The sequence below is a fragment of the Lolium perenne genome, chromosome 3 (genome assembly GCF_019359855.2).
Source record: "Lolium perenne isolate Kyuss_39 chromosome 3, Kyuss_2.0, whole genome shotgun sequence".
NCBI lineage: Eukaryota > Viridiplantae > Streptophyta > Magnoliopsida > Poales > Poaceae > Lolium > Lolium perenne.
In genome coordinates, this window is record NC_067246.2 from 6,490,909 (window position 1) to 6,562,012 (window position 71,104).

Below are 71,104 nucleotides of genomic sequence, written 5' to 3' on the forward strand. Positions count from 1 at the left end.
TACCTAGACTGGCCAACTGAAATTAGAGAAATTTAATTAATTTTCTTCTAGAAGAATACATTTCAACTAAATAATAAACAAAATGATAATCAGCACGGGATATCAAAATTTTCTACTCCATCGCCTACTTTGGTCATGCGGAGGGCGTGATGGGGTGGGGACGGCGATGAAGCGAGCACGTTCACACTAGAGATGTCGCCTCAAGGTTGCCTAATGATGTGGATATATTGGGAGTACCTTGTGGCGGTGTCATTTGATAGCCACACACGCATGACTACAAGGAGACCACAGCCGAGAACTACTAGCCTCGATGGATGCGTGTATGCTCCTTCAAGGCGCGGGAAGGGGCCTCCCATGTCCCATCAAATGAACCATCTTCCGCCCTCACACTACCACCGATTGAAGACCAACCTCCAAGCCCACCCTCCTCGGACGAGCCATGCATTTCGACGCCGCACACCTAAAATCTACAAAGTGAAACATGTCCAAATAGATGCTTATCTAGACAAAGTTTAGACGCCATTTTCAGGATGGAGGGTGTAGCATAGATTATATGCATAATACAAGTGCAAGCAAATACATCTCTATTTTTAAGTAGGTCTAAGATTATAGGTATGTGTATTTATTTGCTAGATTCATGATAGAGTACCGACTCCAGTGAGTAGCAAGTGCATAGTATTCTTAAATTGCCACTAAGTGGAGTATACTATACTTCAAAAAAAAAAGTGGAGTATACTATGACTATGTCTTTTTTAAACTGCCAAGAGTTTGCCTTCTTGAGTTGTTCTTATGCAAGCTAACCCTTCAATTTGTCACGTGAAAGAGATTTTTCACTAGAAAAAAAAGAAGTAGGAGAGATGTTTAAATCTTTTTGTCTAGATAAATCGGAAAGGAGTCAATTAAATAGGAAAGGAGGAGAGACGTTTAATTCCCCAAATATCTGCACCCCTAATTAATCTCCGTATTACTTTCCTACAAACATGCTAGTTGATTGGGTAGGAGAATAACCGTCAACCTGGATCCCCTATAATTTCGCTCCAAAGTTAATTCCCGATTGTTTTTTGCTCACTTGGTAAATTCTCCTACATTTTAGGCACGAATTAAATTCGACCGATTCGTACCAAATTTTCTAGTGACAATTAATTTTTTTCCTGGTTCACGGGATGTGACCTTAATTAATTTGCAAGGCAAGTTGAATCAGCAAAATTAACAAAATTTCCCCATTCCCTTTGCATCTCCCGCGACCGCGACAGAGGCGGCGCCGGTCGCCAACTAACCACGGCGGCGCGGCCGGCCCCTTCACCGGCGCAAGCGTGCCTGCGTGCACGCCGCGCGCGGATCCGTCGATCTCGCAAGCCTGCGTCACGCGCGTGGCCGAGGGCGGCTGCCGCTGCACGCCGGCGACGACGCAGGCCATGGAGGGCTTTGGCTGCCGTCGTCCTCCACGCGCAGCTCGCGCCACGGGGATCCCTCTTTCCCGGCGTCCTCCACTAGGCTGTTCCGACGCGGCAGTACTCCGGCGTCCTCCACTAGGTCTCTTCCCACGACCTCGCCGGGAACAAAAGTCCGCCCCCGTGTGGCCGGTGAGGCGCCTCTCCTCTCCTCTTCTCTCTCCCTCCCTCCCTCTCTCTCCATGTGTCTCTTTCTGTATTCCCTATAACGAACCAGTAAATAATTTTGCCGATCTCGATTTGACTGGAGCTGGCCTCTGATTTGGGAATTGCAATCCGTGTGTGGTAGAAACTCAATATCTGTGCGTAGGTAATTTTTAACCTTTTGGTTGTCCATGCATGTGATACGTAAATTACCTAGATTGATGCCTGTTGGTTCAATTCAAAGAAAATAAATTTAGATGGTATGAAATCAGCACACGTATGTGCTGTCAGTGCGTTACCCAGGAGGACTAGTTTCTCCATAGATTAGACCAGCACAAGCTCTTGCGGTTAATTAACTGGAGGAGCCATCCTTGCTGCAAAAAGATGCTACTAGTATCTTCTTTTTTGGAGTACCTGGTTAAAACCATGATGCAACCTGGGGCTGTGCTATGCAAGCACTATACTTGTTTCTGTCCAATTGACCTCTTAATATCACATTTTCTTCCCATCATATTTTTTGTCACTCCGAACTTGAATTTGAGGTTGACAGTGAAGTTGTGGTGCATTTTCTTTCAGACCTGAGCCCACAAGAATCGACACTGCTATGTGGCTTGGTGGATGTACGGCAGCTCGCGCCACGGGGAGATCTCCTTCCCGGCGTCCTCCACGAGGCTGTTCCGCCGCGGCAGTACTCCGGCATGATGCGTCCCGGCGGTCTGTTCCCACGACCTCGCCGGGAACAAGTCCGCCCCAGTGTGGCCGGTGAGGCGCCTCTCCTCTTCTCCCTCCCTCTCTCTCTCTCTCCCTGTGTCTCTCTCTGTCTCTCTGTATTCCCTAGAACGAACCAGTAAATAATTTTGCCGATCTCGATTTGACTAGAGCTGGGCTCTGATTTGGGAATTGCAGTCCGTGTGTGCTAGAAACTCAATATCAGTGCGTAGATAATTTTTAGATCAGAATTAGGGAGCCTTTGGTTGTCCATGTATATGATACGTAAATTACCTAGTTGATGCCTGTTGGTCCATTTCAAAGAAAATACATTTAGAGAGTTCGATAAGCACACTTATTTTCTGTCAGTGTGTTACCCAGGAGGACTAGTTTCTCCATAGAGTAGACCAGCACAAGCTCTAGCGGTCAGTTAACTCAAGGAGCCAACCTTGCTGCAAAAATACCAGTATCTTCTTTTTTGGAGTACCTTGTTAAAACCATGGTGCAACCTGGGTGTTGTGCTATGCAAGCACTATACTTGTTTCTGTCCAATTCACCTCTTACTATCACATTTTCTTCCCATCATATTTGTTGTCACTCCGAACTTCAATTTGAGGTTGACAGTGAAGTTGCGGTGAATTTTCTTTCAGACCTGAGCCCACAAGAATCGACACTGCTATGTGGCTTGGTGGATGTACGGCGGCTCCCGACCTTTGTGCTGGAGGATGGGAAGATGAGGCACACGTTCTACATACTGGCCCAGTAGGCCCTCAAGTTCGAGTGCTCGTGTGGCTGTGAGATACGGGTAAGCATGGCGGTGTGGTTTTCCTGAACGTGAAATGATGATACATCTGCAAGCATTTTTGTTCGTTGTCGGTACACTAGTTCGTTGTCAGTACTAGTTTACTCATAGATTAGATCAGCTCAAGTTTTGAGGTTAATTAATTGGAAGAAGCAAAGCAACTAAGCATCAATAGTTCAAATGGTTTGATTTCCGAATTTAATGGTCCCTGTGTGCTTTGACTCAAATTGCAGCAGTACACTGTTTCTAAGTGTGAGTACTTTGTCAAACTGGAACATTAATCTTGCTTGTTTAATTAACTCAAAGGAGTAATCAATAATATCTTTTCAGTATGTCCAGTAGGACTAGTTAATCTACATATTAGATCAGAACAAGCTTTGAGGTTCATTAACTTGAGGAGCCAACCTTGCTGCAAAAATGCTAGTGTGTAATGTACATAAAGTGAACAGTCAATATTGTTTTCTGAACATTCACCCTCTTGTCTATGCATTGCAACAAACTATTTCTTCAAGGTGATTCTTATTAAGTGCTTGATCAGAACAGATTAATGGCGATGTTTATTTTTACTAATGATATATTCTGTTTGATATGTCTTGTTCCGATAAACTTCCCCTTTTGGTCAACAAGGTTAAAATTATTGCGTGGAATTTACTCTAATCGTGTCTTTCTTTTTTTGTCAGGGAAACTTGAAGAAGATGTTGGCCAAGGCTGAATCCGAACTCAGCAACCGTGTATACTTTTGGTGTTATGGATTCTGTATACAACGGTGTCCTCCTCAAGTGCTCACTGTTGCGGTGACGACAGTGGCCTTCTTCGGGTACAACCATACTGGCTTCGTCAAACACACCATGCTGATCATCTGTCAGTGAGACCTCTCATCCTCGTCTTTTCATTTTCAGCGAGTGGAGTTCTTTTCATGTTCAAAACTTTGCGTGTATATCAAAGGTGATGAATATTTTCACTAGTTGTACTGATGTGAACTATTAACGGAGCTAATCGATGAATGCTAGCAAGAATATGAACAACTAGTGATATGAACAATAGATGTGATGCTAATGGGCAAGCTTGGATTGATACTTTAATGGAAACCCACAAAAAATGTTTGATTCCGGGGTCTCTGTCTCTGTTAACACTCTTGTTAAAGGAGTTTAAGTGTTACTCGTGGAATTTATGTTGCTACTGCCTACTAATATCATTGCATTTTCTTTAAATGTAGAGCACCAGGATAACGACTTGGAGGATTTCAGAACATGTGCAGTAGTATTGGCCGCAGAAAACAATAAAGTTTCAGGTGTTCTTAAGCAGGTTTTCATTAGCCTATGTAGTTGCTCCCTGTGATTAACCAGTCCTTGTATCTAAAGATCAACCCTGACTCTGCAGAAGGCTACAAAACCCGTGGAATGGCTAATGCTTTGCTCCGCGTGTGGGAGGAAGCTGCTCGTGATCTGGATGCTGCATCAAGCATTGAGTGTGATGGTGAGATCTAGGTATGTCAGTTCTTTATGTGATTGTGATTTTGGTGATCTTGCAGGTGGAGCCTCATGCACACAAGATGGTGGAGCACCGCTGGAGGTATGGCAACTGAGTGAAGAAAGAAAGCTGAGCATCATCGGCTTCATCGTCGTGCCGACGCACACTGGTGATTTTCGTATTAAAGTTGCTCCTCCCAGAGTCCCGGGTAGAAGCTTTACAAGCGTAATTATGTTCATGGTTAGACCTGAATCCATTCTTTGTGCCTTTGAAGCATGATGTGTGAAACTAGTGTTGATGTGGTCGGTCCGTCTCTGTTTACTTACCTGAATGTTTTCACTTTTTGAAATCAATGCAGGTGGGTGGCTGAGCCTTGTGCATTGTCCGGTGGTGGTAGGTAGCTTCTGGGACGCTGAGCCAGGGTGGATTGTTGGTAATTTTAGGCCGTATGAAATCTTTATGTTTTATTGTTAAGTATAGGAGAGAATACTGTGACGTTTAGAGTCACATGCTCATTGCTGGCCTAGAGACTCCAGTTTTGTGTCTACATCATTGCTGGTCGATCTTCGGAAGCTTTGTTTTGGTTTTGAAAAAAAAGGGCCTGTGTCTTTTACAATATGTTGTATGTGCATGAAGCTCTTTTGAAATATGATGTTAAGTAGATTGCTTGTTGGTAATGTCAGGCTGTTTGTAATTCCAAGCTTTTATTGTTGGTAGGAGAAAAGCAATCCCGTGATGTTTACAGTAATAATTCCACATGTGTAGTTGAATTGGTGAGAAAGCTTGCTAGGAGACCGTATATATGTTAGTGCTGCAATGCTGAAACTCTGCATTGGTCGTCTGGTGCAGGGGATGGTGAGTCGCCGGTGAGGACGACATGGCCTGGCTATGTGATGTGGCTCATCTTTTGCTGATTCAGTCGGGCGTCCTTGTCGGGTTGTGCTGCTGGTTCTTCGTCTATGTTTCGAATTGTTGTAATATACTACTCCCTCTGTCTATAAATGGGGATGTCTTAACTTTGCTAAAATTTGGATGCATCTAAACCCATTGAGGACGACGAGGCCAGGCCATCATGGGCGGGCACATGTGTATTCATGGGTATTCAGCTGAATACCCAAAATTTTGGCAAACTTTTTTCAAATTGTATGAAAAGGCCATCAACTCCTGTTTACTCTTGTACATAATCTGATTCTTTCTTGTATACAAGAAGTTGGCGTTCTATTTGGTTAGAGCGAGCTAAAGAACACCCTTAGGTCATGGGATCAAACCTTCCTTACTGCAATATTTTTTTCTGTTGTATGTTTTTTTTTTTACTTTGAATACCCATTGAAAAATTTCTGTGCCCGCCCATGCAGGCCATGTGGTTTGGTCTGGCTGTCTCGACAGCCCTAGCAGCTTCTTCTATGTGAAAAAAATGCTTGATTTGTTGTAGTATTCGTGTTGTGTTGGTATCGTAAGGCTCCAGTCCAGAAGCTATGTGAAAAGATGTGCTTGAGAGGTGGATTATTAATATTTTCTGATGATGCATGCCGTGAAAGTCAAGAAAATAGGGTTTACTAGCCGTGGCAAAATTTTGAATTTCTAAGGTAATCTTTTGAACTCGAGAATTTGTGTAAATTGCAAAGTCAAGCAAGTGTACTTGGCAGTTGGTTAAATAATTAGGGTAGGTCATATCGAAAATTCTAGAAAATTTGTGGGGAAGCGCTGACAATACTTTGGATGCTGATTTTCTCCCAGCCTCCGACAACACACACGGTGATATGTGCCCAGTTTCTTCCAAAATTCTGATTTTCCTTTGTTGCAGCAAAAAGAACACACCCGCTTTTGCTTCATTAAAGAAAAAAAAAGGTTTACCTAAAATAAAAAGAAAAGACCCGTCGGACGCAGATAACGTAGGAGACCTTGTAGCGAAAAAAAAAATGGATCCTGACGAAATGGGAGATCTTATCCATGCCGACGACCATGGACGCGCTTGAGGCCCCAAACTAGCGGGTTGAGATCCTTGTGTTATTACTGTATGGCGGCTACGGTAACTATTAAAATCTTCTATTTACTGTATAGCTCTCTTCTCCATCTCATATTTGTTGGGAGGACCAGCTCGAAGAAGGATGCAGTGATCCCGGGCTTCTTTGGGAGGAGGGCCGACGAGCGCCGGTAGCCGGAGGAAGGATGGCGGTAAGAGCTTCTCCAGACGCGTCTCCCAAAGCGTCTCCCAAACCACGTCCGATTGGGCGTTTGGGGATGTGTTTCGTTCGTGCCGTGTTTGAGGGACGTCGCTCCCCAGCCGCATCCCCCAAACGCATCCCCAAACATTAAAAATACTTTTTTTTGACATTTTTTATTTCAATTTCCACAAATTAACACATAATTGGGAACGTGGTTTATATGAAGATATAGTTAGGAACATGGTTTTCCACAAACTAATACATAGTTGGAACCGTGGTTGACACAAATATATAATATTGCAAAAAAACTAAACCTAACTAGGCCGTGCATCGAAGGTTTTTCTGTGTTCGCTGCCAAGAAAGAACACTCGAGGGCACATCCAGTCACCGAAACTGGAAAATCCAGCTGGTGACGGTGCCCCTGTGGGTTCTTGCGAGGGAGAACAGGCAGAAACCCTCGTGCACGTATTCACTGCGAAGAAACAACACTCTTCATCAGTCGTCCTCCTCGTCGGTGTTGTCGCCGTGGTAGTCCCGGCGGCAGCGCGTCTCGTCGAACTCGAACAGCACGCCCGGCTCCACGTCCATCAACAACGATGAAGACGACGGCGTGGCAGGAGATGCTATAAGTGAGCCTGCGAGCTGGAGGACGCGACTGGAGATGCTCTAAGTGAGCCTGCGGGCTGGAGGAGCCGCATAAGGAGCGACACCGGCCAGGCCAAGCTGCGGTAGTTGTGCAGGTCGCGTTTGTTTCCACAACGATGGTGTCGGCGTAGGAATCCTTGGGCGCGGAAATATTTTTCTATTGGATCGAGACAATTCCTCCACCCTCGCATGCTACTAGCTAGTACGTTGTCCTTGAGGATCTTGTGCTGACCCAGGTGGTGAAACGAGCATGTCTGTTGTAGGAGATCGAAGAAGTTAATTCCATTTGGGAACATGTAAAAAGAAATTCCATTCCGGGAAAGAAAAATCCTCGTCGTTTAAATCAGCCAAAATCGGTAGGAGGAAGAAGGAAAAGCAATTAAGTGGGTGAGGTAGAAGCTGCCACGTGAGCTTTCCCGATCAGTTTCGTGTGGCTTGTGTACGTGCGCGTCCATCGGCCGGGTCGCTGTCTGGAGCCAGCCTGGCAGCCTAGTCGTGCATTCGCGCGAGGACACACGACTCTCTCCTCGCCTATGCGCTGTTCCGCTTCCGCCCAGGACGGGGAGCTCATCCTTTAATCCTCTACTCCGTTCAATCGAATCCACCACCGCGCGCAGCCCACCCTCTACTCGGTTCCTTCGGTCCTGCCAAATACTCAAAAACCCAGTCTTCTTCCCTCGCGCCTCCTCTGCCTCCCTCCGCCCGCGACCCCGATCGCTCTCCGGCCAAAAACCGCCAGATGATTAACTTGGTAGTGTTACGATTGCTTTTCCTCTTATCATGTGGGCACATTGTTACAATCCTGCGTCCCCCCGCTCGCAATATTATGCAAAAACAAAATGTGATTCCGGATCCAAGGCCAAATCTGGAGCGAACACACGTTTATACAGTTTCCTGTATGTGTGTACGTATTCCTACCGGAAAGATAGTTCGACTCGGACCTAGGTCGTGTCGGGTCCCATATAGGCTCAGCCTTTTTTTTTCTCTAGACTAGACTAGAGGCGCACCTCGAATCGAACTCGCCTAAACCTCGGTTGACCGCCGCCGCGCCATGGCCCTCCACGCCACCCGCCGCGCCGCCGCTCTCCTCCGCCCCGCAGCCGCGCCGCTCCTCCGGCCCACTCCCGCCTCAGCAGCGCGCTTCTCCTCCAAGGCGGAGTACAAGGCCTTCGTCGCCTGCCTCCGCGACATATCGGCTTCCGCCCAGGCCGACAAGAACTACTCCGGCGACTCCGTCCGCGACAAGGTCGACTCCGTGCGCGCCGCCACCCACGACGGAGAGATCCTCCGCGTCATCGACAACGTCATACGCTCCCAGCACCGCGGCCTGGTACGTGCCCTCCGAGATTGAGACAGGGTCGATTTCTAGGCGAAATCGTGCTAGTACCGGATTGGTCCTTGCCGGCGCTCCTGCTGCACTTGTGACACCAGATTTTGTAGAGATTTAGCTCCATGTTGTCATCACCATCTTGTGAACACTAATATAAAGAGAAGCAATCTTGACCGAACCTATAAACTAGTTGCAACCAGGAAACACTGGGCTCAAATTTCGTCTTGGTCAAATGATACAAGTGAGATCTGAGAGGCATACATAGCTGCATTTTTTTCAGTAAAGCACGTCCGTTGTCTGTGGCATCTATGCCTAAAAAGCACAATAACTCTTGACTGCATTCACTTCTTGTTTTTTCTTAAACAAAAGCAAACCTGATAAGATATTGGCATTATACACGGGTAAAGCTTTAGACACCAGTCCAAAAATAAAATAAAAGCCATGAGGAGTTGAATCCTGCAGAGATTTAAATTTCCTTCAGATTTCCTAGAAAAGTTTGGATAGGTTCTAGCATTTTCTCCTTATTTGGGATCTGTATCACACTAGATGGGGAATTTAAGGTTCCTTCATTAACATATATTAACTTTGCGTCATCTAGTACGATATGGAGATTTTATTTTTAAGATATTACTGGCGACCAGAGTTGAACTGGAAAAATAAATGAATACTATTGAAATATAAGTAGCTAAGGGAACCACATAGAACAGGGGAGCAACCATGTCTGGAAATAGTAGCTTGCACTTCACCAATAAGCTGCATTCAATACATGAACTTCTCTATGCATAAAGGGGAGAGCAACTAGTACATGGGGGATCTCAAAGGAGATCAGATAAAAGAAAAGAGGCCGAAACCGGCAAAAACCCTGCAAGGGGTAAAAAATGCTCTGGGTCCTCCGTGAAGGCATAGGCCTGCTGCTCAATCTCGTCGCGCACAAGGCGCACCACAACTTGAACCGGGAATGCCACATTTGGGAAGACTCTTCTATTGCGTTTTTGCTGGCCCTTGCGTGTCCTCCACTATTCCCCACGCTCGGCGCAGTGCTGGTGACGTGGGGTGGGAAGCAGCCATAGAATTGTCGAGGACCCTCAGGTGGCCACTCTTCCATTCGTCCAGTGTAGCGCTGGTGCTGTGGGATGGGAGGCAGCCATAGAGGCTGATAAAGGATGAGACCTGCAGCAGCACTAGACTACTAGAGTAGGAGAGGGAGGAAGGGAAGGGATCGAGGAGAAGAGGGACTGCAACGCAAGGAGAGAAGAAGGCGCAGTGCTAGGGTTTCACAAGTTTTGGCCTTGTTTTTAAACTGTCATCTGCACGCATCACACAAGTCCTTTTTTTCACCTTTACCTCCGAATGTGTATGGGAGCAAGGCAACATAGTGCCTCTGGTTGGAGACTTAATGCCTCAAGCTCCGACATTTTGTAATTGTTGTTGTACTCTCTAACTCTACTTTTATTCATCTTGAAACAGGTTGAGGAGAATTCGAGTGACTTCCCTTTTGAAATCAGCGAAAAGGCGGGGCTTACTGAGCTTACTCTCACAAGAAGTTTAAAGGGTGAGAAGATTGAGGTCTTGGTTTCCATGCCCAAACTTGACCAGGATGGGAAGGGCGACGAGGGTCTGCTGTCATCTTCGAAGGAGAATCAGGAATGTGAAGGCAATACACCCCCAGAAAAATACAGCCTACCTGTCAGGGTCACCGTCTCCAAGGGTGATGGCTCAGGCCTGGTATTCACCTGCACTGCTAATCCTGATGATATCGTCATTGAGAGCTTGTCCATGAGGCGGAAGTCACTAGGGGCTGACGAAGGCGATGCAGTCACATACGATGAGGGCCCTGATTTCCAGTAAGTAGAGCAGCCGAGAAAACCTAGCATCCTTGGACAATTTGATATCTGTAAAGCCAAAAACTTGGATTAACTGCTTGCTAACTGTTCTTTGGTTATTGGTACGTGCAGTGAGCTGGATAAGAACCTGCAGGAGACGTTCCATAAGTATCTGGAGCTGCGTGGTATCACGCCTACGGCCACAAAGCTGTTGCACGAGTACATGATCAGCAAGGACAGGCGCGTCTTGCCGAAGACAGCAAGCAAGGACAAGCGGAATAATCTGGTGTTTCTGACGAAGCTGTGCAGTTTTCTCAAGAAAGATTGATGCTATCCTCTGCATAAGATGAACTCCGAGTATCATCTTGTAGACTAGCGTGGTGGTACACATGCTTACGTGCCTGCTAATTTAATATCCTATTTTGTAGCTATGTATTTAGTGGCAGTAAGATGGTAGCAGTACCGATTAATAGTTGAAACTATTTTAGGGTACCTTGCTCACTATTTGACCTGCTCCTGTTGTGCCTCTGTGCTCACTATGTAAAGATCGGAACGTGTAGGTTACTTCGAAGCTAACCCTTGTGCTTATAGTTATCACTGATGTCTGCTCTTGCTCTTGCTTGTTGAGTTCGCCACGAGAATGACTAAGCGTCTAAGCATCTCCAACACACGCAGTTCGGCCCGGTAAAAAATTTATACAACTAATTTTGGCTTTTCTGGGCGTGGGCACGGCTCGAGATTTTCCGAACGCGCAAAAAAGTAGCGCGCGGAAACAATGTTTTACAGACGTGCTAAAATACAGAGCCAGAAACTAGATTGTGCACACATATGACTAAAAATAGGATCAAATATAGTGCTGAAAGTAGATTTTAAATAGAAAACAAGTACGTAATTCAACAGACACACTGCAACAAATTAAAGTACGATAAAAACTAATCTAGAAATTGGGGAAATCGAAGTTCGACAACAACAACAATAACAACAACAACCAAGCCTTTCAGTCCCAAACAAGTTGGGGTAGGCTAGAGTTGAAACCCATAAGATCTCGAAGCCAAGTCATGGTTCCGGAACGTGGATAGCTAACTTCCACGCACCCCTGTCCATGGCTAAATCTTTGTCGATATTCCAAACCTTCAGGTCTCTCTTAACGGGCTCCTCCCATGTCAAGTTTAGTCTACCACGACCCCTCTTAACATTCTCAGCACGCTTTATCCGTCCGCTATGCACTGACGCTTCCGGAGGCCTCCGTTGGATATGTCCAAACCATCTAAGACGATGTTGGACCAGCTTCTCTTCAATCGGTGCTACCCCAACTCTCTCGCGTATATCGTCATTCCGTACCCGATCCTTTCTTGTGTGGCCACATATTCATCTCAACATGTGTATCTCTGCTACACTTAACTGTTGGATATGTCGTCTCTTCGTTGGCCAACACTCCGCGCCATACAACATCGCAGGTCAGATAGCTGTCCTATAAAACCTGCCTTTTAGCTTTTGTGGCACTCTCTTGTCACAGAGTACACCAGAAGCTTGGCGCCACTTCATCCAACCAGCCTTGATTCGGTGGCCCACATCCTCATCGATATCGCCATCCTTCTGCAACATGGACCCCAAATATCGAAAAGTGTCTCTCTCCGGTACCACCTGCCCATCAAGGCTAACCTCTCCCTCCTCGTGCCTAGTAGAACTGAAACTGCACCTCATGTATTCAGTTTTAGTTCTACTAAGCCTAAAACCTTTCGATTCTAGAGTTCGCCTCCACAACTCTAACTTTCTATTAACCCCCGTTCGGCTATCATCGACTAGCACCACATCATCCGCAAAGAGCATACACCATGGGATATCTCCTTGTATATCCCTTGTGACCTCATCCATCACCAAATCAAAAAGGTAAGGGCTCAAAGCTGACCCTTGGTGTAGCCCTATTCTAATTGGAAAGTCATCAGTGTCGCCATCACTTGTTCGAACACTTGTCACAACATTAGCATACATATCCTTGATGAGGGTAATGTACTTTATTGGGACTTTGTGTTTCTCCAAGGCCCACCACATGACATTCCGAGGTATCTTATCATAGGCCTTCTCCAAATCAATGAACACCATATGAAGGTCCTTCTTTTGCTCCCTGTATCTCTCCATCAGCTGTCGTACCAAGAAGATGGCTTCCATGGTAGACCTCCCAGGCATGAAACCAAATTGGTTTTTGGTCACGCTTGTCAACCTTCTTAAGCGGTACTCAATGACTCTCTCCCATAGCTTCATAGTATGGCTCATCAGCTTGATTCCACGGTAATTAGTACAACTTTGGACATCCCCCTTGTTCTTGAAGATTGGTACTAAAATACTCCGCCTCCATTCTTCGGGCATCTTGTTTGACCGAAAAATGAGGTTGAAAAGCTTAGTTAGCCATACTATCGCTATGTCTCCAAGGCCTCTCCACGCTTCGATGGGGATACCATCAGGACCCATCGCCTTGCCTCCTTTCATCCTCCTTAACGCCTCCTTAACCTCAGACTCCTGGATACGTCGCACAAAGCACATGCTGGTATCATCAAAGGAGTCGTCTAGCTCAATGGTATAGCTCTCAACATCTCCATTGTAAAGGTTGTCAAAGTACTCCCGCCATCTACGCTTGATCGCCTCATCCTTCACAAGAAGCTGATCCTCTCCGTCCTTGATGCATTTGACTTCGTTGACATCCCTCATCTTCCTCTCCCTAAACTTGGCCATCTTATAGATGTCCCTTTCGCCTTCCTTCGTGTTTAAACGTTGGTAGAGGTCCTCATACGCCCGACCCCTTGCTTCACTCACCGCCCGCTTTGCAGCCTTCTTCGCCACCTTGTACTTCTCCATGTTAGATGCACTCCTATCCAGATATAGACATCTGAAACAGTCCTTCTTCTCCCTAATAACCTTCTGGACCTCATCGTTCCACCACCAGGTATCCTTAGCTTCCCTTCTACTTCCCTTAGTCACCCCAAACTCCTCTACAGCGACCTTCCGTAAGCAGGTCGCCATACTCGTCCACATCATGTTTGCATCGCCTCCTTCCTCCCAAGGGCCCTCCTTAATAACCCTCTCCCTGAAAGCCTGGGATGCCTCACCCTTGAGCTTCCACCACTTCGTTCTAGCGACTTTGGCGCGCTTACCCCGCTGGACACGGATCCTAAAGCGAAAGTCAGCAACCACCAGCTTATGTTGAGGGACAACACTCTCTCTAGGTATCGCCTTACAATCAATGCAGGCGCGTCTGTCTTCTCTTCTAGAGAGGACAAAATCAATCTGGCTAGAGTGTAGACCACTACTGAACGTCACTAGATGGGATTCTCCCTTTCTAAAGAGGGTGTTAGCTACGACCATGTCATAGGCTAGAGCGAAGCTCGGGACGTCTTCTCCTTCTTGGTTCCTGATGCCATAGCCAAAGCCCCCATGCACCCTTTCAAAACATGTGTTAGATGTACCCACATGGCCATTGAGGTCTCCTCCTATGAAGAGCTTCTCACCAATAGGTACCCTCCTAACCAAGTCCTCCAGGCCTTCCCAGAACTCTCTCTTGGTGCTCTCATTGTGGCCTACTTGTGGGGCATACGCGCTGATAACATTGAGGACTAGGTCCCCAACAACCAGCTTGACAAGGATCATCCGGTCCCCTTGCGTCTTGACGTCCACAACTCCATCCCTGAGGCTCTTATTGACCAAGATGCCCACTCCATTTTTGTTTGAAGTTGTCCCCGTGTACCACAACTTGAAACCGGTATCCTCCACCTCCTTTGCCTTCTGTCCCTTCCATTTGGTCTCTTGAACACATAGGACATCAACACGCCTCCTCACCGCCGTATCAACTAACTCCCGTAACTTACCCGTCAGGGACCCTACGTTCCAGCTACCTAAGTGTATCCTCCTAGGCTCGGCTAACTTTCTTACCCTCCGCACTCGTCGAGTCAAATGCGGAGACCCTTGCTCATTTTTCACTACACCGGGGCGTCGGTGCAGCGCGCCACTAAGGATGCGGCGACCCGACCCTTGCTCACTTATCACCGTATCCAGATCAAGATACGGCGCGCCACCAAGGGGGTGACGGCCACTAAGGAAATCGAAGTTCGACCCCGACGAAAAAAAGTTTGATGGCTCGGTCAAGACCAAATCGGCCCAATGGTCATCAACGTCGTCGATAGTCTGTGGGCCGGCGTACTGTTCCTCGATCCACCTCTTGCGTTCGAATGGCGTCCTTCTCCGCCTTCTTCGCCGCATAGAAGGCCTGCTCGTCGAGGATGTCCTGCGGAAAGGCGGCGCGCCACGCCTCCATGGCCCGTTTCCGCCTCCGCAATGGTGAGGCGGCGCTGAAGCTGGCAGTGACGAGGTTGTCGAAGCCGCGTTGTAGTCGCGAACGTGACGAGGGTGAGGCGAGCGTCGCCGGCGGAGATCTCCGCATAGAAGGTGCCGTTGGGACGGGCGCGGACGCCGACGTAGTCATCAGGGAGTCATGGAGACGACACGTTCTTGACGGTGGCGGTGCACGTGGAAGAGAAAAGAGGCGCATAGCAGAGGAGAGGGCGGCGCGTGGCAGACGGAGTTTTCATCGGCGTATGGGGACAAGTTACGCGCACCGTTTTATACCGCGTGAGGAAGCGCACACGCCAAATCTACAGCACGCGCTTTATCCCACACGCGGCAAACTTTGTAGCGCGTGCCCTATTTTGCCGCGTATGCTGGAGCGCGTCGCTGCGCCCGCTGAATTGGTGGTTTTTACCGCGCGGGCCCCGTTTAGCGCGGCTGTTGGTGTTGGAGATGCTCTAGCATGGGCCGGTTTACTTGTTCCGATATGGTGTGTGTGGACTGAGTTTATTAGGCCATGTCAGTATGAGTGTGACATTTTGTAGCTCGGCTACATGTAGGCCTGTTTTTTAAAATTTTTGAAAATGGCATTTTATAGTTTCGAAATTAGGAACAAAAAAATCTATAGGTAGACAATGAAAAAAAAAAAGCAATACGAAATACTCAGTGTTTTGGGCTGTGCAAAATTCACAAATCCATGGATCTAAAATTGTGGAACAGTACAAAATTTGAAACCTCCGACATTTGTCATTTTTTGTAGCCTCTAATATAACGTATTTCATCCTGAAATTTTGCAGAGTGGTAGAGTACATCATTGTCTACATTAAATTGTTTTTCCAGATTTTTTTGAAACTCTAAATGTTGAATTCGAATTTTGTGAAGAAACAGGAGATCGGGCTACACTTTGAGTTTTCCATGGCAGTATCGGCCCGCCATGGCCCTGAACCTCTTACCCCCGCCGCCGCGCGCCTCTCGCCCGCCATGGCCCTCCTCGCCGCCGCCCGCCGCGCCGCCACATCCTCCCTGCTCCTCCTCCGCGCGTCCCTGCTCCGCCCCCTGGCCGCCACCACCGCGGCGTTGCGGCCGGTGCCCTTCTCGTCGGCCGCCGCGGCGAGGCCCAGCTCCGACGACGAGCTGCTCCGCGTCATCAAGTCCGAGATCAAGTTCGCCGAGGACTGCGACGACCAGGACCGGGTGCGTTCCGCCGCATCCGAATCCTCGCACTTGTTGCTGTTCCGATCTATCCCCGGTTTTCATCCGTGTACTAGGTTTAGTCAGATGCTTCCAGAGGGAGCTCATTCGCCAAGGTATCGGTTGGGTCATAGCCATATTACAATGCTGCTGCAGTTGGTTGTGTAATTCGAAGCTAGGAGCAGTCTCTGGTAGTAGCTTCTGAAGATTGTTCTGGCCAATCTAGGTTGTGTTAGTTTCTTTTTTCAGTTCCTAGCTGCCAATGTTAACTGCAGTTAGTTCCTCTTATGGGTAATTACCCTTTGTGATTCACTGTTCAAAAGGGAAGCTTTTTTACTTTAGGTGATTTAGGAATTTCGTTGGTCCTGTCATGCCCATATCCTCCTGCTGCAATTGATAGTGTCGTTCCAAGTCTAGAGTTGTCTTTCATAGTATGCTCTGCAGCCTTACCTAGCTATTTTAGGTTATTCTCTTTACTTCAGTACATCGCCGTCCATGCTGACTGCAATTCCTATAATGGTCACGTTAGATTACCTTTTCACGGGTTACCTCACTACTTTAGGTTATGTTCTATTTGTTTTAGTTCACTGCTGAACCTATTGGTTGCAATTCTTATCGCTGTCTTGCTAGATTTCACTTTCAGTGTGAATGATTTTGAGTCCGTACGAACTACTGTAGTGGTGGGTTGATTAGTTTTTGTAATTCACTTGTCTTGCATAAGGATTTGCATCTGCCTTTTCGGTGTTGTGAAATCTTACTTTAGTCTTACTGCTGTAGTATGGCTCTGTTCATGGTCGAGATGATGTTATTATTTTGATCCTGCTTAGATTGTATAACAGTATATGTGCTTGGCTGGACTGAATTTTCATAGTAAAAATGTTGTTTTTCTTGTGACTTCTCACAGCTTGCATGCTTCTGTCCTCTGCTGTTTAAAGAGATGTACTGTTAAATTCGCTCCATGGTTTTATGTCTTCGTATGAGATGATGAGGTGTACTGGTTGCTTTCCTCAACCGTACCACATTTCCACTCCATTCAGAAGGTTCTATGCCAGTACAGTTTGAGTGATATGTTTGCGTGGAATATTATTTAGCATTTTTTTTTTACTTTTTCGCTGTAAACCTCACATGCTAGCCATACCAAACCATCTATGTCCTGCTGTTTAAAATGATGAATTGTTAAATGCTCTGAATGGTTTTATGTCTTTCTCAGTTACTTCCTGGTCATTTGAGTTGGGTTGCAACATAAACTCAATGATTTACTTATATTCCTTAAATCCTGCTTGAGAAACCAAGATGTTGTCTTTAGATGTAGTAGGACAGAAGGTATAGGGTCTAAAGGTTGAGGAATTCAAGCAACTTGTTCTGTCTTGGCTTGGTATCTATTCCATGAATTGGTATGATTTAGTAACAATATATGGTGCACAAGCAGAGGGGAACATGAGGGTTGGAAGGAATTCAAGCAACTTGCTCTGTCTTTGCGTGGTATCTATTCCATGAATTGGCATGATTTAGTCTAAGTGGTGCGGACTGAGAGGGCAAACATGAGGGTTGGAAAATAATTGGTTTCTGGCATGCTTGTCTTGCAGCGAACACTATTATTTTCCTTCTGATTTTATTATGAGCTTCTTTCCTGTTCAGTTTAGGAGTTTTGAGTTATTATCCAGAACCTCATTTTTTCCATGTTAAACAGGTTGAGGAGATCCCAGAGAACTTCCCTTTCAAAATCACCGACAAGAAGGGGCTCAACGAGATCACTCTCACAAGAACGTACCAGGGCGAGAAGATCGAGGTGTTGGTCTCCATGCCCAGCCTAGTCACCGGAGACGAGGCGGAGCATGACCAGGACGAGGATGACAAAGACAAAGACGATGATCAGGAAGATGGCGAGAAGGCCCCGAAGTCCACCATCCCCCTTATAGTCACCGTCTCCAAGAGCGACGGCCCGAGCCTTGAGTTCACCTGCACGGCTTACCCTGACGAGATCTTGATCGACACCCTGTCTGTGAAGCAGCCTGCAGCGAACGATGATGAGGAGCTGATCGCATATGAGGGCCCCGATTTCAAGTAAGAACACAAAACCATGGCTTAACCATTTTAATTTCCCAGCTAACCAACTAGCTCATGCTATAACCAAACTTGTTGATCTTGTACACTTCTCTGTGTTTTCTTTCCTGATTAACCGAACACCCTACTGATTGATTAAGAATTGCTTTGCTGATGCTGTGTACCCCACTTGGTCTGTCTTGTGCAGCGACCTCGACGAGGGCATTCCACAAGTACCTGGAGCTGCGTGGAATCTCACCCTTGACTACTAACTTCCTGCATGAGTACATGATCAACAAGGACAGCCGGGAGTACCTCTTCTGGCTGAACAAGCTCAAGGACTTCGTCAAGCAGTAGAGGTAGTTAGAACTACTGTCCCCCTAGCACAAGATGAGCCAATGAATGTGCTTTGCACATTCTGTTTTGAGACCTCTGAACTATGTTCTAGAGAGTATACATGCACCGATGTGTGCACATCTCAATTTATCATAGCGTGATGTTAGAATTTAGAGAGGTTCATAGACATTACTTCGTTGAGTAGTATGTTATTTCTTAATAAATAATTATTCTCTATGAGATATTTGTTTTGCTTTGCTTTTTCCTAGTCCGTGCTTTAGTTTACTCTTTTTCAGCATGTACTTGAAATATATTTGTGTTATTACCATGGCATGGCAACGTGCGTATGTGTATGGCATTGGATGTACTTTTCTTGTCCAACATGTTTTTGAGATATACTTGATCTATTATGGTGTTCGTTTGACTTGTTTTTGCTGATCACCGTGATCAATTTTATACAGGAGATTGTAAAAATAAATGCACTAGATTAAGCTCCCAACTGCGAAGTATGATGTTGTTATCCGCACTGGCAAATAGTTTACTCATTTTCGCTTCTAGAAAAGTTCATTTAGCAGTCTCACAAACCCGTTGCACTCGTACTTAATTATAAAATCGATTGCTACAGAAGACATTATTGACTTTCACTCTTTCTATGAAGGCACAACCTTTGCGGGCGCACTGATTATCACCCCGCCTCGGCAACGCCCGTCTCAAAAATCCTGCACAATTTTACCCAATTCCATTTCCACAATGGCCCATGTGGCGAGCCATCTGTGTTGATCAGACTTTGCGTTTGTGATCTTTGTAGCGGGTTTGATTCTAGGGTCGGATTCAGCCTTAACGTGGCTGATGTATCGCTGCATGCGCGGTGTTGCACGTGTCATAAAAAATGTAGAGCACGATGCTCAGCACCTATTCTGCTGTCTTGTGGCCGTTCGCTTCGACTGCTCGAGCACTGCAACACCTATTTGTCCACTGTGGGGCGCGAGGATGTGCATGAGACTGGAGAGAAAGCACGCCCTCTCGGTTGCCGCCGCCGGCCATGTTACTGATGAGAGTTTCGTAGCGGCTGCTATACCACACCGTGTTTTCTCCTTACGCAGCTCCACGCGTCTCAAGAGCCCGAGCTCTTTCGTCGCGGCATACATGGCCTTACACCTGCACGTACATACAAGGGAAATGTTAATCATGGCATCCAGGAACCTAGTGTTAGTCATGAATTTCTTATTTGTCAATGCCATCTTGAATCACTCGTGCAAAATTGTGATTGCATGTAAAACAACATTGACGAATCTCAATCTTACTATGACCCCGGGTAAGCAACTATCCGACGTGACATGAGCCAAGTCTATATCGATTCACAATTTCTACTGTCACTTCACAAAAACTGAAATCAGGCACGTCTAGCTATGATAAATCCATGCAAGAAAAGAAACAATCTACATCGGTTAATAAGCATGTTACTCTATCTGTGTCACAAGCAGATTACATTTTGGATATTTGACACGGACTTTTAAGGTTGACATGTGTTGTGTGTTGTATCGGGTTTTAGGATGGTTTTCATTACAAACTGTCCAACTTCTTTTTCGACTTAATCAACAAAAAACCATTGGCTAGGTTAAAATAAATTAATGGACTCACGGGCGCAGGCCTTGGATTAGCACTCCCACCCCAGACGATCACATTGATGAAGAACTTTTCAATGCCTGTATTGAGATCACGATTGGCGACGGATTGATAGCAAAATTCTAGACCTCAAACTGGCTTCATAGTGAATCCCCTGCATCCATTGCTCTAGATCTTTTCAGGTTATGTCGCAAGAAGAAATGCACTGTGGCTGCGGAGTTGCATGGTTTTTGCCGGATGACAGGTCTCCACCGCATTACTAAATATGAGCAGCTCCGTTAGTTCACCTCCTTGTGGCTTACAAATGTTGATCTATTATGGTGTTCATTTGACTTGTTTTTGCTGATCATTGTAATCAATTTTACACAGGAGATGTAACAATAAACACAGTGGCAGATCCAGCCCAGTTCTATATAGCGGGGTAGACTTTATATGGCCTGACCTTTTATCTATTTTTTTTCCTTTTCCATATCTAACATATGTGTTATATTGTGATCCAAATTCATACTTTAAAGGGAGGCTAACTTCTGACGAGCGGAGCGAGGCCCGTCGCCGGTACGGATCGTTGCCACCGCCTATATATACATCTTGTAAGCCGCCGGCTAGGGTTTATCAGATTATAAGATATCCCACGGTATTTGTAAACACTCTCCGATATAGTGAAGTTTTGCTGGCTGGCGTTCGTGGTTTTTACTTCTCTTTATTGGAGAGGGTTTTCCACGTTAAAAATTTTGTATCCCCTGCGTGTGTTCTTGTTTCGTTCTTCGTAATTTGCTTGTCACGTTTATAACAATATGGGCTGTGTGCTGAATCTTAAGGTGGGGCGGCCCTCACCCTTACAACCAGCTCTAAATTGAGCTCACCAACTGCAAACCAAGTCGTCTAAGCTGCACATCAATACACTTCCCTATCATGATAACTCTTATCCGTACTGCAAGATAGTTACCACCCTAAATGTACTTTACTATTTTTCTGTGCAGACTAATGCAACTACAGTAGTATTCTCACAAACATGTTCTACTCATACTTAATCCTACAATCATCACTACAGAAGATATTGTTGTACTTCTCCCTTTCTCTCGAGCCACAACCTTTGCTCGCGCACTGATTATCATATGGTTTCATCAACAACTGTCTCAAATCCCACAAACCCCCGACAACTTTCTTCCCACCCATTTCTAGAATGGCGTGCGTGGCAAGCGACCCATGTACACTCTGCGTTAGTTCTCTTGGTAGCAGGTCTGTTTCTAGCGTCTGAATCAGCCTCGACCTGGCTGATATAGCGCTTTGCGGCATCACGCGTGTCGTCAACAAAGTAGAGCACGATGCCGAGAACATACGCCGCTGTTTGGTGGCCGTTCGTCGCCGCCTGCTCGAGCAATGCGAGGCCTAATTGCCTACTGTGGGGCGAGAAGACGAGCAGGAGACCCGAGAGAGGAAGCACGCCTCTTTGTTGCCGGCGCCGGCCAGGTTAGCGATGAGAGTTTTGTAGCGATTGTTGTGCCACCGTGTTTTCTCCCGATGCAGCGCCACACGTCTCAAGACCTCGGGTTCTTTGGTGGCGGCATTCATGGACTTACACCTGCGTGTACACATAAGGGCCTAGTCATGAAATATGTTGTTTATCAATACCATCTAGCTTGAATCTGAGATAACAAAAACACGAGTACAAAAGGGCACGGGAGAAACTGAGCCAACATCATGAGGGGAAGAGTCTGAATGTGATGGCATGCATAATTTTTTTTTATGAATCTCAATTTAAAGCTCCATTTAACATGGCATTTTCTCTGTGTGCTCGCCTGGTTAAGAAACTATCCGACATGACAGAACCGATTGAGTCAATGTCGAGTCAATAATTCTATTGTCACTTCTCAAAAATTGAAATCAGGCACCTCTAACTTGGATAAATTTACTTTAAAAAAAGTTACCTACATGGATGAAATAAGCATGATACTCTATCTTGTCACAAACAGATTACATTTTGGATATTTGGCCAAGGGCCATTATGGTTGACCTGTGACCACTAATTCTTACAACTATATATGACCTGCATTAAATAAATAAATAGTGCATTATAAATATATTTGTAAGACAAATCTAAACATATATATATGATGACAAGAGTTTCCCACGCCAAACATTAGCCGAAGTTTCGAAGTTTGACATAAGACATGCATGTACGGAGCATAGTCTATTATTCGTGCACTTCTATATATGCATATAGCGCAATAACTCGGAAATCTGTGGATGCATATATAGAGGTACGTATGTGGCTCCAATACTAGCGAGGTCGTCAACCGGGTGCGGGGAGGTGGCGGCGACGAGGCCGACAATGTCGATGACGATGTCGTAGGGTAGTGCGAGTGGGGTCCTCCTCCTTCTCCTCCTCCTCTGCTCCCCCGTGCTCTCCATGGCTAGCAACTAATGTTGATCGATCGCCTCCAAGATTGAGATTTGTGATCGGCGCCGGTATGGACGGCTCTCCTGGCTGTTTTATCAGTGACTAATTAACCTTGCTAGATCGATCCGCTACCAATACTGTTCCGGTCCAGCAATCCATCAGGAGTCCGGCTCAGGGACGGAGCCAGTGGGGGCAGGCTGGGGCCATGGCCCCCCCCCCCCCCCCCCCCCCTATGATTATTATTTTCCTGAAAAAATCCTTTAAAATTTGTAGATTTGCTCCTAAATTTAGCAAATTTTAGCTATATGGCCCCCTCCAACTTATGTGATGTACATTTAGCCCCCCTTGTCTTGTATTTCTGGCTCCGTCCCTGGTCCGGCACAACGTCGAGCAAGAAAACTCGCCTATGTATATGCCGGCGCGCGGCCGTGCGATGCGTACTAGCGTTGGAGTCCTACTTGCCATCGTCGCGCGGAAAAGCAAGAACAGGCGCGCGCAGTTATCGCGCCGCCGCAGCAGGAGGAGACAACGCACCGACAACAGATTTAGGTGCAGATCGTACAGCCTGACGCTTAAACATCAAGTTGAACCTGTTTACTCTTTTTCAGAAGGGTCACGCTAGGCGTCGAAATTTTGACACAAAGGACCACCTGCCTCAGTAAATTGCCAGAAAGGACCACCTGCGAACGGAATTGCCAAAAAAGACCACCTGTAGGTGGCGGCAGGGCCCCCAGGCAATACGTGGCAACATGCCGCCGTGGGCTGTGGCGGCAAGCCCTGCCGCCAGCGTCGGAGGCGGCACGGTAGTAAGCCAAGCAACGCCATCAGCCATCGTCGTGCGCCGAACGAGGAAGTAGGCCATGACGCCACCTCCTATGGCGGCAGGTCCATGTGGCCGGGTGCCTCCACCGGTGCTGGCGGCAAGCCTACACACGCACACACTTTGAATGTAACAGCTTGATCCTATTTATGCTCTACTATCTACACACGCACAAGGTTGAGTCACTGCCAAGTTTGTAGAGTAGGAGCTAGTCCACGACGGCACCACGCATGTCGATCCGCTTCTAGCTCCAACTACTTCCTGAATTAGAATTAGTGCATCTCCAGCGGCGCGACGCAGCGTCCGTTTACGACCGCGCAGTTAGAAAATGCGTCTGTACCTCACCAGCGACGTGACGCATAGTGTTCGAACACGTTCGTCCAGACGCAAACGCGGCCCAAATATGCGGCACATGCGCTGGTGGGCGGCGTCGCAATGATAGGACATTGAAGGCGAAGTGGCGCCCGAGCCTTTTTAAATTCCGCTTGGCGGCGCCCATTTTATCGACCGCACCATTGCCAGAGCCCGCCGTATCCACCCGACCGACGCCATGGAAAAGTTTTGGCCGTTCCGCAAGACAAAGAATGACCACGAGGCTAGCGGCTCGCGATCTGGCAAGAAGCCGTGGGTAGGGCGGTACGTCCGCATCGAGTTCGCGCGCCACCTCGGGAGGAAAACCGACCAGTGCCATGGCCGGATGAGAGCCTGCCTGGAGGAGGGCCGAGAGCGCGCCGCCGAGCGGGCTACCTCGGTGACGTGGGAGTTCGAAGCGCGCCACCGAGCGGGCTACCTCGGTGATGTGGACTACTTAGTCCGCGAGCTCGCCGCGGAGGACAACGACTCCTCCGGCCACGCCAACGTCAGCGACGGCGAGCAGTAGTCCGTACCTAGGTTTAGCAGGCCTTGCTGGCCCTTTTTATTTTCTAGAGCAATTTAATGTATTTTTACAAATATGTAATTTATGGTTTTTAAATGGGGAAAAAGATTATGTGTCAGCCGCTGGGGACACCCCTAGACGCAAACAAACGCGCGGTCGATTTCGACCATTCAGCCGGACGCAAACAGACATTTCGCGTCCATTTTGACGTTCGATATGCGTCGCCCCGTTGGAGATGTCCCTACTGGTACTCCACATCACATGTGCATGTAGCTTGAGTTGCGCATCACAATGCATAGATTACTTCCTAATGCAACCGTATGCAAGTCCAAGTCTATTCTGCATGGCATGGGTTATTTCTAGTTAACTAATCCATTATTAGGTTGCATGGGTTATCTCATCTGCATGTGAATCCAGTGCCGCAGCTTAGAAACTGTGTGTTGCTAGGTGTCTATAGGCTTGCCGCCAGCGCCATTGGAGGCACCTGGCCACGTGGAGCTGCCGCCATAGGAGATGGCGGCATGGCCCACTTCCTCGGTCGGCGCACGATGGCGGCTGACGGCGTCGCCTGGCTCGCTACCGTGCCGCCTCCGACGCTGGCGGCAGGGCTTGCCGCCACAGTCCATGGCGGCATGTTGCCACGTGTCGCCTGGGGGCCCTGCCGCCATGTACAGGGTGGTCCTTTTTGGCAATTTCGTTCGCAGGTGGTCTTTTCTGGCAATTCACTGAGGCAGGTGGTCCTTTGCGTCAAAATTTCGCTAGGCGTCGGGCGACCGATGCCCGCGCCCTGATCGGTTGCACAGCAGCCGCTCGTTTCGCCCATCAAACGATCCAGAATCACCATCCGATGGGTCGCTTTCATCTCTGCTATGCGCGCGTCCCATCGTGTCTCCGGTTGAAGCGAGGCATGCAGGCGCATCCGCGCGCATGAAGGAGCGTTCGCATTGAAGCCTACTTGGGTTGGTTGGTAGCTGCCTACCTGTGCCTGGCTCACACGCAAAGTTTGCAGGTGCATGACAATACTAACATGCTTGCTTGTTACGGTGCACCTAGCTTTACATATACTTACACGTAACTTTTGCAACAATTTGTCTCAATATTTATTTTAGAAAAACTTATAAATACCAAATCGGCTCGCAACATTTTGCAATGGAAATACAACAAATCGGCATACAACAATTCTTAGGTGATTACAACAATTGTCAACCACCATTTTAATAAAAAAAAGAAGAACACCAACACTAAAATGAATCCTCAGCCAAAAATATCTTTACAACAAATCACCAATATGTTTACAACAATAATTAACATCAAAACCAACAAAAAAAGGGTGTTTACAACAACAGTCGATTTTAACAAAATATAATAATTCCAACACTAAAAAGATCGCATGCCAAATATCTTTGCAACAAATCACCAATATATTTACAATAAAAAAATAACAGCAAAACCAACAAATTTTGGATGTTCACAATAATAGCCAACAACACTAATAACCCGTGCTAAAAGAAATTACAACAAATCAAATAGAGATTTACAACAATATTCGATAAGTATATCAACTAACTCAATTAACTAATCCAACATTAGCAAAAATCTTGTGAGATATCTATTTGCTCATAGATTCATAAGTTGTTTTCAACAAATTTCGTGGCACAAAATGTTCTCCATCGCGATCATGTACTTACCGACTCGGCACGACGACCTCGAATTCGGCTCGCCGGAGTGCTGATGGCACTTGATCCGATGACCTGGGCCCCATTTCAACTGGTTGCTTATGTGTTTGCAGCGAAAGACCGATGAGTCATTAGCTTGTAAAAAAATCAAAAATCAAATTAAATCTTTGCCACTTAAATTCTAATTAACCCTTGACATTTTTGTAGAACCACAATTAAAAAATGGTCGATAGCTAGCTAGTGTCATCGTATTATTTGGATTGTAGCCTCTCACTCCACATTTCTTTTGCAGCCCCTAGGCTGGTGGAGTATCTTGCAATCGAGTACTAGTACTAGCAGCTCGTACGTACACGAGTAGCAAAAGAGCAATAGCAGGTGGTCCTACCCAGTACCCATGTGAGAAAAGCAAGTTCTAACGCGAGGAGAGAGAGAGGACGAGTGCGGTATGAGCACCCTTGCTAGTTGCGGCGAGGAAAAGAGGCAGATGTGTGAGCTTGCTCGGCTGGGAAACAAAGTGAAGCGTGTGCGAGAGGGAGAGTGAGAGCGACCGATCTCGCGACGCGACCGGTCGCCCGATTAGCAGCGTTTTCCTGACACGACTCTGTTGTAGAAGTTTTAGGTTTGGAACGTTAGAGTCGTTTTCTGGCGTTTTCGTGTTAATATGAGCCACAATCCGGGCCAGGTATTGCACAAGGTATAGACTCTAATACACATACGTATTAGAGTGAAATACATGAAATAAAGAGCCCTATTACATATTCTAACACTCTCCCTTAATCTAAATCTTTTGAAAGGTTTAGATTACGTTTGAATTCATCAAGCTTCTTGACTGGAATGACCTTTGTAAAACTATCTGTAATTTGATCTTTACTTGAGATAAACTGAATAGCCAACTTCTGATTAGCAACTCTTTCTCTGATAAAGTGAAAATCAATCTCAATGTGCTTGGTACGAGCATGAAACACTGGATTTGCAAATAGATAGGTTGCACCTAGATTGTTACACCAAAGACTTGATTTTTCTTTTAATTTAACTCCAAGTTCAGCAAGAAGAGGTTCAACCCAAATTAATTCAGCTGTAGCATTTACTAAGGCTTCTTTGCCTCAGTGCTAGACTGAGAGACTGTGGCTTTCTTCCTGGCACTCCAAGAAACCAAATTTGGTCCAACAAATATAGTAAAACCACCTGTGGAGCGTCTATCATCCAGGTAACTAGCCCAATCTGCATCTGTAAAAACACTCAAAAATGTCGATGAAGACTTTGTAAAAGCAATACCAAGCTGTAATGTATCTTTCACATATCTGAGAATACGTTTTGCAGCTGTCCAGTGTTCTGTAGTTGGGGCATGTAAGAACTGACAGATCTTGTTTACTGAGAAGGCAAAATCAGGGTGTGTCAATGTTAAATATTGAAGAGCTCCAACAATACTCATGTACTGAGTACTATCCTCAGAGCCAAGAGGTGTACCATCTGTCAAAGACAAGTGTTCAGACAAAGACAGAGGAGTAGGAGCAGACTTGCAGCCGCGCATTCCAACTCTTTCAAGTAAATTTGTAGCATATTTCTCCTGTGCAAGAAGTAAACCATTGTGTACCTTCTTTACCTCAATGCCAAGAAAATAATGTAAGTCACCCAGATCTTTTATAGCAAAGTTTGCTTTTAAGTCTTGAAGAAGGGCAGTAATAGCATGATCAGAGGAACCAGTAACTATGATATCATCAACATAAATTAGAACAAACATAGTGATACCTGACTTGTTGAGAAGAAATAGTGAAGTGTCAGCCTTTGATGGTTTAAATCCAAACTCACATAACTTGGAGCTGAGCCTAGAGTACCAGGCTCGAGGGGCCTGCTTCAGTCCATACAGAGCTTTATCAAGCTTGCAAACATAATGCAGAGCGTGAGAGTTTTCAAAATCAGGGGGTTGTTTCATGTAGACCTCCTCTTCCAGAACACCATGTAAGAACACGTTCTTGACATCTAGCTGCCGTAAACTCCAGCCACGAGAAACAGAAAGAGACAAAACAATTCTGATAGTGGCAATTTTTCCCATAGGACTGAAAGTATCCTCATAATCAATACCATACCTTTGCTTAAACCCTTTTGCAACTAGTCGAGCCTTGTATCTATCAATAGAACCATCTGTCTTCTTCTTTATACGATAAACCCATTTGCAATCAATCAAATTTTTATTTTTGCTCAGAGGAACAAGGTGCCAAGTCTTGTTCTCAATAAGAGCATTATATTACTCCTCCATAGCTTGACGCCAATTTGAATCACTCATGGCTTCTGTAAGAGTATGTGGTTCACATGTAGAGCAAAACATACCATATCTGATCGTACCATCAGTGTATTGCTTTGGATGACGTATACCTTTCTGTAGCCGAGTACGAACTCCAGGAGGTGATGGTGATGGCGGAGAAGGTGGTGGCGGAGCAAGTTCAGCATCAGAATTATCAGAACTTGAGGAGCTAGAATGGTTTTCAGAATTTTCGGAACTTGTAACATGCTCACCCCCACCAGCATCAGTCGCAGAGGATCCACCAGGGGACAGCGACGGGGACAGGGAGGCAGACTGAGTCCTGCTCTGGTCGGAGCTCTGTCCAGAGGCGGCACGTGGCGGAGAGGAGTTGGGCGCATGCGGCTGGTCCCCGCTAGGCGTGTGGCCACCACGGGCTGCAGCGGGAGAAGATTCGCTGCGCGTGGGGGACCCGCGGCTCTGCGATGGGACAGGCGACCTGGCGGGCGAATCCGCCTCGGATCGCTGCGCCTCGGGATCGGCGTGGCCAGGGGAATGTTCTTCCAGATCCTCCTCGTGTTCAACAACTGTTTCGTCCGTTTCTGAAGCAATTTCAACATCATTTTCTGCAGCATTTTCTTCACTGTTTTCAGTGGGATTTTCTTCTGTAGTTTCATCTATCTGTTCCACATTAGTAACAGAGACAATAGGCACAATATGGTCATTGCAATTATGTACACTCTCATGGGAGTTAGAGGAAGATGGAAGAAGCAAAATTTCCTTCTTAAGAAGTGCACCGGCATTTGGGTGCAGGGAGGCAAACGGAAAGACATTTTCATTGAATACAACATCACGAGAGATGTAAACCCGGCCGGTAGATATGTCTAGACACTTAACACCTTTGTGTAGGGGACTATACCCAAGAAACGCACACCGTTTAGACCGAAAGGCAAGTTTCCTTTTATGTAGGGATGAAGGTTAGGCCAACAAGCACAACCAAAGGTTCGAAGAGCATCATAATTTGGTGTTACATGGAGTAGACGTTCAGTGGGTGTTTCAAAATCAAGAACCTTGCTAGGGATAAGATTTATGAGAAAAGTGGCAGTGATAAAGGCTTCATCCCAGAATTTGAGAGGCATAGAGACATTGGCAAGCAAGGCAAAACCAACTTCAACTATATGATGGTGTTTTCTTTCAGCTGAACCGTTTTATTGATGAGCATGAGGACATGATACATGATGTGTGATGCCAACTTTTTGGAAGAATCCATTCAATTTTTCATACTCGCCTCCCCAATCAGTTTGCATAGTAACAATTTTCCTATCAAATTTGCGTTCAACATATTGCTGATAATTAAGAAAAGCTTGATAAACATCAGAACGCTTTTTGAGCAAATAAATCCAGGTGAATGTACTAAAATCATCGATAAAGCTTACATATTATGCATGTTTTCCCACAGAGAGAGGGACAGGACCCCATACATCAGAGAATACTTGCTCCAAAGGAGCAGTAGAGACACTAGAGGATATGGGGTATGGCAACTGATGGCTCTTGGCCAACTGACAAGAGTCACAAACATATGGAGTACTCTCTAGGGTGTAAGCTATTTTATTTCTTCTAAGAACTTGCTGAACCACAAATGAAGATGGATGTCCTAAGCGGCGATGCCATGTGGAGGATGATGGCTTTATTGAAATAAAAGCATGCTTGGCAGTCTCATGGAACATGGGCACCAGGGGATAGAGACCACCCCAGCAAGGGCCTCTAAACAGAACTCTTCATGTTGCTTGGTCCTTGATTAAGAAGAACAAAGGATGAAACTCAATAAAGACATGATTATCAATGTAACATCCCAAAATTTTCAAAACAAAACAAATGAATTCCCCTTTTTCCAAATTTTGGAACCAACAAAAACTTTTATTAAATTAAGTTTGATACATAGTGATCTTGCTTAATTCTTGTGCTATTGCCATGATTGCTTGTTGAACTACTTTGAAAAGATCTTAAACCCTAAACCTCACCCCTCTTTTCACCATCCAAGTTAAAATAAAATAAAAAGGAATTTAAATAAGAAAAAGGCATATGTGCCTATGGCTATTTTTGTGAAACTTTACCCTAGGCCTTTCTACTTTGTTTAGAGGTTGGGAAAACCTTCATGAACCATATCTAGTGCTCAAAAAATCAAATCCAGGGTGAAAACAAAACAAATTAAAAAGAAAATAAAAATGCCATAGAAGCATATGTGAGTAAATAGCAAATTTGTGAATTTGAAAATCTTGACCCTAGGACTTGTTGTGAATGGTTGGATCACTCCTCTATACCATTTCAACAATCACCAACATCATTTGGGTCAAGAGAAATCAAATCAAATCAAAGAAAAATCAAAAACCATGTGGCATGTGATAATGGTCACTTTGGACCTTTTTAATATCTTACCCACTTTGAGCCCTTCTATTAAGAAATGTTCAAACCAAACCCTGCCAACTATTTGCACCTCATCCAAGACCTCATCAAGATGAGCAACTTTGATGTTGACCACTTTGACCAAAGCTTTGACCAATGCTCAAAATAGTCAAGCCAAGATGCAACCTTGAAACAAATTCTAGATTCCCTCCACTATTTGAAATTTTCACAAAACCTCTCCAATTTTCAAACCAATGCCACACATAGTTTCCCAATATCATTTAGAACACAACCATGCAGCTATTTGTCAAAAATTAAACACAAGGGAGGTCATTGCTTTGGAAATGGGAGGTACACATAAAGGGAAAATGGAGGTACAACCACTTTACCCTCACTTTTTGCTTTCCCCTCTCTCTCTCTTGTCCTCCTTGTTAGTACACCTGTACCCTAAAGGCACATCAATGAAGTGACACCACCTTGGCCATGATCACCATCTCAAGCATGCCACATCAATTCTTGTACCACATGCACATTCTTGAATAAATCCAATGTGCACCCATCTAGCCTCTCCTATCTTGTGCACCATGTCAAATAGTTTCACCTCACCACACTCAAACTTGCAGCACCCTTGTTACACTAAAATCATGCACAAAAGGATCCATGCCAAGCCATGCCATGAATTTGGACACCACCATGCCAAACCCTGCCATTCTACCTCTCTGGTCACTCTCAACTTGTCCCTTAGACTTGCCTCATCCTACTGATCACAACCATGCAGGATTTAGCCCAAGGACAGCCCTGCACCATCCCCATGCCACTCCATGCCGACCCTATGATCACCACAATGTCAAACCCTACCCTGGTTCTCTCCTCTCCACAAAACCTTGCCAAACTAGCTACCCTACTCACGCTGAATCTGCTAGACACGATGCCCATCCAAACCATGCACGACAAAGCCCTGGCCCGACGTGATCACCACGTCCAGTGCACGACAGAGCGTGCACTGGCATGCCGTGGCACGCTACTGGACACTGCCTCGCCCGAGCGCTGTCGTCCTTCCCTTCCCCTCTCCTTGCGCATGCGCACTCCACCCCGTGCTAGGACCCTGCTAGACAACCTCGCTAGCTCGCGGAAGCACTGACGACGACGCCATGATCACCGTCCTCCGCCACGGCACAGTCAGCTCCCATCACTCGCCTGCACGCCTTAGTCCATCATTTGCCGTGCCATCACGCTCCTTAGCTCCGCTTAGACGTCGCCTACCCCCTACGCACCCTACCTTGCCCCTTCGTCGCTCGAATCGCCGGCGCCATGGATGACCTCCACGGGCACCCACCCCACACACGCGCAACTATAAATAGAGCCCCTCCCCGAGCTATTCGAGCACACCATCGGCCTCCCCTCCTTCTCCTCGATCTCCTCGACCCCTGCTCCACCTTGATTAAGCCCTAGCTAGCTCCAATTGCACCGTCGATCGCCGGAGCCCGTAGCAGAAGCCATCGGCGATTGCGTCCACCCCAAGCTCTGCTGCGACCCTCCCTCGAACCGCCGTCGTCTCCACCGTCGATTGCCCGCCTCGCCGATCTCGCCGGACGCCGGTAAGCTCCCCATCGCTACCTCGCTGCCGCCGGTAGGGTTGGCTCTCCGGCGAGCCATGTCGAGGAAGGTGGCGACCCAGAGCCGTCGATCCTCCTTTGAATCCGACGGCCCCCATCGCGTACCGTTTCGGGCTGGGGAAAACACTGGCTGACAGTGGACCCCGCCGTCAGTCCCCTCTCGTCCAGCGTGGCAGCTCACTGGGCTGGCCCGTTAAACCCCTCTGCGGCCCGTTAGCATTTCCCGCCTGAGCCCGTTAATTCAAATTTGGATTAAATTGTTTCAGAGAATTTCAATACTGATCCTTTGCCATATTTTGAATAGTTTCAAATCTACCAGTCCAAATTTAGTGAATCCAATTGTTCCAGAATCCTTATGAATTTATCTAACTAACCCCACTGGTTTGAACCCTAGAACTGTTTTGAATTTTGAATAGTAAAAATAACAAAACAGAGACTTTTCAGTTTTCAAATAAATATAGAAAATCAACCAATTTGAATTTTGAAGTGAACCCAATTGCAATAATTCACATTTAACCAACTCTAATTTAATATGTAAAAATGTAGTCTAGGTTCTGTACATGATCATGGGCTAGAAGCAAAATATTGACTATGTAGTCAATACTAGCCCATTTAAACTATATCAAATTTTTAGGATTTTAAATCTATGAGGTGTAGCACCTCATTTAAATCATTTTCCCAGGTGTTATGAGGTAATGTGATGACCTCTATTGCATGGGCTCATACTTGCTCACTTGGGGAAACTTAAATCAAAATAATATTTAAAATTACAATGGTTATTTAAATCACATGAGATGATGAATCTCATTTAAAACATGTTTCTCAAATAATAAGTGTGAAGTGTTGACCTTGGTCAACATGTGATCGTACCTTGTTGTTTGAGAGGATTAAATCTTAAGAAGATTCAATGAGAAGAAATTATTTCTCCAAAACTAAAGAGAAACCCTAATTCCAATTTCAATGAGAGGAAATTATTTTCCTAATACTAAATAAAGGAACCCTAGCATAATTTTGGGTAGCAATGTTAAGTAGTGATGCTAGATCATTTTTGTGAGCCATTAAGGCTAATTAAGAGTACTTAAGTATGGTTTGGTGATTGTATCCTCGTATTCGTTTATAGACGCTAGTACCGGAGACTATCAAGAGGAAGAGGTATTCTACCAAGAGGAAGGAGAAGAAAACTTTGATCACCTCCCCAATCAAGGCAAGCTAACACTCTTGCAAAGTTCCCAAGTGCAAAGCTCTAATGGAGCAAGGCACCATTACACTTATTTTTTTCTGTTCAAGGATCCAATCCCAAGTTTTATTCTTACAAGCTTTTACTTCGGTTATTTAAAGCTTACTTTTATAGTTAACTTTGGTCTATGTATAGAGTGTTACAAGAGTATCAAACTTAGCCTAGATAGCTACAAATTAGTTAGCATCCCTCACGACTAGTTGCTAGTGCTAAACTAAAATTGTTTACTCTAGATGGGAACTTGTGAAAACCAAAGATTTTGAAAACCTTGGAATGATGAGTCATTCTATTGAAAGATTTTGAAGGTAAATGTGACGTGTGAAGGACTTGGTGAAACTTACCAAAAATCTGATGGTTGGGTTTGGGTGCGATACCATTCCAATTTTACAAGTACCCCCACAATACCTGAATCTGGGTAAGGCTTAGCTGGAAACTTATGTATTTTAGTATGGGTTCCCTCTGAACAAGCGTCATAGGGGTTATGCCGAGGCTGCCTCCATTGAATGTGAAATGGCGTGAAATGAGGTGAATGTCCTACCCAAGCCCTGTGCAGTTCCCGGGTTGACGGTTTGTTTTCACCGGGAGGCCAAGCTCATGGGGAGAGGTGCCTATACTAGAGTATGTAAATGAAAGGCTAGGATTGGTAGTTCGCGTACTGCGTACGATAAATCAGGGCCAGTTACCCCTGACGAACTATTGCAATTGTTGTGGCACAAGTGTACAACCTCTGCAGAGTTTAACCTATTCGAATAGCCGCGTCCGCGGTCATGGACAGTTGGAAAGGCCATACTGTTCCGTCATCAGAATTTTTCTAAAAATATGAATGGTGACTTGTGACTTGAATTGAAAGGTGATTTTGACTTGAATCACAACTGAGTTGTGGGGATGACACTAATGTTCCCACTTAAGTTAGGCAAATGAAGAGGTTTTAATTATTAAAGTACTTATGAAATAAAACTGGCTTTCTGCAAATAAAACTAGAGCTTAGAACCCCCTTACTATAGTTGATAGTATTTACATTAGTATTAGTTTGCGAGTACTTTAAAAAGTACTCATGGCTGTGTCCCTGGCTATTCAAATGGCCAGACTATGAAGAGGAATACCAGAACCCGGAAGAAGGACAGCAGGACGTCTACGACAACTAGGATCACTCCTGACGTCAACAGTTGTCTGTGGAACAGATGGACCAAGACCGCTACTACTTTGCTTCCGCTATGTGTTTTGTATTTGGATCTCTAGATCTCTTATGATTGTACTAAGACTGGATCATGTGATCCTTTATTTGTAAGACGATTATGGTATGTAATGAATGATGTGTTGTGATATCAATCTATTATGTCTCGCAAAAACAATATTCCTGGGATTGCGAGGAATGGCATAATAGGCATCTGGACTTAAAAATCCGGGTGTTGACAATCAAGTGCAAAGTGATGAACGGACAATAGATTTTTGGAAGCACTAGGAACATGAAGAATATTTTTAAGATCAAAGAAACCATGAGGAGTGCGCAAAATTGAATTACCAATGTGACTAATATTCATACATGTACCTTCAGCAGTGCGAACACTGTCTTGTCCATGATACTTGTTGGCTATGAGGAGTTTATTCAGCTCGCCAGTGATGTGATCAGTTGCCCCTGTGTTAGTATACCAGTTTGTATCGACACCATATGAGGCAAGATGGGCACCCTTCTCACGATCATATTTGTTCTTCTTGTCATCTGAATAGCGCCACCAACACTTGCTAGCAGGATGGCCATGCTTGGTGCATATCTGACAGTCGGTGTCCACATAGGGAGTGGGGGTGTGGTCAAAGCGGCAGCCACCACCATCAAACCGACGGCGATCACCTCCACCATCATCTCGGCGTCTGTCACAGCGATCATCACGGTGATCACCCTAGCGCTCATCACGGCGCCAATAACCGCGGTCATCGTCTCTGTCACGGTAACCACCACCTCCACCACCACGGTAAGGGGCAGGATCAGGGGTGCGACCGCGAGGAGGTGAGGTGCGACCACGTGAATGCTGCTGCTGCTCACGGCCACGGCGAGCAAGATTTGCAGAAGAGACAAACTCCCCGTTTTCTTCAACTCCATTGCGCATATCATAGGAACTAAGCTGCTCATAAAAATCATCAAGTGTAGTACCAGGATTTGCATTTACAGAAGTAATCAGGGCATTGTATTCTCCCTTGTCAAGACCATGCAGCAAGTAACCAAGCATCTCATCATCTTCAACTGGTTTACCAAGAGCTGACAGTTCTGAGGCGAACCCTTTCATCTTGGTGTAGTAGGTATATGCTGTCATGGAGAGCTTCTTCGTGTCATTCAGTTTCTCGCGGAGGTGCAGAGCTTTGGTGCGTGAGGCCGTCTTGAACATGGCGTTGATGGCGGACCAAGCCTCAGCAGTGGAGCTCACATCAAGGAGATGTGACAGGATATCGGGTGACATCGTGTTGAGGAGGAACCGAAGAACCTGTTGGTCACGAGCAAGCCACCCGACATATGCCGGATTTTCAACCAGAGTTTTCTTCTTCTCCGCGTCTTCAACTTCAATAGTCTTGGCCGGGGCAACGTCGGTGCCTTCAAGCAGCGCCATGACACGGGCACCGCGAAAAGCCGGAAGAATCAGAGCCTTCCATAGCAGGAAGTTCCCACGTGTAAGCTGTTGTGCAGGTGGGGCACCGAGGGCGGCGGCCAGGCCAGAGCTTGAGCTTGATGACGAACTCATGGCGAGATTGATCTAGGGTTTGATCTGACGTGTGGTGGCTGGGGATTTGGTTTCTGGGAGATTTTGTGAGGGTTGTAGATGTTTGGGAGATGTAGATGGCGGTGCCAGAGAGCTTCGGCGACGGCCTGGATATTGGATGTATGATGGCGGCGACAGCAGAGGGGATCAACAGCGGCGGCGGTCTGGTTTTGTTGATGTATGGCGACGGCGGCAGGTAACCTGCGGCAGTGGCGATGTTTCTGGCGGCGGCGGCGGCTGAAGATCAGCAGCGGCGGCGGCAGCTAGGTTGTCGAGGAAGAGCAGAGCTCTGATACCATGTCGAAGTTTTAGGTTTGGAACGTCAGAGTCGTCTTCTGGCGTTTTCGTGTTAATATGAGCCACAATTCAGGCCAGGTATTGTACAAGGTATAGACTCTAATACACATACGTATTAGAGTAGAATACATGAAGTAAAGAGCCCTATTACATATTCTAACATCTGTATCCTTGGGAGCCAATCGGCCAAGCATGGAGCATACATGCATCGATCCATACAAGCGTGTGCCTTGAACAGCATGCGTTCCTTGAGCCAGCCAAGCGTACTAGGTAGGAAGGCGTGGCTTGCCGCGCGCTTGCCCACCTACGGCGGGAAAGCATATATGAATAACCGGTGAAAATAAACAATTATAATTATCATTATATTGGCAAGTAAAATTTACGTGTCATCTCCATATTCCTATAATATGCATATGTGAAATGCTAATGTAGACAACATATGAAAGACAATTTAGCCAACAATGTAAAATGTACTGTGTGATCACTTTGAGACAATGGAATCAATTGTCATCTGGTCAAGGTACTCAGAAATATACTGGACATGAAGAGTGTCAAATTAAGATCTGGGTCTTTAGAAGTACAACCAGGGCTCAGGTTTTTGTTGACTAAATATTGAATTACACCCAGCTCATACAAGAGAAACAAAAGACTGAAGCAACAGATCAAAAACGACGACAAAACCTTCCTTCTAAAAGCAATAGAGCTGAAGTACAGAGAAAATTGCTACTACTACTACTTCAGCAATACTCTTGCACGATTAAGCAACGGATCAAGCAAAATACTAATAGCCTTGCAAATACTCTTTGTATTGCTGCAACTCTCCTCAAACTGTCATGTAAAAAAGAAACAGTGGAGATCTTCACAAGTATGGAAGTTCTCTCGAGGGACTAAGACTTGCCTATTGTCAGTTATGTTCTGAGAGTGGCTTGCTTGACAAATTTGGGGCAGAGCTGCATTCGCATTCTCAGAGTTACTTGCTTGTACAACCTCAGGCAAATCTGCATTGCCAAGGCACACAAAAAGCTGTTAAGTTCAAGACAAACCATTGTAGTAGTCATCATAAAGAAGGTTCACCATGAAACTGGAATTGCACAATCAAGTTATTTATTTATTAGCCGGTAGTTCACATCGGTTTAGCAATGCATAGAATCACTTGAAAGATGCAAAAGGCAAGGTGAGTCAACACCGTCAGGATTTAGCCATGAAGAAGTTCCCTTCATTAGAAAGAACCAACCTTCAACCCAGACCCCCATCCCAAGGTTCTATTATTTTCTTCTGAAAACAAAAAAAAAGGAACCATCTCTTTATTCATCACACTATTACACCTCTGTTCAACAGAATGTAACACACGACAAAAAAAAGCAGATACCCCTTGTTTTCAATAGCGCTTAATGCAACGCACCGAACAATTACCTGGACTGTCGCTCAGATGACTTGACAACACGTAGGGGGAAGTGGGGGCAGTAAGCATTCAGTTTAGCAGCAGCACAAGGTACCAATGCTTTCAATGCTTTACTTGTCATGTCAATAGAGACCATGTGTCTCTTGGGGACGTCCAACCTCACCAAGGATTTCACATGGACAACATCATCACCATGGATGCTCTAGATGTCTGCAGAGATGACCAAGAAAAATTAAATCATTAGGGAAGTCAGAGAGAGTGTGTGGTAGAAAGTATAGGGATATCTCTAAACTGAAATCTAGAGTAGAAATACAACTATAGATGATGAAAATCAACTCTTACTTCTTTGGATCTCTGATTTTTGACTTTGACATGACGGTTCAAATATCATTAATAAATGTATTGATGTATCAAGACATCTGATCAATTAAAGCAATATTTTAAAAAAACCTGAATTATGTATCTGACACGAAGTTCAATAGGTCATGTAATATTTGAGCAAGCAAGTAAATTAAGCCCATCTGATGCCCACAATATAGATGAACAAAATAATAAGAAAACAAAAAGAAACCTCCTTATTAGTCTGTGGAATTGTATGATGAAAAGGACAATTTCTAGTTGTGTAATAACATAACAGCACTAGTGAAGTGGAAACATTTACTGCACTGTTGCACCAACATACACACTGACATATACCCAACAACAAGACATCAACTTCCATCATATCCAGGTCTATCTATAGTGGCAATGAAAAATCCAGGCTTCAGTCATACTGAACATTAATCCGACATCGATTGTGTTGAAATCCATATGTGGGTTCCCCAAGCGGAAAGTAAGAACGAAACCGCACGAGAAAAAGGTAAAATCAATTCCTTACTTTCCTGGAAATATTTGGAGCAAATATATCCACCATCATCACCAATATTGCAACTGTCTGCAGCCATACTTTTCCCATATGATATCCTAACATATCACTGGTGAGAAATTTGTTGATCAAAATCAGCAAACTTATCTGTCAGTGATGCAGTATAAAATAAACTTTGGGACAGCTACACAACCCATGTTTCGAAAATTAGTGCTCTGCCTTCGGAATTATGTACTGACATGAATTAGTGACAAGCAGGTTAAGAAGACGGAAAAGAGCATTAGAAAGCTGACATAGGGCGTTAGGTTTCGCATACACACACAATGTTTCCTACACTTGATGGGAAGGTAGAAGGTTGGTCCAAAAATGGTACTGGACAACATGAATATACCCAAGAAAGTTCTTAGAAATAGAGGGTACCTTCAGATGATGATATGTATCTGAGCCCATGTACATTGCTTCTTCATTGATCATCCAGACGTTTGTTTCATTTGTTCCAAGATCCTTTCCATTGCACAGAACCTACATAGAAAGTCAAAACATAAAAACCATTTGCTCACTTATTCATAGAAAACCAAGCTTAAGTACATCAAGATGAACTGCTAGCGAACAAGATCCGCCACTACCATGTAAAATCAAACATCAACCCAAATGGTGCACATGCTGTATCAATAAAAACTAATTAGAAAAAATCCTATAAGAGACTACATATCAACTTGTTCCATCCTCTGTATTTTGGTCTCCTAGAAATATTACAGATAAGATTTGTATGGTTCTAACTGAACCCCTGTTCATGCATCCACTTATTGGAGTGCCCTCGGATCAGGACTCCCCAACACATCTCGGTCATTCGTTCGCGGTCACATTTTTTACTGCCTAGTATAGTCATTTAGGAAATCATTGCGCGCACACCGATTTGGTCACTGGTGCTGGTCTCAGCCACTCTCAGGTTCCTCGCTATATATTTGACTGAATGGTTATATGTTATTGAAAAGCGTACAATGGCGAGGAACCGTGCCGCTGGCAGACATTTTGGATGGCCATGACTAACCAGGACCAAACATATCTGCGGCAGGCCAAGTGAGGCAGAGAAGGCAACCAGACAAAGGGCACGTCCATCTCACCAATAAAATCTCATATACAGCACACACGGCGCCTAACAAACCTAGAAACACAATAAAGATGCTTTTTAGAAGGCCATGACATAACCTATGTAGTTGTATCTAGTTACCATCTACATCAGAAGAGCGAATGGAGGAAAGGTAAACGCAAAAAAAAAGTAGTAGAGTATAAAGCACTCTTGTTGGAGGCATAGACCGTGAGCACGAACCAGGAAAAAGCAAAGTCACAAATGATTAACATGTAGATCCAAAAATGAAGAAGTAGGAATCTCACATGCGCCAATACACTCTGTGCTGCTTTGTGGCATCATCCGGTGGCGATCGTTGAATAGGCCGAGGAGGCAAAGAACTCTATTTGATCAAACCACCCACCTATCCAGTTTGCAAATAAAATTAGCTTAATAGTCTGCCCTTGTTATAGAAATAATTAATTTCCAACAACAAACATCATATAGTCTCCATATAAAATACTCCAGCTTAATTTCCAAAGAAAACTTGACATTAGTCGATTTTACAAACATCCTATAGTAAAAAAATATGCATCATCCATGAAACAGAGTATACAACGAAACTAATAACTCACCAGAGAAGTAGTGATTTGTACCCATTCTGGTAAACATGCGTGTGTCACAAATAATAGTTATTTTTTAGCCTCATCACCGACATCAAACTAACTGCACACATCAGAAACTAATGATGAGAAACCAATTGAAGATCATGAGATACAGATAAAATGGAGATTCGGCGTGGTATGTAAGGCAAAAACCAAAGACTGAACTTTCCCAAACCATAGAAACATTAATGGAAAAGGCATGGGGTAGCTGGTTTTGAAGAAAATACCATCCTAAGACTCTGTGAGACACACGGGAAACCTCTCCAATTAGGCCGCCAAAGCAGCAAAAACATGAGCTGCAAAGCCTGCAACCTGACAGCAAGAGATTAAAAATTAGAGTGACAACAAGAGAGAAATAGGGGAGTCTAGGCATGCATAGAACGATATCACCAGAATAATTTTGTATCAATCTATGTAAAGATGCAAGAGAAGCGAGAGGGGAAATGGAGAATGGGCATACCTGCAGCAGCCATGGACTCCACAAATACCAGTGGTGTGGTGTAAGAAACTCCTGGACATGGAAATCCATCTCCACGACAAATCTGACAGGGGAATCAAAACATAATTGTCATCATGTTGTCCAATCCAGAGAAGGGTGCTGTTGTCACAGACGAGTTCGTTCTTGGTCTCACAGCCGCTGTTCAGCACCAGGTCGTGCTGAGTGGCAGCAGCCCCGTGCTTCCCACCAGAGGCAAGAGATTGGCAGCAGCATGTGCTCTCCCTTCAGTGTTTCCTCGTCGGGCTGCGGCTCCGCCACTCCCCTCCACCACGACTGCGGGCGTGGGCTGAGGACGGTGATGGCGTCGGCGCGCCTGCCGCAGTGGATGGTGGAGGTGACATGCTCGAGCTTGGCGTCCTCTTCGCGTCTTCTGCACACGCGCCGCCACAAGTGACATCCCGGAACTTCCACGGGCATAAAGTTCTCAGGTCAAAATTGTTAGTCTCCTTCATAATCACATCATACGCTAAAAGCTACATTATGCTACACTGGCAAGTATAATCTATAACAAGAATGACAGCCTGGTGAGTAAAATTTATATACATTCCTAAAATCATGACTAAGGGGCAGCACAATGTTTACCAAGTTAAAATTTCCAAGAGCAAACAAATTTTAACAGGAGCAAATCGTTTGAAGATAGCTTTACAAATAAGGGGCAGCACAATCTTTACCAATGTTATAACTGATCCTGGTGAGAACCAAATGGGACAAGGTGCAAAATTTGGTAGGTATGCTGGCTCCTATTGCGATGGCCATGACCACTGGTTGTTGCCATAGATTGAGCATGTGTCATCAGCATACTCTCAGAGTGACTCCTATTATAGTTAGCCATCATATCCCACAAGCCAAAGCTATTTTGGGGTTCCTGAAAAGGAAACATGTAGGCTGTTAATTTAATGCATGGAGATGAAGAATGGACACTTCTGCTATAGGATATACAGATCGATACATACCAATGAAAAATCAATGTTTGACCAACCATTCTAGGCTTGACTTTGCACACTGAAAACAAGTTGAAGAAGATGTCAGGCATCGTGAAAAATAATACATCTTCACTACTCCCTCCGATCCGAAATAAGTGTCGGATGGGACATTTTGCAAAAACAGCCTCGTATTTGTTTATTACTTAACCCGCAGTCCATCCATCCTGTTCTATCTCTGTCCCAGACTCCCAGCCCACAGGCGGACACGGACTGGTTTCGCACGAGAAAAAGAAAAAAGGAAACAGAGATCCTCCGTCTCCCTCGATCCTCCGCCTCCCTCGATCCCCCGTCTGGTACGCCGCCCCACCCAATCAGATTCCGATCTCGCCGGCGCTGCACCACCTGGACCTCCTCCCTCCGCTCCCAGTTCGAAGGCCTCCGCTCTCTCTCGTCAGATTGATGCGGGCGGGCAATCCTCACCGATGAGAGGGCGCCTCCGCCAGAAGACATGCCGGCGCGGTGGGCTTCCTCGCCGGCACGTGGCGCCCCGTCAAGTTCACCAGCCCGCGCCCCGCGCGCGGCCGAGGCAGTCTGGTGCAGATGCCCGCACGCCGGCGACGATCAGCCAACGACCTAGATACGAGAATCCACATATTTTCTTGTTTTAGAAGGGTTTATTTGTAAAAGTGCATCTGTATTAACCGCCCGCCACTTATTTCGGATCGGAGGGAGTACATTTATTATCGTCCTAAGTTTACCGATAGGAAATATTCTCCTATAACAACCTGAAGCTAACAAAATCCAGGAAAACAACGAAGCGGTGTAGACAAAATGTTCCGCGTCCTTACCGCTACTCAACCGAAAAGTAATCCTGGTAACTATCTATCTTATGTAAGCAACTCTTTTCAACTCGAATACATTTAAACATTAGTGGACTGGCAGTAACAAAACCTCTCACTCGATAATATGTATTAGTACACAAAGAAGATAAAGTTCTATCTCTCTCTGAAACCAACAAAGGGGTCGACGGCCTCTACCTCACCGGCAGAAACTGAACCCTCCATGTCCTTGATGGTACTGGACCGAAAAATCTTATGTAAACTACTCTTCTCAAGCTAAATTGAGAGGAGCTAATCATGGAAAATACACTAAAACTAATCTAATAAATATCTATCTGAATAACAGGAAGTAATACATATGACAAAGATAGTGGATCTAATATAACAAAAATGTATGTAAAGAGGAGGAATTAAGCTACTCTATTTCATAAAACGAATGCCGAATATGTAAACCAAGTTTTTTCACCTATATGCAAATATTGCTAGAAAAAATCAAACTCATAAGCATTCAAATTCTTATGAAAGGTAAGTAGCAGCACCTCAACAAGACTTGCCGCCACCAGTAGGCCAGCAACTCCACCACTGACAACATGACCATCTGGGCTTGCAAGAAAAATGTTCATCCCACCTGATCGACTTCGTGCTCCATTATTTTCAGCTGGAATAGCCCTAACTTCTTTCTTCACAAATCCTATGAAAGAATTGTTGCTAAACAACCAATCTAGTAGAAACTGAAACCTGCATTAGCAAAGAGTAACAATAATTCAGAATCCAGACCAAGATAAGTATGCAGCACACCAAAAGAGATAACTGAAATTTATCAAACCCAACTACAACGGAAAGAATAAGCTGGCACATTCGATACAAAGAAAGGCCTGAACTGACAAGCCCCATGATTCATTATGTTTATTCAGGAGACAATGGCCTTCCGTATATTTAGTAGACAATACACAAAAAGCTGAACTTACAAGAATGTAAATGCAGCACCCAGTAATCTAGACAAAACAAATAAGTGTCCTTCCAGGAGACGATAGGAAATAAGAAGTGCATGTGTATATGATAACCTACACTGCTCGTTGACTTTCTCCAAATGCTGTACCAGAAATTACACGTATGACATATCAAACATTAGCAGCAGATTAGAAACTGTGTATGTACAACAAATATCCAGAACATGAGAGATCTTATATGGCTCAACTCAAAATTTGCTAATAAATGAAAATTATTTTTTAAACAGCTATAATATGAAGATTTATAAATCATAAAAATATGACAACCATTATTGCCAAAGCAGCTTCAAGAAAACCCTTTCCATATAGTTGCTTCACTCAAAATTGATCACATCATCTTGGTCACGTATCTCAGTAGATGCACAATCATAATATTCCACACCATTTACCCAGGTTATATAGTTTAAGTACCAGAAACAACTCAAGTAAGCTGAAATTGAATTTTGAGGAGGCAGGGTGCATAAGAGTTAGCCCAATGCTCTGCCTGGTGGCATGCGAGTTTTAGGAGTGTTAATTATGTGAGCAATCTTAGCATAACAAAAATAGAGGAGACATGGTTGTCTACAGATAGAATCAGCTATTACCTCTACAAAACACAACTTTCCATTGGTCATTTGTCTAAATAGTACATTGAGTGATTATACCATACGGTCATCCAAGTTGGTACCAAACTCCATCTATAACTTATACATATTACCATGGGACTGGCATTTCAAGGAATAAATGATGTGAGGAAAAGGAACATTTGTAAACAAAGAAGAATGACCTACATATTTCTCTATGTTTTTTGCTGTCACATATTTCTCTAAGTCGAGACAGCCTAAACAGGCAACATGATAACACCATTAAAAGGGATGTTATAACAGTGACAAAACAGATTGCTTACTAAAATAGAACCCGGGAGACTGGTTCCACAACCATAAAATAATCTTGCCTCCTCTCGTTCTTTTGATCCTCTTCTCTCGCCAACTGCCAGGCACTCCTCAACCAATGCGCAATGCAAACTGCAAGAAAGGTGTTGGAATTCGATCAACCAATCAGGGAACAAACTGGGTAATTTAGAAGGAAACTAAAAAAAAAATGTTTGATGTTGCTGCGCACTGCTAGACTGCATGTCGTTTCAACCAATCACTCAACAATGGTTAAGTAATTGCTGATTCCAAAAATGTGTGCACTATCATATCACCGTATTGCTTTCTCGAAATGCTTAATTACTCATATGTAAAGTAATTGCAGATCCCTCAGTACTACTTTTTAACTGAAATACTCAATTACATGTACTGTAAGCCAGTGGCACATGGTTGTGAAACCAGAAATATACCTATTTTATATGATGTACCTTTCTTTATCTGAACCAGAGGCTAAATCAACAGAAAATACTTTCACAAAGCAATACCATAATTTATGGTCAGCCTGCAGCCATACCACATTCATCAGTTAGTCTCAAAAGAAGAAAATAAGAGAAACGGATCTAGATGTATTAGAGGATCTACAATCTACATGCGTGGAAGCTAAAACGAAGTAAAACATAGGCTGCTGTTTGATTTGTAGGCTTGCAGATCAGTCAGGCAAGAAAGAAAGAAAGAAAGAAAGAAAGAAAGAAAGAAAGAGAGGAGAGGAGAGGAGATGAGGGAATCACATGGCAGAGTTAAGGTGTGGTGGTGGAGGCGCTGCTGCTACTGGATGGGGCGAGGCAATTGGGAGGAGCTAGCTGCTGGTGTTGGACATGGGGAGAAACACTGGGCGGGAGGCCAGGAGGCAGCGCCTGGCTTGTTCCCGTAGCCGCCTGATGGCCTCCCGCGCGGCCGGCGGCTTCCCCGTGCGCCCGGCCGCCGCCTCCAGCGCGCCTCCCGCGCTCGGAAATGCGCTCCGCCGATTTACTTCTCCTCGAGGAGTGCATCAGCGACGACCGGCTGTGGCGGCTAGGGTTTCAAGGAGGGTTGTGGGAGAGAGGGCGTGGTACTGGGTGAGGGGGGAAGAGACTGCTAGCCAACCTGCCCCCTCTGTCTCTCGGTGCGACCATGGCCAAGGGGAGGACCCTCCTGCCCCGTACCCGGCGACGAACGGCGAGCCGCCACGGCCGTCCTCTCCACAGACGCCCATTGAGAGGGGAAATGACACATTTACATTTACCCCTGGTGGGCATGCCACCGCGCATCTCTGTTTGTTTCAACATCCACACACTGACGCCCGCGTACCTCCAACCGCTGACGCCCGGGCACCGCAGAAAGCAGGCCCCTTGTCAGTGGCTATGCGGGTACGTAACAGGCGGTGAAAAGGGGAAGCTAGAGAATGGACGGTTGGGACCATGTGAGCAGTACCCAGGCTCCCATCCGACGGCCAGGATGGCTCGATCAGAAGGTTGGACGGCTCACAACGCGGCACGTCGACAGGAACGGACGGCCCAGATTCAGGTGGCCTGGATTGGGTGCCCAAATGTTTAAAAGAGATATTCAGGCTTCATGGTGAAAAAATATTGCTGCCCATTTTTATGATTATTGTGCAATTATTGCGCATGATAAACAGAGAAAAGAAACTGATTGCACTGCATTTTATTTATTTTTTGTGTCCACATGAGCATGAGCTTCAAGCCATCAAGGCCAAAACGGGTTGAAGCAGGGTTCACCCACTGTCCCAGTTCAGCATGTTAAAGCAAGGCCATCTCCAACGGCCACCCGCATCCGTCGCGGCCGAAAATAAGGCCCAACACCCCCTCGCATTCGGATCGTGTCCTGCAGACCGTTTGGAGCAAACCCTATCTAAATTTGGGATAGGTTTACGGCAGCACGGACAACGCGTGGCGGCTGCCGATGGCCCTAGTTCACTGGGTGTAACCCATGTTTTTTCCATAGACATTAATTAAGGTACAACTTCATTGCAATTTGACTTGTGAATTAGTCTTTCCATTCTATGTGTTAATCGCACACGTTCTATTCGGTCAATTGCACGGTACAATACCGACAAATTGTTCGGACAATTATCGGCCATTTGCACCAACTATGCTGGCCATTTATCCATTGTTGTTTCCCCGTAGATGGATCTCAGGAAGTTGCTATATATGCTTCGTAGGGAAGTAGTGGATACCTCGTCCGACGATGTGTCCGACGAGACTTCGTAGCTCATTGTTGCTGTGCACTACTAGGGAAGGCCTTATTGCCGGCGCACCAAAATAGGCTATTGCCGGTGCACCAGGGCCCGCCGGTGGAAACAGGACGACGGTAACACGAGTTATCCCCAACGCACCAAGCCTGGTGCACTAGCGGTATGTTTTTTCAAAATTCAAAAAAAGGCTGATCTAGATCTAGATCTAGCTTGGGTTCATCTAGCTCGGGTTCATCCTTGAAAACCGTGGCCGTGGGCCGCCTTGTTGTCGTTGCCACGCCGGTCTAGGTGTAGGAGAAGGAGTACTAGGAGGAGGAGGAGGAGGAGGCCGGAGGTGGAGGAGGAGGGAGGAGGAGGAGGCCGGAGGTGGAGGTGGACGAGGAGGAGGCCCGAGGTGGAGGATGCCGGAGGTGGAGGTGGACGAGGAGGAGGCCCGAGGTGGAGGAGGTCACCGGAGGAGGAGGATGAGGTCACTAGAGGAGGAGGAGGAGGCCGTCAGGGAGGAGTACAAGGTCATCCATGCAGCAGTAGGAGGAGGTCGTCGGTAAGGAGAAAAGGAGAAGGAAGTAGAAGAAGAGGAGGTGGAGGAGGTGGGAAAGAGGAGAAGGGGGAGAAGTGAGGAAGGAGAAGAGGCAGAGGGCCGGTTTTGTATATATAGCCTAGGTTACCGCCGGCTGATACGTCTCAAACGTATGTATACTTTTTTATGCTCCATGCTTGTTTTACACCAATTCATATATGTTTTGCTTGCACTTCGTTGCACTTTTACATAATTTCCGGCACTAACCTATTAACAAGATGCCACAGTGACAGTTCCCTCTTTTCTGCTGTTTTTGTATTTCAGAAAAGTTGTACAGGAAATATTCTCGGAATTAGACGAAACAAAAGCCGAAGTCAATATTTTACCGAAACGAAGACGAAGTCCAGAGGGGGTCGAAGAAGTGCCACAGGGCGGCCAGACCACACCTTGGAGCGACCTAGCCTGGGCCCGCGCCAAGGGGTGGTGTGGGCCCCCAGGCACCCCACCTACCTAATTCCTTCGCCTATTTAAGCACGATCTCGGGAAAATCCTGGATACCCGAGCCTCCATCCACGAAAAGTTCCGTCGCGGCCGCCATCGCATAACCCATCTCGGGGGGTTCTGAAGCTCTTCCCGGCACCCTGCCGGAGGGTAAAATCATCGTCGGAGGCATCTACATCGCCATGCCCACCTCCGAAGTGATGCGTGAGTAGTTCATCCCTGGACTATGGGTCCATAGCAGTAGCTAGATGGTTGTCTTCTCCAATTTGTGCTTCATGTATAGATCTTGTGAGCTGCCCTACATGATCAAGATCATCCTTATGTAATCCTACATGTTGTGTTTGCTCGGATCCGATGAATATTGTATAGTATGTTGAGGTCGATTATATATTCATGTCATATGTTATTTATGATCTTGCATGCTCTCCGTTGCTAGTGGATACTCTGGCCAAGTAGATGATTGTGACTGCAAGAGGGGGTATTTATGCTCGATAGTAGATTCATGCCTCTAGTTTTCTGGGAGAGTGACAATAACTTCTAAGATTGTAGATGTGCTGTTGCTACTAGGGAGAAAACAAAAAAAAATTATCCAAGGGTAATTCTATTGTTTACTTTACACACATTTCTTAATGCGATAATCTGTTGCTTGCAACTTAATACTGAAAGGGGTTCGGACGATAACCGGAAGGTGGATTATTAGTCATAGACGCAGTTGGATTACGGTCTATTTATTATGTTGTAATGCCCAATCAAATCTCATAGTAATCATCTTGTCATGTATGGTCGATATTCTATCAATTGCCCAGTTGTAATTTGTTCACCCAACATGCTATTTATCTTTATGGAGAGACACCTCTAGTGAACTGTGGACCCCGGTCCGTTTCCTTTACACTGATAAATTCAACCACTGCAATCATGTTCTGTTTACTTTCTGCAAATATCTCTTTCCACTCGATATGTCTAATCCTTTGTGTTCAGCAAACCGGTGAGATTGACAACCTCACTGCAAGTTGGAGCAAAGTACTTTGGTTGTGTTGTGTGCAGGTTCCACGATGTTGCTGACGCCGGTAGTGCGCCCTGCCACTAGTCAGCCAGCAACACCTTCAGAAGTCACGCATTTCTCCTACTGGTCGATTAAACCTTGGTTTCGTGCTGAGGGAAACTTGCTGTTGTGCTCATCACACCTTCCTCTTGGGGTTCCCAACCGCTTCCACAACAACACTCAGCAAGATTGTCTGGCGCCATCACCGGAGCACCATCACCGGCGCACCTAAATGGTGGTGCGTTGGGGGTAAATTTTTTTAATCAAAATCTAAAAGCTGAAAAAACTCCTATTTCTGTTCTGAATTTGACGAATCCAATTTTTGTCTAAACGACCGTAGGTGGTTGAAATCGGATAGGAAATTTCGCCTAGATACATTTTGATTTAAAGAAAGTTTTCCATCGGAGGTCGTATACAACCAGAAATCCCGTTTTACCGAAACATGACGCAATTTTGCATAATATATCGAAATTCATGTTTTTCAATTTTCACTAAAACTAGGTGACATAACACATGGGCATCTCAAAGATTTATTATTTTTTGAATTTGTATCATTTTCTTTTATTTTTTCGAAAACTGAAAAGGCGATCCACAGGGGGGGTGTGGAGGGAAAATTAGAGCCGTACGTACCACCGACGCACCAACATGGTGGTGCGCCGACGGTAAATGCGGCTCTAAATTTTACCCTGGCCCGGACCTGGTTCACCCTTATCCCCGGCGCGCTAGCTCGGACGTTCGGCGCGATGATCTGCTATCACCGGTGACCCTAGAAACATGTGTGCCGATGGTATTTAGCACCGGCGCATGCCCAGTTTAGAGCATCGGCGGTAACCCGTGCGGCTATAGGCCTTTTCCTAGTAGTGATGGACTCCTTGATCAACGAGCATAATGCTAGGCAGATGCTAGTGTACCGGGGCTCGACGAGGGGACACTCAGCTAAAGTGAAGCGCAATTGAGTGGGTGGCCACAACCGGCTCTACAAAGACTACTCCCACCTCACGGATCCGGTCTATAAGGAAGTCATGTTCTGGCGTCGCTATCGGATATCAAGAGACTTGTTCTTGATAATTTTACGAGGCGTTAGAGACTACGACCCCTACTTCCGATGTAGGGCGGATGCCACTGGTAAGATAGCCTTCACCTCTTACTAGAAGTGTTCCGCAACTATTCACATGCTTTCATATGGAGTGTCTGGTGATATCTTCGACGAGTACCTGCGAATGAGTGAGAGCACCTTCCTTTAATCCATGTACAGGTTTGTCGAGCCGGTGTTCGGCAAACATTACTAGAGAGAGCCAACAATTGAGGACATAACACGGCTGTTATCGATCAATGAGGCATTTGCATGTCATGATCAGTACAAAAGCCATTCCAAGAGATGCACCATCATTCTTGAGGCAGTGGCATCACATGATTTGTGGATTTGACACTCTTTTCTTTGGCATGGCTGGTTCGCACAATGATATTAATGTGCTCCACATCTCTCTGGTATTCGACCGGCTTCTAAAAGGCACTGCTCCTATGGTAAACTATGAGATCAATGCTAATGCATACGCTACTAGCCATACTATCTTGCTGATGGCATCTATCCTGATTGGGTCACAACTGTGAAGATAGTCCGCAAACCTGATACAAAGAAAACCAAGAGTATAAAATGACGTGAAGTATAAAAGAGTACATCAAATGAAAATATAATAAAAGTTGAAGATCACAAAGAAAAGGCGAGCTACCGATAGGATTACATAGGTCTATCAATGTTTGGGCAAAATTTAAATCACGCTGATGTTTTTCTTCCAAAAAGTTATTCTTTTTTTCTCTGTGCGGGCATGTTTTCTATATGGATTATTAAGGTTGCTTCAACTTTTCTCCTCACTTACAGCTAAGAAGGAAGAATGCAAGTAATGAGGACTGGGCATTTTGTGTTAATAGTTTGTTTTGGCACTCTTTTATGTTTGTAGCAATTTATAGCAAGTCTAGTTAATTTGCTCAATTTTGTATTTGTCGGAAGTGGTGAAATTTGTATTGTGTCCAGAGGTTTAATTAGTAATGTCGAGCAACATATAATGGCATGTTCAGACATGGAACACTATATCAGTTAAGTTATGTTGGCACTGTTAGTGAATGTATCATGTTTCAAAAAACTCTCACACTCATGTCAAAACTATAATAATTGTTTCATGCATAATAGTAAGGTGTGCCAAATTTGCTTTGGTTTGAGAAAATGGAGGTAAGTGTACAACCAACACTTGAGCGATCGTTGTCGTGCATATTTAAAATGTGTATAAGATATATGCTTCAGGAACATATAGAAGTTAGAAGTGACACAAGTACCACTGGCCAAGAGTGAAGGGAGACTAGTTGTCGTTGCCTATTCGACGGTACCTCGGAGGAGGGATCCTCACGAGGGGAAGAAGAAGTAGGGGCCATCGGGCGGAGAGTCCTCGGGACGGTGGTACGCGATTTACCCAGCTTCGGAACACCGGCACGATGACAGGGCCTACTGCTGCTTGTCTGGAATTATCCTCGGGACGGTGGTACGCGATTTACCCAGCTTCGGAACACCTGCACGATGACATGGCCTACTGCTACTTGTCTGGAATTATCTGGGCGCTTTCGCGTTGTTACAATGAGTTGTGGTTGTGCCTCTAGGGCTCCCGGGATCCGGCTTATAAAGGCGCCAGGATCTAGGGTTTACACGGAGAGTCCTATCCGGAATACAAGATGCCTAACTACGGAATATTACATTGCCGTGCACGTCAAGGATCCACCTTTCCTTATACGCCGTTTTGGATCCGGATACTCCATGGGCCTTCACGGATCCGACTACCTACATAGGTCGGTTAAGATCCGGCTCCTGTTCCTGGGCTGGACTTCATCCATCTTCTATCAACAGCAACTGGGCCGCCCGATGGGCCATATGCCACCATCACTATCTGTGGGCCACCCGGGCTTACCGGATCTAGACCACGTCGTTGATATACCCATAAAGTATACCCACAACAGTAGCCCCTGAAGTTCTTCAAGATTCGTCATTCCTCCGCCTATCTCTGTCCGGATCCGAAGAGAATCTCGAAGAGCTTCCAAAACTTCATCGTTTCCGACTTCATTCAACCGAAAATCATTCATCTTCTCATAACGGTAACTTAGCAGATTTCTTGCCCACGTCGCGCACAACTTCCCCTTTTCCCGCGCTAAATTTTCGGATATGCGAATCTTTAGCCGGAAATCTCGGAGGCGCGCAGTTAGGTCACCACTGCGTCCATTTCACCGCTTTTGACCTAAGACACGTGGCGATCATCCAACGGTGCGACTGTTCCGTTCCCCCCGTAGGATCCAACTCACGAATCTCTGCGCGAGGCCTATAAATACCCCATTCGCGCGGTCATTTTCACTTTTTCACCGCCCTCACCACTTCATCTTCTTTCTCGCGCCAGCGCCGCCCTTTAGATCTCACTTCCGGCGAGGTCCTCCCCGGAAAGCTTCAAGCACCGCCGCTCCAAGGTCTTCCTCGACCCAAGCTGCTCGTGTTTGATCGGGATTTCGCCTCCGCCGCCGATTCGTGGTCTCGCCGGAGGCCTGCGCGTCAAGTCCGAGACTTTCTCCCTCGCCGGCGTCACGGGGAACCGCCACGCCATTGCCGGTAAGTCCACCGGACTTGTAGAAGATAGACTTAGCGGGGATCCGGCTTCTTAAGATTTTTACCATATGCATGCAGCCGGAAACATGTCCACTAGCTCACCTAAGTTCACTGATAGCTTTCCGAATAGTCCACCGCTAAACCCAACAGAACTAACTTTCGTTGAGCCTTTAGCATTCCTTCCGCCCAATATTTCCGATATTAGGTTAGCTCAACCTTATTCCGACTCTTCCAGCAACATCCTTGGTCGGATCCCAACAGCCGAAGAAATCCAAGCGGAACTAGAAGGGCAGGCTAGAATGGCTGCTAAAGTTCTGGAGGTGGAGCAGAAGAAGGGTTCGAAGGCCCGGAACCGTGAAGGGGAGAAGGGTCAATGGTGGCCCAGCGAAGTTACGGAGTAGGAACTTAGAGCCTTCTAAAAGGAAGGACTCATAGCTCCGGATACTTGGAGTTTCAACAAGGACTCCAGCACTCCGACCCCAGAGCCTGACGAACGTGTCTTCACCAAAGCTTGGGTGGAGCGCGGCCTCTCTCTTCCTCCTTCCAAATTCTTCCTGTCGGTGCTTAAAACCTATGGCCTCCAACCACACAACATATGTCCAAATTCCTTTCTCCTCCTCTCCAACTTCGCAACTCTCTACGAGGGCTATCTCGGAGTTCATCCGGATATCCGCCTCTGGCAGTTTTTCTATCGAGTCAAGAAGGAGACCAAGGACAAGGCCATGGTGAATTGCGGCAGCATGACTTTCGTGCTCCGCACCAAGAGGGTTTATCCGGCTCTTGCCTCCCACGAATCCGTCCGGTACTGGAACACCGGATGGTTCTACGTGAAGAACATCTCAGTTCCGGGCGTCCACGATGGTCCCCCTGCTTTTGCCAACAAGGCTCCGGAGGAGCTCGCCAGCTGGAGCCTCATCCCCGCCCTTGCCCAGTATCCGGAGCTGGACAAGATGTCCCGGAGGATCTCCTGGCTGGTCCATGACAGTTTAACCAGAATGGACCTGACCTTGAGCTGGTTCACCCGTCGGATCCAGCCGCTCAAGTACAATAAGCGGCTGATCTACGAATACTCCGGAGCTGAGGATCGGCTGCGGGTAACCAAGGATAACCTGCCGATGGATTCTCTGAACAAGAGGATCTGGACACTCGTGAAGTTCACCCGGGGCCAGGAGGTCCCGGAGATCAACAAGGATATATTCATCAACAACAAGTGCCCTCCGGTGCGTTTTCTCACTTAGTCATTTTGCTTCTTATATTTGAAATGTTCTAACTTCTTCAACGCTTTCTCTATCAGCTCAATTCTTTGGTGGAGGATGGTTTCAGAGATGTATTCCGTCTACCCGCTGACGCCGGAAGGGCGGAGGAGGATCCGGAGGACGAAGACGAGGAGGAAGAGCAAGCTCCCAAGAAGAAAGCTGCTCCTCGCGCTCCAAAACGTCCCCGCGCTAAGGTTTCCGGCACTGACGCCGGAACCAGCGGCGAGGCCTCCACCAAGAAGGCAAGGACCAAAGCTCCTCCACACCTCGACTCCAAGAAGGCGGAGCGTGACCGCATCAAGCTTCTGGCCACAGCCGGAAGAGGGTCACGCCCGTAACTTCCCGGAGCCACGTAAGTGTTCCGAAATACAAACTCCTAGTTGCGATGTTAAAACTTTATTGCTTATGTCTTTTCTTTACTTGGTGCAGGAGCCAGAAGATCACCGCTTCACGGGTTAGCACCCAAAAGCCTATCACCAGTTTTTTGAAGACGTCACCGGCCGTTGGCCCCACCACTCCAGCTCCGCCAAGTCCCTCCAACCCAGCTCCCCAACCTACTCCGCCTGAGGCTCACCCCACCCCTGATCCCGCCGCCGAAACTCAGGTGGAAATCATTCAAGTGAGCAGCGAGAAAAGAGGTGGAAGCTGCTCCACCACAAAGCGAGCTGCTCCGGAAGAGGCTCAAGACAAAGGTCCAGAGGAGGCGGAAGTCACCTCTGCAGATAAAGCTGAAGCTTCGGCTAATGATGTCGTCGATTTTCCGGCCAATTTTGGTGATCCTGCTGATCTTTATGCCACGCCCAAGGCGTACTCCCATAAGTTCTTTAACAAACTTACGGAGGCGGAGAAGTGGGAGCTCGAACAAGATCTACTAAACTCCATGCTAAACAATGCATGGGGTAAAGCTGATGTTGAATCTTCCGAGATTCAAAATCACAAAAGGGGGATCGGTGAGTTCTTCGACCAACTCCTCGTCAAACGCAAGGTAAACCAATCTTCCCAGTAGCCCCCAAGTATCTAGGCGGAAACTTAACAATAGTTTGCACCTTGATACTTTGAGTAAACTAGCCTGAGAAATTTTAAAGTGTCGTGGTAGCCCCCAAGCGTCTTGGTGGAAAATTTCCGGCAATGATGCTTCGAAAAGATCTACACTTAACTATACGCAATCGGAACTTATCCTTATCTTTCACTGCCGTAGGAACAAAAGCGCTGCACTACGAGCTCCACAAGAATATCTCGCTGCAGCGCCGCGTTACTCTTGGGCAGGCGGATCAAATTCATGATGCCAAAGAGAGGATTGCGGAGTTGAAAAATTTGCTGGCGGAAGCCCAAGGTATGTCTCCGAACAAACTGTCATTATTCCAATCTTCCGACTTTTAACTGACTTAAGATTTTGTTTAAATTGAACAGGTGCATCTACCTCTCTAGCCACTGCGTCCTCCGAGCTTGAAAACCTGCGCTCCGCTCATAAAGACCTGGAGTCTAAGCTGAAGGAGGCGGAAGAAAAGCGGAAGCTTGCAGAGGATCAGCTAGCTGAGAAGAATTCCGAGTTTATCCGGGAAACGGCTGATCTGGTGGAGAAGCGGAGGAAGGACAGTGCTACTCTCAAAAGCCTCCAAGAAAACGTCCAACACCTCCAGACCTATATGAGGACGGCAGAACATGGTTGGGACCTGCTCAACTCCGACGTCATGGGCAAGTATCCGGAACCCAAAACCAAATCATTTCTCCGTAACCCTGAATGATGTCTAACTCTGATCAACTTTTATAGAGCCACTTGGATATGACGAGGCCCGACGCGAGATGTTTCCGCGTGATGACTTGATCAAGCTGGCCGGAGACGACTGCGGGGACTTAATCTTAGCCTGCTGCAAGATCTGCCATAACTTGGCGATCAAGGAGAGCCGAACCTGCGACGTCCGTGGACTTATCCAGAGAATGGATGTCCTGCCGGAGCTTGTCGTCGATCTCCAAGCTTCTTCAGCCAGAGGCGCCGCTCAAATGTCCTTGGCGATGTGCCTTGCTCATGCTCCGACCCTAGATATAGATCTGGCCACTACTGGTATTCCTCCGGATGCAGATCCAAATGCGCTCTTGGATGCTTGCAGTGGTTACGACACCCGGATCGCACGGCGCATCCGTCACGATGAATTCTACAACAAGGTCGTGCTTCCAGCTGACGAACCTCTCGAAGCAGAGCTTGAGAAGAAACGTGAAGCGGAGGCAAGGCCAGCCGGATCCGGGGACGGAAGCCAATTTACCTGGACCAGTTCCAAGGAAGCTGAGGAGAACAATTCCAAGGGCGTTGATGAAGGCGCTGCTTCTCCGACTAAAGAGGCTGAAGAAAGTGATGATGATGTTGTTTCTTCTCCGGCTAAGAAAGCGGAGAAGAACAAAGGACAAGCTGACGATGAAGGTCATTCTTCTCCGGCCAAGGAGAAGTAGAAAACTTGTTCCTGCGGGAAAATTATAAACACTGCATCATTTTGTCCCCATCGAGGGTTTGTAATATAACTTAAATATTTTTAAGTAGCTAGGACGAAACAAGTGCATGGGCGGAAAAAACTTATCCTGCTATCCGTTTGATTACATATGCATGTTTCGTTATTTGAAAGCAAGTGCTAGTTTCTAAGTTTTCAGGCTTGCTTATTTGACCTTCCATGAGCCGGAAGACCTTTAGCCTGAAAATGCTCGCCCACGGCGATGAAGCCCAATGGCAATCCGTCAATAATCGTGGAAACAAGCCCCCAGCCGAGGTGCCGGAAATCGCTACCAGGAATCCATAAGTTCGCAACAAAAAACTCATCCACCAGAAAACTTAAGCTTACATCCTAAAGGACGATTTTGAAAATCACAACTTTTATACACGCCTAGGCGGAAACATCCAGCTCTGCGGTTTTAGTCGGAAAATATACTCGATCCAGAAATGAACAAGTAAAGGAGGTAAAAGACTCAAAGAGTGAACCATATGCTTTATTTCATTGATCATGTATCAAAACTATTACAAAATATGTAATGCAAAAATTGCTAAGTGTGGAAAGGACGTAGCTGTGCTATATTCCAGGGACGATCTGTTTCATCGTATATGTCACCCGGATCCTCCCTCTTGCGTTTCCGGTACCAATTGTCAGGTCTATCCTTTAGCTCGCGGAAATCGACCAGGTAGTAAGATCCGTTATGTAGCACTTTGCTGACGACAAAAGGTCCTTCCCAAGGAGATTGCAGCTTATGTTCTTTCACCTGCCGAAGGCGGTGGACCAAGTCACCTTCCTTAAACGAGCGGTTCCGAACTCGACGACTATGATAGCGTCGGAGTTTCTACTGGTAAATGGTGGAACGTTGGTCAGCTAAATTCTGAGCTTCTTCGAGTAGGTCCACAGATAGCTGTCGAGCCTCGTCAGCAGTTTCTTCATTGTAGGAGGAAACTCGCGGGGAATTGTGGATGATGTCGGAGGGGAGTACGGCTTCAGATCCGTATACTAGGAAGAAAGGCGTAAAACCAGTTGATCTGTTAGGGGTAGTTCGTAAACTCCACAGAACAGAATCCAACTCCTCGGCCCAAGCTCCAGCTGCTCGTCGCAGTGGTTCTTCAAGGCGAGGCTTGACTCCGGCTAGTATGAGGCCATTGGCTCACTCGACCTGCCCATTGGATTGTGGGTGAGCCACAAAGGCAAGGTCAAACCGGATCCCTACGTCATTGCAATAATCCTTTAGCTCTCCCTGTGCGATGTTCGTTCCATTGTCTGTGATTATGCTGTGTGGGATGTTGTATCTCACTACGAGGCTGCAAACGAATTTTAGTGCCGTAGCACCATCGGCTTTTCTCACTGGCTTTGCCTCGATCCTCTTACTGAACTTGTCAATAGCGACCAGGAGGTACTCAAAACCGCCAGGAGATGATTTCTTTAACTTTCCGACCATGTCGAGCCCCCAGACCGCAAACGGCCAAGTAATAGAGATGGTCTTTAGCTCCTGAGCCGGAGAGTTTGGTTGAGTAGCATAGTACTGACAACCTCGGCAAGTTTTCACTATCTTCTCAGCATCTTCTTTAGCTATTAGCCAGTAAAAACCTTGCCGAAAAGCTTTTGCAACGAGGGACCTGGGAGCGGCGTGATGCCCGCAATCATCTGCATGGATCTCTCTGAGGATTTTGATGCCATCTTGGTTTAAAACGCATTTCAGAAACACCCCGTTTGCACTTCACTTATAGAGCTGTCCATCAACTATTGTGTAGGATCTTGCTCGTCTGACGACCTGTCGTGCGAGGACTTCGTCCTCCGGCAACTTCTGGTCAATGAGGTAGTCCAGGAAAGGCTGGGTCCAAGCCGGAATGATAACCATCACTTCCTTAGCCGGAGACACCGCCACATCTGGGTTTTCCGGGTTAGCGCCCTTCACCGAGGGTATCTGTACATGCTCAAGAGGTCAACTTGTTCCGGGTTGCACATCTTTGAGACAAGTTGGCCTCTTGATGCTCAAAATTGCCTTGATTTTTTCCGGGTTTATTTCAATGCCTCTGTGAGATATAATGAAGCCAAGGAGTTTTTCGGCTGGTACGCCAAAGACGCACTTCAACGGATTCAACATCATCTTGTACAGTCGGAGATTTTCAAAGGTTTCCGTGAGGTCGCTGATCAAGTCGGATCCTTTCCGGGTTATGACCGCGATGTCGTCGACGTAAGCGTGTACGTTCCGACCAATTTGGTCCTTCAAGCACCGCTGCATCGTACGTTGGTAAGTGGCACCTGCGTTTTTCAAACAAAAAGGCATGGTGATGTAGCAGTAAGTGCCAAAGGGTGTGATGAACGAGGTCGCCTTTTGGTCAGACTTCTTCATCCGGATCTGGTGATACCCGGAATATGCGTCAAGAAAACACAGAAGTTCCGCCCCTGCCGTCGAATCAATGACTTGGTCAATGCGCGACAAGGGGAACGGATCCTTCGGACAATTCTTATTCAAGCCGGAGTAATCGATGCACATTCTTAGTATTTCAGAATTCTTTTTGGGTACAAGGACGGGGTTTGCGACCCACTCAGTATGGATAACTTCTACTACGAATCCTGCATCTAGTAACTTTGCTAATTCCATCCCTATGGCACGACGCTTCTTGTCTCCAAAGCGTCGCATAGCTTGCTTCACCGGTTTTGCACCTGGATTTATGTTGAGGTAATGCTTGGCGAGTTCCCTTGGTACTCCGGACATGTCAGAAGGTTGCCATGCGAAGATATCCATGTTAGCTCGGAGGAACTCAACGAGCGCGTCTTCCTATTTGGGGTCCAGGCCAGCTCTGACAGACACTTGCTTGGAACTGTCGCCTACCTTGAGGTCGACCTTCTTGGTGTCTATCGCGGCCTTGAACGAAGTCTTCTGTTCGGAGATCTGCTTCTTGGTGGTATGTATCTCATTCGGATCCACCGCGTCCCTGTAGCCTTGCAGCTCCTCCTCAGATATGACAGATTCTGCAAAGGCGGCTTCGCCCACTTTGCATTCTCGAGCCTTCTTGTAGTCTCCGGATACGGTGATCATACCGTTAGGACCCGGAATCTTGAGCTTATTGTAGATGTAGCACGCCCTTGCGTGGAACTTGTGGTAGGTGGGCCAGCCGAAAATGACATGGTAGGAGCTCTTGAAGGGTACAACCTCAAACGTGATCATCTCTTCGCGGAAATTATTAACATCGCCGAAGGCCATGGGAAGTTTGATGCTGCCAAGAGAATTTGCCTTTTTACCTGGAACCACACCATGAAATTCAGTGGTGCTGTGCTTGAGCTGTTCCTTGGTAAGGTTCATCTTCTCTAGAGTCTCCAGGTACATGATATTCAGGCTAGCTCCACCGTCCATGAGGCACTTGGAGAAGTCAAACCCGTCAATGCGGGGACTCACAACCAAAGCATAGCACTCTTTGGGGATGACAGTAGGATGGTCCGTCCTGTTGAAGGTGCACGGGTTTTCCGACCACTTGACGTACTGTGGCACAGCCGGAAGCGTGGCGTTCAGGATCCGGAGGGCTGATTTGTTGGCCCTGACCGTCGGAGTTCCGAGGAAGGTGTGGTATGCTCCAACACTCTTTTTGACGAAGGGGTTGGATTTGTTAGCTGCGGAACCTTCTTTGGGATCCGGCGAAGCGTCGTCTTCTTCCATCGCCTCAGAAATTTCCCTCCTTGTTCTTGCCCTTGCCTCCTTTGCCGCGCGGGCGGTGTTTCCGAGCGCGCTTGTATCCTGCTTCCGGATCAACCTTTAGATCATTGACCCACTTGCAGTTGTGGTTAGTGTGGGAGGACTTGCCAGTAGCCGGATCCATATGGGCTAAGCATGGCATGTCCCTGTACTCTTCGTAGGTTTGGGGAGCGCGGAACCCAGCAGCGGTGACCTCGTCAGCGCGTTGCTGGCCCCTACCAGCTCCGCCACCACGGCCGCGGCCTCTTCCGCATCCTTGACCTCCGCGTTGGAACGCCATGGCAACCATGTCGGATCCGCCGCTTTTCTGATCATCAGGGGGATTCTTCCGCTTGTTGCTGCTGCTGCCGCCGTTATCACGGTTCTTCTTTTGCTGGTGCAGGGGTATGGTTGTGGCTGTGAGCTCTCCAACTGCATCGTCATCAGCGGTGGTGTGAGTGCTGGCGATGCCGATCATGTCATCCAAGGTTAGATTGTTCTCATTGATCAGGCAAGTTAGCTTGTGCCGGAGCAGCCCTCCCCGCTGCAAGCCACCTATGAAGGCGTGCATAGCTGTGCGGTTATCTACGTTCTCGCACTCATTTCTTGTTCCTAACCACCGAGTGAGAAAAGCTCGAGAGGTTTCGTTCTTCTTCTAGATACATGCATGTAGGTCGCTAGTTGTGGCAGGTCTTTTGTAGGTGCCCCTGAAGTGTTTCTCGAAGGCGATCTTCAGATCGAACCAGCAAAAGATGGAGTTTTCCGGAAGATCGCTGAGCCAGGTGCGAGCTGGACCAACAAGGTATAACTGAAGCATGCGGCAGGCTACATTGGGGGTCCCTCCGGCAAAGCTGACTGCGTTGAAGTAGTCCTCAATCCAGGTATCGGGCCTTTCACTGCCATCATAATGTTTCAGGTTTCCGGGTAGCTTGAGGTTCAAGCCTTTTGGCTTTGGTTCCTCCCGGATCATCCTGCCAAAGCACTTTGGGCCAATGTATTCAGATCCGTATTCGTTGAGACGTTCCCGTGTGTCACGTGGGCCATTGCGGGCGGGAGACTTTGAGAGGGAGCGAGATCTCCGGCCTCCGCCTCCGCCTCCACCCCCTCCACTAGGTGGTGGGGAAGGAGATATGCGAGGGGGCCGATGAGACCTTTTGCTTCCGCCTTCAGACTCCCTGCACCCGGCTGCTGGCTCCGGCTTCGATGGCTACCTTCGCCGTGATGGTGGTCGCCTCCCTCATTCCGGCCTCTGCGTGGCTTAGGCTCGCGCTCTTCGTTCCGGCTCCGACGCGGCTCCGCCGTGTGCTCCTTGTTCCGATTCCTCTGATGGGCCACATTGTCGCGGATATTAATTCCACTGGGCCCATGGGGTCTGGTGTTTCCGGCTGGACTACGCCGGCGAGGTGGCGGAGGAGGATGCGGGGTCCGGGCGGAGGTGACGGGTTCCGGTACTTGTCCCTGCTAGTGTACATCGGATCCTTTCCCTTGTTTGGGTCCGTCGGAGGTGTTTTCGAGGGCACCGGGATCGGATTTGGATGTTCTGTGGTTCTTCTCCTGCGCTTCGCGGATCCGGTGCGCGATTCTTCGTCACGACGCTCCCTTCCCGAGGTGTCCTTCTGCGCGGTGGAGACACATAGTTCCGGGTTGGATTCCAACCTGCGCGAAGTATCTGCCTTACTCTGTTGCTTCATTGCTGATGCTACGAGTGTGCCGAGGTGGGCGATGTCGATTTCCTTATCGTCCTTGGCCAAGAGCTCCGCAGCTTTCATCATATTGTCCTTCGGAGTTGGGAGTGGTTGATGCTCAGAGGGGGTCGCAAAGTTGATCTTGCGGGGGCGAATTGCTTCCCGACGGATCCTGTCTGCTTCCCTGGTGGCGTCTTCCATGATGGTTTCACAGCGCCGTCGGAGGGCTTTGGCCTTCTCTAGGTATTCTACAGCTGTTCGTTCTTTCTCTTCGACCTGCGCCATCACTTCCTCTGCATCTTGTCGTTCCCCCAGCATTACTACTGCGGTGTTGGCGAATCTTTCGGCGGTGGCCAGCAGTTCCCTTCTTTTAGCTTCTAGAGCTACCGGGTTCGCGACTTCTTCCGAAGTTATTGGCTTGGTCAAGATTTCCGAGTTTGCGATAGCACCTTGGCCTGCTTGCCTGGCGAGCTCTTCTCTGGACATATCTTCCCCGTGTTCGAGGACACGTCCTTCTCCAGGATCCGGCACGACGCGATAACGCATCCGTTGCGGAGTTTCCGGATTGGACGGGCCTGGAATCTCGGCGTCGGTCGGAGTTGCTTCCGCGTCAGTTCCTTGCTCCAGCCCAGTTAAGGTCACGAGGACCTCCTTTGGCGGGGCGGATTCTGCCTCAGTTGTCTCCGAATCCTCCAACTCCTTCGTAAGGCGGTTGTACTCTTCTGTGTCCATGGTGGTAGCATCGTCAGAAATTGGGCTTAGATTGCCAAGGATTGATTCTTCTTTGTCTCCGGCATCCTCTTGCTGATCCGGAGAGTCACTGTCTCCGGCAGCCTCTTGCTGATCCGGAGCGTCGCTGTCTCCGGTAGCCTCAACCTGCATGGGTCCAGCTCCATCCTGAGGAGGGGCGGTTCCTGAGGTATGCGCGAGGAAGTGAACGAAGTGGCACCTTTGCTTTTCTAACACTTGGGAGACCCAGGCGGATCTGCATTGGTTTTCCACCGTAATTTCCTGCTCAGGGGCGGATTGGGTGGGTTTTGAAATTTCCAGATCTAAGGCGGAATCTTCCTTAAGAAGTTTCTACGTCTCAGATCGGATCTTCGTGACTGCGTCCTGCTCAGCGGCGGTCGCGTCAGCGTGACTTACCAGGGCGTTTCCGTCGGAATCTACGGTCTCGCCGATGAAGATGTGAATGTCGTCGATTGGGACGATGGAGAGCTTGACGGGGTCAGTCCTAGCCGGAATCCAGCACTCATCCTGAGGGACGATTGGAAAATTCCCGGCGTAAAGGACACACCCCACAGCGATGGAGTCGTCGTAGCTTCCCATGGCGGAACCCTGCCGGTTCCGGCCTCCAGACGCCGCTGGCCCCATGGTGGGCGCCAACTGTCGTTGCCTATTCGACGGTACCTCGGAGGAGGGATCCTCACGAGGGGATGAAGAAGTAGGGGCCATCGGGTGGAGAGTCCTCGGGACGGTGGTACGCGATTTACCCAGCTTCGGAACACCTGCACGATGACATGGCCTACTGCTGCTTGTCTGGAATTATCCTCGGGACGGTGGTACGAGATTTACCCAGCTTCGGAACACCTGCACGATGACAGGGCCTACTGCTGCTTGTCTGGAATTATCTGCACACTTTCACGTTATTACAATGAGTTGTGGTTGTGCTTCTAAGGCTCCCGGGATCCGGCTTATAAAGGCGCCAGGATCTAGGGTTTACACGGAGAGTCCTATCCGGAATACAAGATGCCTAACTACCGAATATTACATTGCCGTGCACGTCAAGGATCCACCTTTCCTTATACGCCGTATTGGATCCGGATACTTCATGGGCCTTCACGGATCCGACTACCTGCATAGGTCGGTTAAGATCCGGCTCCTGTTCCTGGGCTGGACTTCATCCATCTTCTATCAACAACAACTGGGCCGCCCGATGGGCCATATGCCACCATCACCATCTGTGGGCCACCCGGGCTTGCCGGATCTAGACCACGTCGTTGATATACCCATAAAGTATATCCACAACACTAGTGAAGGTGGAAGACAAGTGGGGTTAAGAGGAGACATCGTCATAAAATGGATCCCAATGAAGTTGATGCTTGACAAATCTTCACCATAATTGCAGAAAGAGGTAGCCATATTTTCTATGCAATATTAACGTTTTTTGGAATTCTAAACTTTTAAATGTGGTATATTTTTTAAGAGATGTGGCAAGCATGGGCATTCAACTAGTAGTAATAAGGGCTTTCTATTTTCGTGCCCTCGGTTCCTTAGTTGTACTCAGTTTTCCCCAGCTCCTTAGTTTTTCCTCAGTTTTCCCCAGGCCCTTGTCTGAAACCCGCAGAAGGAGGTCGGATGGTAGGATTCCCGTTTAGTTGACCGTTCCGTGCCGACGTGTGGGGCCGCGTCGTGTGGGGCCGCGTCGCGTGGGGCTGGTAGAAAGGGACCGCGTGGGACAGGACGAGACCGCGTTTGGTTGTACATGAGCAGGAGCTGGGTTCTGTCTCTCTCGGCCCAAATTGGGATATTCCTTTTTAAGAGCACCTTTTTCCCCTCTTTCTCTCTGTCTTTTTTCACCAAACTATTATCAAATCTAGAGAAGCTTCCATTTCTGTCTTTCTTCAATTATTTGTTCCTTTTGGCCCTCGTTTTTTGCTCAATATGGCAACAAATCTAGTACTCCCTCTGGTCCATATTAATGACCTCACCAATCTTGGTTCATATGTACTCCCTCCGTGCATGTATATAAGATGTTTTGGTTTTTTCTTTAATTCATCTACTTTAGTTTGTATCTAGTCTAGGTTTTAGTGTGTAGGTTCACTCTTTTTAGTTTGAATGCAGTCCACTCTAAAAACATCTAAGCAATCAAGGGAGCCCAACAATCAAGTATAGTACAATAGGGATAGATAATAGGTAGATAATAAGCTGCATACAGCAGCCAAAATAAGGTTCTTAGGTTCTTGACAACACCAACATATTAACAACAACAAAATAAAAAGCTGCTTTGCAGCAGCAGCACACGTCCTGGACTCCGCCTACTCCATCTGGCTCCTCCTCCAGTTCTTGCTCCCCTGTCCCTTGATCTTGGGCACCTTGGGCTTGATCGGAGGCATGCGCCCGGCGGCGATCTCCACCCGCTGGAAGTCGCAGAGGTGAATGCCGAGCGCCTTGTGCTTGGCGCGGAAGGAGTAGACGTTCACCGTCACGCCGACCTTGGGGAAGGTCCTTCCGATGTCCTCGGCATGCGTGAGGAGGCAGTTGAAGTCGGTGCCGCCGAGTCTCCTAGTGCAGAAGGGGCACTTGTAGACACCTTTGGCGAAGTAGGAGGCGAACTGGCCGACCTGCAGCCTCCGCAGCACCTGCCGAGCCTTGGTGTGCTGTTCCTCCTCGTCGCTGCCGACGTCGCTGCCAGACACCTGATCCATATCAAACGGAAAGTATGAGTGAATGAGTTGCAACATAACAAAGTTAGGAAAAACAGAGGCAGCCTCAGTTAGATTGAACACAATTATTTATCTACAGGGATGGGGTTAGCGAACCAAAGCTCATGCATAACAGATTTGTACACAGCAATGGTTCGCTGAACCCGCTCTGTACAAATTTGTGCCCAACGATTCATCATAGGCAAAGAAACAAATTCCAGATCTGAATAAATTAACCGAACGGCCGAACCCCAAATCTTAACTGATTGAGATCACATGATTACTTGCATAAATTAACCGAACGGCCGAACCCCAAATCTTAACCCCAAATCTTAACTGATTGAGATCCCATGATTACTTGCATAAATCAAGAAGGGATCGAATCAAAATGGAATAAAATCGGCGCAAATATTAACAGAATACTCATCCTACCGACAGATCGGCAAGTAATCATGGAACCAACAAAAAAATGGGTTGAAAAATCAAGGGAAGGGGAACAACAAGGGAGCAAACCGTAGTTACCTCGTTCCAAGGGTCTTCCATGCAGGTGTCGTAGGGGTTCGCCGGAAAGACGTACGGCACCTCCTCATAGGGGTCCCATTCCGGCGGGATCTGACCGCCACCGGTGGCAGCCTCCGATGCACCGGCGGGAGCCACCAATGCACCGGCGGTGGCGACGGCCGTAGAGGGGACGGCGCCGAAGACGGAGGCGCCGTGCTTAGAGGGGACGGCGTCGAGGACGGAGGACGGATTCACATTCTCCTTGTCCATCGCCGGCAGAGGAGAGGGAGAGGGTTTTTTTTGCTTTGGAGAAGATGATGGGACGTGAGAGGCGGCGTTGCGTGAGGGAGTGAGAGTGACAGTGAGATAGTGCGAGGAGGCGAACAGGGAGAGGCATCTATAAAGACTAGGGGTCGTAAATGCCACCCGCGTCCTACGCGTGCACGGTTGCACGTCTACACGTCTTCGACTTCTGCACCGCGACACGCGTCCACGATTGCACGTCTTCAACTTCTGCACCGCGACCCGTGTCCTATGCGTCAACAATTGCACGTCTTCCACTTCTGCACCGCAACACGCGTCCTCGATTCTAACCCTCGAAATTTAGATATACTCAGGTATACCCTCGAGTCTTATACTAGCATTTTTTGTGTGCTCAGTTTTCCCCTTGAGTGCTAATACTGGCTAGTGCAATATACTCAGTTTTACCCTCAAGTGGCTGGTCAACAGAGAGTCAACAAATGGGATTAAGCTATCTAATTGAGTCATTTCATGCACAAAAAATTCCAAAAAAGATAAAACCATAGTGGCACTTACTCATGGAGTCTTCTTACGCGACCTGCCACGTTGGGAACCATAACAATCATAGATAAATCAAGTTTTACCATAAATTGCCACATCTCAAATCACCTAGTAGCTATGAAGGTGCATGGCTTTTCATAATAAGCCCTTCCCAAAACAGCTTTCCCAAAAACATACGTTGTCTGAATGAGGCCACAATTTTCACACTCATGTATATTTGTATTGCAAATAGTTTGAGGTAGGCCAAGATGGGTTTCATTGTACAAAACATGCATTTTTCATTTTTTAAATCTCATATTTGAATCCCTTAGTCTGTTTACTACTCACGTGCCCTTGGTTTCTTGATACTACTCAGTTTTGCCCTCTTCCTTCACAAATTCTCACAGGGGGACGCCCAACCTTGCCCTGATTGGTCTAGCCCTTGTCACGCGGATCGTGCCCGCCGACCGTTGATCGTATGATCTAACGGGCAGGATAACCCCTTTCTCTCTCTGATCGGGGCCACCACCCTCTCTCTCTGTCGGCGGCTAGCTTCCACCCTCTATCTGTATTATTTTTCACGCGCTAAAAATTATAAACTCTTGTAGGCATTCCTTTTCTTTTAGGGAATATAGTTTGGGATATAGTTTTGGTTATTTGAAATACCCAAAAGTGGTATAATTTTGGTACAAACACGAGGCATACATATTTGGCATATTTGTGGGATTTCGGTGAATGGATTATTTATCACCCCTCTAACAATTATCAACTTTCTTTAGCATTCCTTTTCTTTTAGGGAATATAGTTTTGGTAATTTGAAACGGCCCAAAAGTGGTATAATTTTGGTATAAACATGAGGCATACATATTTGGCATATTTGTGGGATTTCGGTGAGTGGATTATTTATCACCCTCTAACAATTATCAACTTTCTTTAGCATTCCTTTTCTTTTAGGGAATATAGTTTTGGTAATTTGAAACGGCCCAAAAGTGGTATAATTTTGGTATAAACATGAGGCATACATATTTGTCATATTTGTGGGATTTCGGTGAAAGGATTATTTATCACCCCTCTAACAATTATCAACTTTCTTTAACATTCCTTTTCTTTTAGGGAATATAGTTTGGGATATAGTTTTGGTAATTTCAAACGTCCCAAAAGTGGTATAATTTTGGTATAAACATGAGGCATACATATTTGTGGGATTTCGGTGAATGCATTATTTGTCACCCCTCTAACAATTATCAACTATCTTTAGCATTTCTTTTCTTTTAGGGAATATAGTTTTAGTTATTTGAAACGTCCCAAAAGTGGTATAATTTTGGTATAAACATGAGACATACATATTTGTGTGATTTCGGTGAATGCATTATTTATCACCCCTCTAACAATTATCAACTATCTTTAGCATTCCTTTTCTTTTAGGGAATATAGTTTTGGTTATTTGAAACGTCCCAAAAGTGGTATAATTTTGGTATAAACATGAGATATACATATTTGTGGGATTTCGGTGAATGCATTATTTGTCACCCCTCTAACAATTATCAACTATCTTTAGCATTCCTATATTCCCTAACACGTATTTTTATTTATTTTTGGTAATTTCGGTGAATGCACACACTAACTTTGAAAACAACTACAAGTACATGTAACTGAATAATGGATTTGTAACAAGGGATCCCTTGTAACAACTTCTAGCGCCTGATGAGCAATGATGAGAATCCGATCGCAATTATACAACAAAAAAAACAACCAGCCATCAGATTAGCTTGCTTTTTCAACTCGATCAGCTGCCTTAACTGCTTGTTCATTTTCTTCAGTTCCCCCTTCACTTCCACCAGTTCTGCATTGGGAGCATTAGGCATAATCGGAAGGGCCCTAATCGGAACGGCTCCTCTCTCCGCCACATTCTCTACAGCAAGTCCCCCCCTCCCAAATTGCGCTCCCCAATAGCGCCAATTGATTCCTGCAATTGAAGCCTCTGAACGTACACATCGATCCACTCGAAATGCCTGCATTTCTTCAGGATCTGAAAACAACAACGTGAACCCTAAATCCCAAGTTCGAGGGAATAACAAGAAAATCGAGAGAAAACAGAGCAATTGGAGCGAGATCTAACCTTATCCCCATCTCTATATGGCAAGCTCTCGCATGCAAGGAACTCACGTCCACGGTTGCCGTTGTCGTCCGTCTTACAGATCGACCGCTTCAGAGGCTCCTGGCGTGGGCAGTTAGGGCATCTTGTCAAAGGCACGGGTCCATACTGCGGCCATGAAGAACGGGAGGTCGAAGAGAAACTAGACATCACCCGCCTGCCGGAGAAGGGCTGCCGCTGGCGGAGAAGAAGAACAATGGGGCGCAGAAGGGCTGCCGCTGCCGGAGAAGAAGAACAATGGGGCGCGGGGAAAGAAAGGGGAAGCAATGGCACGGGCACGGGCGCGGGGCTGGTTTGGGCTCCCATTTTGCAACGGTCACCTGGGTAAGCTGTGAGTCCGGCGCGCTAGCGTGGACAAGTTGTGGGTCCCACGATAATCTGGATAAGTGGAGACGTGTCCACTGCGGGGCACCAACAGCGGCCCCACTAACGGTCAACTTAACGGGATTCCTCCCGTCCGAGCTCCTTGTGAGATTTCAGACAAGGACTTAGGGAAAACTGAGGAAAAACTAAATGGCTGGGGAAAACTGAGCACAACTAAGGATCCGAGGGCACGGAAATAGAAAACCCTAGTAATAATGCACAATAATATTGGGCTCAGCCTGGCAGCAAAAGGCCCAAACTCTTTGCCCAATTCGGATGATTCGTCTAGAATATCCTTTCTTGAATAGTCACCTCTCTTGGTAAAAAAAGGGGAGGAGAAGAAGGTTCCTCTGCCAGCACTGAAGGCAATGGCGGCGGAAGCGGAGGAGGAGGTCCGGCTGGAGGTGGAGGCGGTGGAGGCGATGTACGGAGAAGACTGCCGCGTGGTCTGCGACTTCCCTCCCCACCTCGTCGTCCACGTCCGCCCCAATACCGCCGACGACTCCTCGCAGCAGGTTCGCTTTCTCCCCACCCCCTCCACACCTAAATCGGCTTCATGGCATCCGGTCCTCACGATTGGTCCGTTCTGTTTTGCGATTAATGAGAGGGCTTGGGAGGTTGATCAATTGACAGGCCGCTGAGCGAGCGAGCGTAGAACTAGCCAGCTGTGGTCAGTGGTGGTGGCATTGCTGCTTCCGAACCCTAGCATTTAGTAGCTTGGGCCTTTTCCCTATTAGTTAAGGTAGCTCTCTATGGCTAGTTAGTGCTTGTTGCATTATTACGGATCAATTTCTATGATGCTACTTACCGAGTCAGGATGCCTCTCATCAATTGTTCGCATGTATGCCAGAACCCTTCTAATGCGTATGTATTAATAGGTATGCTTAATTTCTGAGTTGCTAGTTTTATTTGTGTGCAAATATCAAGAATTATGTTGTGTGTCATGATCGAAAGGCCCATGTTTTTATGTAGAAAACTGAATCCAGAGGGCTGATGTAAATATTAAGAGCCACTGTGGTCAGGTAGATGTGCTTTGTACTTTGGACCTTGTTTCCCTAAGTGCCAATTATCATCATGGTTCTAGTTATAGATGGACCTTTTTTTTTTTTTTTACTTTCTCTATGTAGTTGTATCACTGTGGAGTAGAACTTTTGCTGTTCTGTACAGCTCAAGTTAGACAGATATTTTATTTCAGGTTTTAGTTCACATGAAAAATTCTTGCCCATTCCCGTTAAACCATAACTTGTATTACTTTGATAACCTACAACCATCCATGCCTTGCATTTTACCTGTGCAGTGCTAAGCAAAGATATATGTAACTCAAACCAGAGAAAAACATACGCTTGTGTACTGTAGGAGTAAGTGCTTTATCAGTTTATATTGTTAATATTTTTGCATGTAATCCATCATTTTTTTATAAGCTGGCAATGTTGCAAGTACATAATAAACTACTTAATGATATTTGCTCTTAATCTATCCAGTAACAGTTAGTCTGAGCCAACAACCAGTAGTACCGCTGTAGTGGTAGATCCATGTTATAGGGACATTTGCAATATAGTTTGACATACAGTATACAATTAACTACAAGGCAGACCTACATGACTGCCACCTTGGTGCTGGGTATAGTGGTCGTGACGTAGAAGGGTTATTTTTGGGGAGGCTATAGTTGAGCCGGTCAAGAAAGGGGATTATATAGGTAGGCCTAGTGGGAGGAGTGTAAGTAGGGGAAATAAAGACGGAAGGGGGTGGGTGATGAAGGCAAAAGGAAGGGGCACAGAAAGTTGTGGCCCTGTTGATGAGAAATATATTTTCATCTTTGGGAGCAACACTCAAGTCACAAAAAGTCTACATCTGTCCTCATATGTAGAATTTTTTGGATTAAACTTCTTTGAAAGGATAGCCAGTAATTGTCAGCATATCCATGAACATGATTAAACACATTAGATAAATGCTGTTGAGTTTGCGTTTCCCATAAGCTTTGAAGTGTTGTTATTGTACAATTAGCATTACTTGGTTGCATTATATATTTTTGCGTCCGAAGGGATGGAGAATGTAATTTTCTTTTCTTGTTTTTTAAATGTTTGTAAAGTTCATTAATTATTTATCCGTGGCATCCAGTGCAATTTTCTTATTTGCCCAATATTACCCTAATTTTCTCTTTTGCTTCTAGGAGTTATGCATATTTATTAGTATGTTAATGGCCACTTTCTTGTTTTCAGTTTGTAGAACTTTCTTGGAATTAAAGCATCTTCCCAGGTATGGACCTGTATAGCTTACCACCTTTCGAGATTCTGATCTATCTCCATTCAATTTCTATTTACCTC

At 46.5% G+C, this 71,104-nt stretch overlaps 3 protein-coding genes and 2 pseudogenes across 3 annotated transcripts; 3 read left to right on the plus strand and 2 right to left on the minus strand.

The window, feature by feature from the left end:
* The first annotated feature begins 8,397 nt into the window (after nucleotides 1–8,397).
* On the plus strand, nucleotides 8,398–11,128 carry LOC127325518 (uncharacterized protein At2g39795, mitochondrial). Its single transcript, XM_051352315.2, has 3 exons — nucleotides 8,398–8,715; nucleotides 10,183–10,559; nucleotides 10,671–11,128. The coding sequence occupies exons 1-3, from the start codon at nucleotides 8,437–8,439 to the stop codon at nucleotides 10,864–10,866; spliced, it is 852 nt and encodes a 283-aa protein (XP_051208275.1). The 5' UTR covers nucleotides 8,398–8,436; the 3' UTR covers nucleotides 10,867–11,128.
* LOC139837770 (uncharacterized) lies at nucleotides 11,040–14,844 on the minus strand. The gene is made up of 3 exons (XM_071827036.1): nucleotides 14,731–14,844; nucleotides 12,995–14,321; nucleotides 11,040–11,074 (listed from the first exon to the last, which is right to left on the minus strand). The coding sequence occupies exons 1-3, from the start codon at nucleotides 14,842–14,844 to the stop codon at nucleotides 11,040–11,042; spliced, it is 1,476 nt and encodes a 491-aa protein (XP_071683137.1).
* Nucleotides 14,845–15,716: 872 nt separating this feature from the next.
* On the plus strand, nucleotides 15,717–18,839 carry LOC127325554 (uncharacterized protein At2g39795, mitochondrial-like; annotated as a pseudogene).
* An 18,070-nt stretch (nucleotides 18,840–36,909) lies between these two features.
* On the minus strand, nucleotides 36,910–45,780 carry LOC127325531 (uncharacterized). Its single transcript, XM_071827774.1, has 14 exons — nucleotides 45,652–45,780; nucleotides 44,997–45,070; nucleotides 44,544–44,661; nucleotides 43,616–43,740; nucleotides 43,187–43,385; nucleotides 41,839–41,887; nucleotides 40,847–41,750; nucleotides 40,614–40,698; nucleotides 40,357–40,447; nucleotides 40,048–40,145; nucleotides 39,073–39,174; nucleotides 38,665–38,761; nucleotides 37,799–37,997; nucleotides 36,910–37,383 (listed from the first exon to the last, which is right to left on the minus strand). The coding sequence occupies exons 1-6, from the start codon at nucleotides 45,778–45,780 to the stop codon at nucleotides 41,849–41,851; spliced, it is 684 nt and encodes a 227-aa protein (XP_071683875.1). The 3' UTR covers nucleotides 36,910–37,383; nucleotides 37,799–37,997; nucleotides 38,665–38,761; nucleotides 39,073–39,174; nucleotides 40,048–40,145; nucleotides 40,357–40,447; nucleotides 40,614–40,698; nucleotides 40,847–41,750; nucleotides 41,839–41,848.
* Nucleotides 45,781–69,104: 23,324 nt separating this feature from the next.
* The window catches only part of LOC127325618 (uncharacterized), a 5,651-nt pseudogene continuing 3,651 nt past the window's right edge, over nucleotides 69,105–71,104 (plus strand).

What these genes read in the sequence shown, in the direction of transcription:
- LOC127325531 (XM_071827774.1), bottom strand. Translation starts at nt 45,780, where the DNA reads ATGTGTCATTTCCCCTCTCAATGGGCGTCTGTGGAGAGGACGGCCGTG. An exon ending in CCGAGAGACAGAGGGGGCAG is followed by an intron (nt 45,071 to 45,651) that starts GTTGGCTAGCAG and finishes GTATGGCTGCAG; the next exon opens with GCTGACCATAAATTATGGTA. An exon ending in TCTGGTTCAGATAAAGAAAG is followed by an intron (nt 44,662 to 44,996) that starts GTACATCATATA and finishes CCTTTCTTGCAG; the next exon opens with TTTGCATTGCGCATTGGTTG.
- LOC139837770 (XM_071827036.1), bottom strand. Translation starts at nt 14,844, where the DNA reads ATGGAGGCGTGGCGCGCCGCCTTTCCGCAGGACATCCTCGACGAGCAG. An exon ending in AAGAGGTGGATCGAGGAACA is followed by an intron (nt 14,322 to 14,730) that starts GTACGCCGGCCC and finishes ACCAAATGGAAG; the next exon opens with GGACAGAAGGCAAAGGAGGT. An exon ending in CAAGGCGATGGGTCCTGATG is followed by an intron (nt 11,075 to 12,994) that starts GTATCCCCATCG and finishes ATCTTTACATAG; the next exon opens with TGAGCACAGAGGCACAACAG.
- LOC127325518 (XM_051352315.2), top strand. Translation starts at nt 8,437, where the DNA reads ATGGCCCTCCACGCCACCCGCCGCGCCGCCGCTCTCCTCCGCCCCGCA. An exon ending in GCTCCCAGCACCGCGGCCTG is followed by an intron (nt 8,716 to 10,182) that starts GTACGTGCCCTC and finishes ATCTTGAAACAG; the next exon opens with GTTGAGGAGAATTCGAGTGA. An exon ending in GATGAGGGCCCTGATTTCCA is followed by an intron (nt 10,560 to 10,670) that starts GTAAGTAGAGCA and finishes TGGTACGTGCAG; the next exon opens with TGAGCTGGATAAGAACCTGC.